The sequence below is a fragment of the Lynx canadensis genome, chromosome E1 (assembly GCF_007474595.2).
Source record: "Lynx canadensis isolate LIC74 chromosome E1, mLynCan4.pri.v2, whole genome shotgun sequence".
NCBI classification, from domain to species: Eukaryota; Metazoa; Chordata; class Mammalia; order Carnivora; family Felidae; genus Lynx; species Lynx canadensis.
Window position 1 is genome coordinate 19578849 of NC_044316.2, and position 70603 is coordinate 19649451.

Sequence of the window (70603 nt, forward strand, 5' to 3'; positions counted from 1 at the left end):
TTTAAGATTTTTAAAAATATTTGTTTGTTTGTTTATTTATTTATTTATTTATTTATTTCCTGAGAGCGCACCAGCAGGGGAGGGGCAGAGAGAGAGAGAGGGAGACGGAGAATCCCAAGTAGGCTCAGAGCTGACAGCGCAGAGCCAGAAGCGGGGTTGGAACCCATGGACTCCAAGACCATGACCTTAGCTGAAATCCAGTGGGTCGCTTAACTGATTGAGCCTCCCAGGCGCCCCTTGAATTTCCACTTTTATTTATTTTTAACATTTATTCATTTTTGAGGGACAGAGAGAGCAGAGCGTGAGCGGGGGAGGGGCAGAGACATAGGGAGACACAGAATCCCAAGCAGGCTCCAGGGTCTGAGCTGTCAGCACAGAACCCGATGTGGGGCTCGAACACACCAACACAGAGATCATGACCAGAGAGGAAATCAGACGTTTAACCCACTGAGCCACCCAGGCGCCCTTGAATTTCCACTTTTTACAAGGGGCTAGCCTAGGGCATCAAAAGTCTACAGTTTTAATTCTGTCACCGACGGACTTTAGTCAACTCACGTCCTCATCCGTGAAACTGGGCGGGAGAAGCCCCGCTAGTCTGAAATCCCTTGGTAAAACCAATCCCGCCTCCTTCAGTTTCGTCCGAGAAGTATTTTGGCCCTCTCTGCTTACCGTCCGCACAGCCTCTAGAAGCAATCCTAAGCTCCGCCCCATGCGCTCCAGACGGCGCGAAAACCCAATTGACAAGAATTCCCTCCGAAGCCCGCGGGTCGGGTCTGCGTTCGGCCTGCTTTCCCGGCCGGGGTCGCGGTCCCGGGCGCTTAGCCTGGGGGCGCCTGTGTCGAGGGCCCCCTGCGCTCACCGGCCGCGCCCCGGGGTCCTCGCTGCCCGCGCTTTCTTACCGCCCCTTCCCGCGTTCGACTCGGCTGAGCTGGGCCCAGCCTCCGCTACCGCTCCGGGCGGGTGGGCGCGGGGGGAGTCCGGGACGGACCCCACAGCCCGGCTGCTGCCTCTTCGGGGGCCGGCCGCCTCCATGGCCTTTAGGCTGGCGGGGCCCGGCCGCTCAACGCCCTAGGAGCCGGCATTCCGGGAAGCAGGGAGCATGGTGGGGGTCCTGGCCATGGCGGCGGCGGCTGCTCCCCCTCCGGTGAAGGACTACGAGATTGAGGTGAGCTAGAGAATCTCCGTCTGTAGGAGGTGGGTGAAAGGTGATCCCAACTTTGGATCCGGGAGGGGAGAGGAGGGACCTGGTGAGGCCCCATAGCAGTGACATTGTGTGCAACAATTGCTGGAGTGTGTCGTTTCCTAAAGTCGTGATAGGTACTGACAAACATCGAGATTGTGAGATGATTGCGGGGCCAGGAAAGTCAGGATTTAAAAGATACCTCGACCGGTCCCCAGGTCCTGAGATGTTGGTGGAACTTGATGTTTTGGACTTGTGAAATGTCGCAGAGGATCCCAGGATCAAGTCTGGGTTCATGGTAAGGAATCAGAACTTTAGCGTTGGAAAGAATCTTTAAGTTCCAGTAGTGTATCCATTTACCTATTGGAGGATGACTGCTTAGATTGCCATTACGGGAGTCAAAGTAATTTTTTAAAAAAATCGGTTTCTCATGGTTCCAGAGCTTAAGATAACTGCAGTTAGGAGTCCCAGCGTGGAATGCTGTTATTCTTACGTATTCACCAAATTTCAGTGAAATGCAGTAAGCAGTCGTTATATAGATACTCTAATGCCATGAAGTATTGGAGTAGCATCTCAAGCTAGCGTTCTGAAATAGGCACACTGGTGTCCTTGAAGTGCGCCAAGATGTATGCTTATTTAACTAGGACTCTCCCTTATTTTTTGGAATTGAATAACTTTTGTCTACTTGCTGGTAGCTGTTACGCTGATATTTGTCTGCTAAATCAAGGGAGTTGCTCAGCTTTCTCCGATGTGAAGAAGGACTTTTGGTACTTGAATGAGACAGTTCTTGATTTTTGTGTGGTCGGTTTATCAACCTTTTCATTACAGTTTCTGCTTTTGGTGCCCTGCTTAGCCTATTTCATAGCAATGATACTTATTGTTTAGTATTGCAAGGGTGAGGGCCTTGTACACATTATTTTGCTTAATATCAACCTTGTGCTGAGGTATCATTGCCTGTATAATTAGAAAGTTAAAAGTAATATGCTTAAGGTCCCATGCTAGTAGATACCAGAGCCAGCACTTGAACTTAGATCTGCCTGACTCCAGAGCCTATGGCATAGTGCCTTTGATACGATCTCATGGTAATATACTAATACTGATAACTCATTAGCATTTTCTCCTAATGCATTTACCATCTCATTTTAACATACAAAATTTTCATCTGTAATTTATTTTGCCTCGTAGTCATCCAAATGGTTAGAAATTTGTCCCAATACCATTTATTAAGTACTTCTTTGCTCACTAGCTTGAATACTACTGTTCTCGTGTACCAAGTTCTTTTTTTTTTTTTTTATTTTTTTTTTTATTTTTGGGACAGAGAGAGACAGAGCGTGAATGGGGGAGGGTCAGAGAGAGAGGGAGACACAGAATCGGAAACAGGCTCCAGGCTCCGAGCCATCCGCCCAGAGCCTGACTCGGGGCTCGAACTCACGGACCGCGAGATCGTGACCTGGCTGAAGTCGGACGCTTAACCGACTGCGCCACCCAGGCGCCCCCAAGTTCTTAAATATATACTTATTTCTTTTTCTGGTTTTCTTTTTTATTTAAAAAAAAATAAAAAAAGATTTTTCTAAGTTTATTTTTGAGAGATAGAATTCTAGTGGGGAAGGGGCAGAGACAGAGGGAGACAGAATCTGAAGCAGATCCAGGCTCTGAGCTGTCAGCACAGAGCCCGACTCTGGGCCCAAACTTACAAAGTGAGCGATTATAACTTGAGCCAAAGTCAGACGCTTAATCGACTGAGCCACCCAGGTGCCCCTAAAAAATTTTTATAAATTTTTTGAGAGAGAGCGCGCGAGTAGGGGAGGGGCAGAGAGAGGGAGACACAGAATCGGAAGCAGGCTCCAGGCTCTGAGCTGTCAGCACAGAGCCTGTCTTGGGGCTTGAACTCACAAACCATGAGATCATGACCTGAGCCGATATCGGACGGTCAACCGACTGAGCCACCCAGGTGCCTCTCTTCTTCTTCTTCCTCTTTTTTTTTTTTTTTTTAATGTTTATTTACTTATTTTGAGACAGAGAAAGAGCAGGCTCAAGGAGGGGAGGGGCAGAGAGGGAGGGGGAGAGAGAGAGAATCCCAAGCAGGCTCCACACTGTCAGCGCAGAGCCTGGTGTGGGACTCGGCCACACAGACCAAGAGATCCTGACTTGAGCCAAAATCAGGAGTCAGATGCTTAACCGATTGAGCCGCCCAGGCTCCCCCCTGCCTTTATTTTCTGTCTTTCTTTCTTTCTTTCTTTCTTTCTTTCTTTCTTTCTTTCTTTTTTTTTTTTTTTAGTAATCTCTACACCAAATGTGGGGCTCAAGCTCACAACCCCAAGAGCAAAAGTTGCATGCTCCACTGACTGAACCAGCCAGGTGCCCCTAGCTTTTAATGCTTTCAATGATGATAGCTTTGTGATACCTTTTTTTTCCCCCTTAATGTTAATTTATTTTTGAGAGAGAGAGAGAGCACAAGCAGGGGAGGAGCAGAGAGAGAAGGAGACACAGAATTCGAAGCAGGATCTAGGCTCTGAGCTGTTGGCACAGAGCCTGATGTGGGGCTGGAACCCATGAAGTGTGAGATCAACCGACTGAGCCATCCAGGCGCCCCTGCTTTATGATACCTTTTAATTTTCTAGAAGTATAATTCCCCATTCATTACTTAATTTTTTAAGATTTTATTTGATAAATTAATTTGTTTTTAATGTTTATTTTTGCAAGGGGGGTGGGGAGGGACAGAGAGAGAGAGGAAGACACAGAATCTGAAGCAGGCTCCAGGCTCTGAGCTGTCAGCACAGAGCCCAATGCAAGGCTCGAATCCACAAACAGTGAGATCATGACCTGAACCCAAGTTGGATGCTTAACTGACTAAGCCACCCAGATGCCCCAAGATTTTTTTTTAAGTTTATTTATTTATTTTTTATTTTTTAATTTTTTTAACGTTTATTTATTTTTGAGACAGAGAGAGACAGAGCATGAACGGGGGAGGGGCAGAGAGAGAGGGAGACACAGAATCTGAAACAGGCTCCAGGCTCTGAGCTGTCAGCACAGAGCCTTGACGCGGGGCTCGAACTCACGGACCGCGAGATCATGACTTGAGCCGAAGTCGGACATTTAACCGACTGAGCCACCCAGGTGCCCCTTGTTTATTTTTTGAGAGTGTGTGTGCATGGGCGGTCCCTCCCTCTCTCTCTCTCTCTCTCTCAAAAGTAAGTAAGTAAGTAAGTAAATAAATAAATAAATAAATAAATCACATTAAAACATTGGAAAATTTTATTTGTGGTAAGTGTCCTTCGAAATTTTTACTTGATTAGTGAATTTTGGGATGCTAGGTTTGTTCACTGTGTGCGTGTTTCTTAGAGATAGGATAATTTGTTTTTAACTAAAAAAATGAAAAGGGAATGGAGTTAATATTTGTAGAGGTTCTACCATGCAGACTTCATATATTTTCATGTATGGTGTTCATTACAAATTTTGTGGGGTAGGTGCTAGTATTCAAAGGTTGTAAACAGAGACCAATAGAAATTAACACATTTGTACATAAGTATAGTGGCCTTGAAACTTTTTTTTCAAGTATAATATATATAAAGTAAAATACACAAATTATAAGTGTATGACTTGTGATGTAACATTGAGATTTGAATGTAGGTTTAATTTTAAAGCTCTTTTTGCTTTAAAACATTTTTTTGTTTATTTATTTTTTTTTTTAATTTTTTTTTTCAACGTTTATTTATTTTTGGGACAGAGAGAGACAGAGCATGAACGGGGGAGGGGCAGAGAGAGAGGGAGACACAGAATCGGAAACAGGTTCCAGGCTCTGAGCCATCAGCCCAGAGCCTGACGCGGGGCTCGAACTCCCGGACCGCGAGATCGTGACCTGGCTGAAGTCGGACGCTTAACCGACTGCGCCACCCAGGCGCCCCTGTTTGTTTATTTTTGAGAGACAGAGGGAGAGAATGGGAATGGGGGAGGGGCAGAGAGAGAGGGAGACACAGAATCTGAAACAGGCTCCTGGCTCGGAGCTGTCACCTCCCGAACCGTGAGATCATGACCTGAGCTCAAGTCATTTGCTTAACTGACTGAGGCACTCAGACACCCCTCTTTTTTCTAGTATATATCATGTTTGTTACCTAAGGGAGCCTTCCTTTTTTTATCCAATTAGGTAAAATATTAGATCCATGTTTAAAATTTATGTTTTGTATTATCTTGCTTGACGTAAGTGCTTTCTTTTTCTTTTAAATTGATAGGCGTGCAAAAAGCGAAGGAAAGATGATGACAGATCTTCCTGCAAAACAATTACAAAATATTTATCACCAACAGGGAAGACTGGAGACAGTGTGTTCTCTCCACCCAAATCCAGTAATATTCTGAATTATTTTAGAAAGACGTCCCCCACAAATGAGAAGATACAATCAGCAAAAGAGTGCAAGATAAAATCATTGCCACCGTTGCCTGCTGACAGTGGCAAAGACTGTAAAACACCATTGGGAGTGTTCTCACATATAGAGTTCAAGAAGAGAGGAAAGAGAGTTAATTTATCTCATCGACTAAATAATATTAAAGCTGAAAATGAATCTCCAATTGAAATTAACAGTGACGATAGCAAAGAAGACTCCGGTCTAAATAATGATTTTGTGGAAAGTAGTACTTCTGTTTCACTCTGCAAGAAACGTATAGAGGTACTTGCAGAAAGTATTCAAGATATCAAAAAACAGTCAAGCACTAGGACCTCCATAAAAAGCTCCAAGAGAGTAAATCCTAAGCAAGGAATCACAAAAAATGATTGCAAAAAAATGAGGAAAAGGAAGCACAGAGATATAATAGATCTGTCTGAAAGCTTACCATTGGCAGAAGAAATAAGTCTCCTTCAAAAAGATGGTAAAGACAGGAAGGAGAGAGTGCCTTCCCTAGCTGATGAGATGGACAGTCCTGCAGACTGTGCAGACTCTAGGGGTGATATAGCTAAACCAGCCTGCTTAAAGGATAGGACAATAACTGTCTCCTACGAGGAATTTTTGAAAAGTCACAAGGAAAATAAAGTAGACCTACCAGACTCTACAGTGGCGATTTGTATTCCTTCTGAAACTGTTGAAGATATAATCAAAAGCGGTAGTGTGAGTGACCCAGAAACCTGTGACACTTCCCAACACATACGCTCCAAGACAGTTACCGTTCTTGCACAGGTTCATCCTATTCCCCCCAAAAAGACCCGGAAAATACCCTCAATTTTCTTGAAACAAAAGCAGTTGGAAACAGAAAATAGCCTGTCGGATCCTGAGAATGAACAGACTGTTCAGAAAAGAAAATCGAACGTTGTCATACAGGAGGAAGAATTAGAGTTGGCAGTGCTGGAAGCTGGAAGTTCCGAAGCCTCAAAGCCGAAATGCACTCTAGAAGAAAGACAACAGTTTATGAAAGCGTTTAGGCAGCCAGCATCGGATGCGCTTAAAAATGGAGTGCGAAAGTCTTCCGATAAGCAGAAAGAGCTCAATGAAAAATCTTTGAATGATGAAGGAAGAGACGGTAATTCTAAAAAAATCATGGACAATGCTGATATTCAAATGATTTCAAATTATGGCAATTCACAGTCACATACTGACAAAGGAACTTTTCCTAAAGAGAAAAGTAAAAAGCTGAAGAAAAAGGGCAAGAAGATGTTAGATACTGGTGCTACTCCAGGTGAAAGTAGACAGGGAAGTACTCAAAAGAAAGGAACAACTTTTTCCTTTAAGGGTAAACAGAGTCAAAATAGGCTTAGAAGGAGTTTAAGACAAAAGAAAACGGAAGTTTTCAAAAACACATTATTTAGCAGTGAAAATCTTGTTGGGGAAGACCCTCTAAAGATTTCCTCTCCGTATAACAAGAAGTCTTCAAGAAAAACCAGCGTACCCATTAATGATAAGGTCATACATTGTAAAACCGAAACCGAAGACAGTCTGGAAAATGTTTCCACACCCAGGTCAAGCAGAAGATCTGTAAGAACCAGCAGCACCCCTACCACAATGGTCATTAGAAGTACTGATTCTGAAGATGATAGTCCAATAAAGGCTTCCACTCCAAAAGCAGCCACCTTACCAGAGAAGCATAGCTTATATACGGCAGAATTAATAACAGTCTCTTCTGACTCAGAGAGCCCTATTAGGTAAAGTTTTGTTTCTATTCTGAAGTTCTAAGTGTTCTCCATATATTAGTTGGGAAGGAAAATGCTTGAAGCATTGGAGAGTATCATTTTTTTCTAGAATACCTGGTTTATAAGGCACAGTTTCAAAAATGCTTATTTTTCACATTTAATTTAAGGTCAGGCATGATTTCAGAAGAATTATAGATATATTTTATTTATTTTTTTAATGTTTGTTTTTAAGGGGGAGAGGGGCGGAGTGGAGCGGGGGTGGGGAGACATAGGATCCCAAGCAGGTCTGCCCTGACAGCAGAGAGCCCCATGTGGGTCTCAAACTCACAAACCATGAAATGATGACGTGAGCTGAAGTCAGAAGCTTAACTCACTGAGCCACCCAGGTGCCTCCTAGATGTATTTTAGATGAGTTCTAACTTTTACTCATCATAGTTGCTAATCTCTGAATTCTCTGCATCTAATAAACATGAGATTAAAAATAAGTCAGAGCTTTATTTCTTGGGAAACTGAGCCATATCGTATGAGGTATATACTTGCATGCTGGTTTTGGTCAATGAAAGAGTGATCTTAAGAGGTAATTTTACGATTTCTAAAAGGAAACATTTTATATTTTTTAAGAGTTTGAGTTTGGCTTACTTTTGATCAGTAGTTTGAAACTAATGTAGGGGGTATTTTTGTTTTTAAGAACTGTCCAGAAATTGAAGCCCTAGGTGGTTCTTTTCTATATTTAATTAAAACTCTTACGCATAATCATAAAACGCTTCTGAATATCTTTTTTATTCCCAGAATGAAATTCACCAGAATTAGTACTCCCAAAAAATCTAAGAAGAAATCTAAAAAAAGATGTGAAAAATATGAAGCAACTGATGGAGATTTTACTTCTCAGACTAGAAAGGTAATTGGAATATTCGGGTATTCCATTTCCTAAAACAACAGCTACTATTAGAAGTAACGTGCCAAAAGAATATTCACATATTTTATAGATTGGTTATATTAACTATAGCATATGTTATTACTCACTATTTTTCTGTTTCTCTAGTTAGTTTTTTAAGTGGTCAACATATCTTATTGTGAGATGAAAGCAATTGATAAGGACAGTATAATTTGCTTAGAAAAACTTTTCTTGGTAAGAGTTACATGTTAGTCATTTTCCTTAAGGCTGCTTATAGGTATGATTCAATTTTTGGTTTATTTCTATAGATCAGAGGCTAAAAAGTAGAGTCTGTAACTCTGGGACAGGTCCAAAAACCCTTGTACTATTGATATTTTGGGCTGGATAATTCATTTGTTATAGGGGACTCGTGCATTGTAGGATGTTTAGCAATAACTTAGGCCTCTACCCATGACATATGAGTCGCTGTCCAGCTCCCCTGGTTATGACAACTAAAAATGTCTCCACACATTGGAAATATCCCTGGGAAGGAAAAAAAAGAATCGCACGTCACCCCCCCCCCCCCTGGTTGAAAACCTTTACCCTAAAGGGAAAGGTAGGATATATAAGAATAATTCAGCTGCTTTTAAAAATAATCTGCGTATCCACACCTTGAGAGAATTGGATTCTCTCCAGGGTGTAGGCACAGGTATGTGTGGGTTCACAATGCCCATAAGGTGATTCTGATATAGTCCTTAGGTGAATGGCACTGCTACAGAAAGTTGTTATCTCTTTCATTGTTATTTAACAGCTGTCATTTTTTTTGACTGCTTATCACATTCCAGGCACTATGCTTAGTACTCATCATTAATGTCATAAAGTAAATATTTATCCCTGTTTTGAAGGACAGTGGAGCCAAAGGAGGTGAGAACATTTTTCAGAGTGGATGAAGTGACGTGCAGTGGAAGCCAAGCTGGGTAGCTGGGACTAGAGGCTGACAAACAGGGAGAAAGTAGGGTGCCATCAGCAATGAAGTTCCTGGTGTTGTCAGGGGTAACCAAGTAAGGCTGGGAGGATGGGTGGATATGACTGTTTTTGAGGTGATAGGATTATTGATGGTTTTAACTTTATTTTTCTGTTTTCTGTATAAACATGAACTTTAAAAAATTATTTTAGTTTTTTTAATAGCAAGAGAGCACGAGCAGGGGAGAGGGGTGGAGGGAGAATCTTAAACAGACATGACACCACGTTCAGCTCAGAGCCTGGACACGAGGCTCGATCCCATGACCACAAGATCATGGCCTGAGCCAAAATCAAGAGTCAGACACTTAACCGACTGATTCCCCCCAGGCAGCCCTATAAACATGAACCTTTAAGAACTTTTATCAGGAAAGAAAAAAAAAACTATTAAAAAAAAAAAAAACTAATTTCAAGTAACGGCAGAATTACTTGCCAAAATGTGTATGTGTATGCTTTTTTCACATTCACTAAAACATATCTTTTTGTGTAACAGTTTATTTTAGTAATTGAGTTATCCATTTAAATTTAGGTGGATTATTTTGAATACGAACTTAATAAGGTTCATCAGCCTGCCAAAAATTTTGCTAGCAGAACAACAGAAATCTATCACTCTACTATACAGAAGATTCTACTATAGAAGAAGATTCTACTATACAGAATCTTTGTTTTCCTAACCTTCTTACATATATTTTGAATATCCATGCCTATGCTTTTCAATAGTTTTTTAAAAACATTTTGAAGGTTTTAAAAAAAAGCAAACATTTGTTTAAAAACAGAAGTATATAAAATTAAAAGTGAAAAGTTATTATCTACTCTCTAGGGGTAACACACTTAAAAAAATTTTTTTTAACATTTATTTTTGAGAGAGAGGGAGAGACAGAAACAGCGTGAGCAGGGGAGGGGCAGAGGGAGAGGGAGACAGAGAATCCAAAGCAGGCTCCCTGCCGCCAGCACAGAGTCTGCCGCAGGGCTCCAACCCACGAACTGTGAGATCATGACCTGAGTGGAAGTCGGACGCTCAGCCGACTGAGCCACCCAGGCTCCTCAAAGGGTAACCCACTTTAATAGTTACATTAAAACTATTAATGCCCTTCTAGACTTTTTCCTATGATTATATAGGTATATGTGACTTTTAAAAGGGATCATATAATGTAAACTGTTGTGCACCTTGCTTGTTGGATGTCTTTAAACATAAAAACCCGTAGAACTCAATGTGGAAAGCACATTGTCTGGAAGGTAATATTTAAATGCACAGGATCACTTCGTACATCAATGGCAAAGTCAGGCCTAAAGGCCAGACTTCTTATCTAGTGCTCTTTTCCATACTTAATGCCTTTTCAGCCTCTCTCTAGTGGATTCACCCTAAAGGTGACTAAAGTCAAACAGATGCCATGAAGATGGTGGGGAAATAACCAACAATTCTAATCCATACAGACATCTAATATAGACATCTCTCTGGGTGTTTTTCATGAACGTAATTATATTTATCTGAATAAATTTCTAGTTAAAAATAAAGGTAGACACATTACATTAAACATGTTAATTACACTAGACACACTAATTTCCTTGGTAAGATTTAAGTAACTATTTCTTTGTCTTTTTTAATACGATTTATGATTATAGTTTTATATATGTTTAATGGATTTTACTATTTATTAATTAAATGTTTGAGAGCGAGTGAGTGAGCTGGGGAGGGGCAGAGAGAGGGGGAGAGAGAAAATCCCAAGTAGGCCCCATGCTGTCAGCGTGGGGCCTGACATGGGGCTCCATCTCACAAACCATGAGATCATGACCTGAGCCGCAATCAACAGTCGGATGCCTAACCAACTGAGCCACCCAGGCACCCCTGGGTTTTATTTTTTACAACAGTTTTAGGTTCACAGCATAACTGAGTGGAAGATACAGAGATTTCCCATATACTCCCTGTACCCACACATGCATAGCCTCCCATATTATCAATACCAGAATAGTACATTTTTTAACAATTGATGAACCTGCATTGACAGATCATTATCACCCAGAGTCCCGAGTTTACATTAAGGTTCACTCTTGGTGTTATACATTCTGTGAGTTTAGATAAATGTATAATGACATGTATCCATCATTCTAGTATCATACATATAGTGTCGTATCACTGGCTTAAAAATCCTCTATGCTCTGCCTGTTCATCCCTCCTTCCCCACCTAACTCCTGGCAACCACTAACCTTTCTACTGTTTCCAAAGTTTTGCCTTTTATAATTTCTTTCTATTATTAAATATAAAATGTTTGCCACTGATCTAAGTTTTTCAAATTTTTGTTTAGGCAAGCAGTGCTTCAAAAAGTGTATCAAAAGCAAAACAATTGATTGAAAAAGCAAAAGCTTTACACATTAGTAGGTCAAAAACTACTGAAGAAATAGTGACGCCCTTAAGACGTTCATGTAGACATCAGACGCTTGCTGAAAGGAAGGAATTGTCAGAAACAGCAGTAAGTATTAGAAATATTTATCGGTGTGAGTTCTGTCCTATTCTGCTGCTTGGAGAAGGAGGAGGAAGCCATATAAAGTTATAGGTAGAATTGTAAGATACCCCTGAGGTTGTGAAAAGAATATCATTTGCATTTCTGTTTTAAAAGCTCTTGGCTCCTTTTGCAAAAGCATACAGTCTGCATCCTCATCATGTCATTTGAGATCCTTCATAGGCTGAATTAGCTCTTCCCTTTCCTCCTTCCTCATATACACACTTTTTACTCTAGTCACACTGAATTATTCCTTTCTCCCCAAATGGTGCAACTTTTATTTCCACTTTGTAGTCTCAGCTTGAAATGCATATACCAAATACTCTTTGCTACCTGAGGAATTCCTACTCATACATTAAGTCCTGCTGAATGCTACCCTCTTTTCTTATGTATGTATGTATGTATGTATGTATGTTTATTTTTGAGAGAGTGCAAGTGGGGAAGGGGCAAAGGTGGGGGGTGTGGGGACAGAGGAGTTGAAGCAGGCTCTGCGCTGACAGCAGTGAGCACGATGCACGGCTTGAACTCAAGAACCATGAGTTCGTGACCTGAGCCGAAAGTCCAATGCTCAGCTGACTGAGCCACCCAGGCACCCCTGCCTCCTCTTTTTTAAAACCAGCTTTATTATAGAGATATAAGTCACATACTTATATCTTATTATAGAGATATAATTCACTGTTTAAAGTGCCCAGTTCACTGGCTTTTAATATATTTACAGAGTTGTGATTCCATCGCCACAATTTTAGAATATTTCATTACCCCAGAAAGAACTCCTATTTCCCTTAGCTATCACTTCCCAGTCTCCCCTCCCTCAGCTCCAGGCAACCATTAATCTACTTTTCTGTTTGTATAGATTTGCCTATTCTGGACATTTCATATAAATGGTATCATATAACATATGGCCTTTTGTGCCTGGTTTCTTTCACTCATAGTGTTTTTGGTGTTCATCCATATTGTAGCATCAATATTTCATTTATTTTTTATTGCCAAATAATACCACTTTGTATGGCTATACCACATTTTTTTAACCCTTTCATCAGTTGACGGACATTTGGATTGTTTCCACTTTTTGATTATTAGGAATAATGGTACGAACATTCTGATACTTCCTCTTGAAAGCTTTGTTGGTGCCTTCAAGACAAGTAGTTTCCTTCCCAAAATGTACTTAACTTCTGTGGGTTTTTTTGTATTTTAGTCAATGTTGCTCTCAACCTACCGTGTTATGATTGAACTAGCTCTCCCTCTGTCCCCTAAACCCTGGTACAACCTTGAAGCCAACTCTTGTTGCATTTGTCTGTGTATGCTGTATTGCCTGACACATGGTAGATGCTTAGTAAATGTGTACTGACCACCTGAAAGCATATCAGACTTTATCTAATACATTTATAGGATGTATAGCTCTCAAAGAGTAGAGCTAGAACTTGTATAGCTCAGTGATACTGACTCTTTTGTCTGGAGTAAAGTCTTTTGGTTGCTTCTTTAAAAAAGAAAACCCATGGTAATAATAAGTCCACCCTTTGATATGTAAACTTGAATGGTATAGCACAGGCTATTGTCATTTACGACATATAGCGTGTGTTTTCTGTATCAATCAGGTAGTGTCTGATGAAGAGATGGATGGAGCTGCTAATGTAATTCTCTTACCTCTGGCTTCTAGCACTGTAATCCTTTTGAAATTTAAAACCTCAGTTGTCTGACATATTGTAAAAATGTTTTTCTTATTCTGTCTTAGGACTCTGTAATAATAATAGATTCAGATATTACTTCTTTAAAGCAACCTGAGAAAAATCAGAAGAATCTTCAGTGTCTGAATGATGTGCTAGGAAAAAAACTTAACAAGAATCCTAAAAATGTACCAGGTAATGAGATCTGATAATGTTTGTGACGAATATTAGAATGCTTTGGAGGAATTATATTGCTCTCATTTTAATTTAATTTCTTGTCTTCTAAAATATGAACGTTCAATTATATTACATATATCTATTTTAAGAAGTTAAGTTATAATGTAGTGAAGAGTTTTATAAAGGTAATTGTGTGTATTCAAGTTATTGCATTTCTTTCTATTTAGCTGCAGTTAAGGTAGAGATTCCCAAACCTGATAATCAAAATCTTCTGAATAAATTAAAAATTTTCTTTAAAAAAAAAAATTTTTTTTTAATGTTTATTTTTTTTGAGACAGAGAGAACCAGCATGAGCAGGGGAGGGGCAGAGAGAGAGGGAGACACAGAATTGGAAGCAGGCTCCAGGCTCTGAGCTGTCAGCACAGAGCCCAACGCGGGGCTCGAACTCCTGAGCTGTGAGATCATGACCTGAGCAGAAGTCAGCTGCTCAACTGACTGAGCCACCTAGGCGCCCCAAATTAAAAATTTTCTTAAATCTTTAGGTCCTTCCCTAGGCATATTGACTAAGAATGTCTGGAGGGGGATTGTGGGAATCTGTAGTTTAAAAAAACATTCCCAGGAGATTCTGATAATGCTATTGGGAGACCAGATGATTATATAGAAAATTTTTTAATTAAAAAGTTAGTTTTAAAAAAAAGTTAGTTTTGTTAAAGTTGAGAAGAGTTCATTTTTTTTAAGTTTAAGAAGATAGAGCTATAATTGGAAAGTATCTGGAGGTAAGTAGAGATGATAAACTTTGATACTAACCTAACTATTTATTTTTCTAAGGGAAAGTGAAAGTTGCTCCTTTATTTCTTACCAGAAAAGCTCAAAAAACAGCTGATCCTATTCTTGGTTTTGATGAAAACAGGTCAGTCTAATACAAATTCTAAAATGCTGAAATGTCTTATGGAATGTATTTTGTATTTTTTCCTTGACTTTGATGAGAAAGCACGTACATTATCATTTGAACCTTTAATAAGTTTATTTATTTACTTTTAGAACGAGGGAGCACGAGTTGGGGAGAGGGGCAGAGGGGGGGAGAGAGAGAGAATCTTAAGCAGGTTCCATGCTTGGTGCAGAGCCAGATGCGGGGCTTGATCTCATGACCCTGGGATCGTGACCTGAGCTGAAACCAAGAGTTGGATGCTTAACCAACTGAGCCACACAAGCATCCCAATAAGTTCGTTTCTAAAGATGGCAATATTGACAGTGCTACAGTCACAATTTGAAGATGAGACATTTTGTGGCCATCTCTAGATACAATAGTGGAAAAATAAACCAAAAGCACCAAAGAGCTGATTATGAACTTATTCAGTATATATTTAAATACCTGCTCTGAGGGTGCCTGGCTGGCTTTGTCGGTAGAGCACGTGACTCTTGATCTCAAGGTCATGAATTTGAGCCCCACATTGGGGGTAGAGATTACTTTAAAACAAAAAAATAAATAAAATGAAATCTTTAAATACCTGCTATGTACCAGGCACTGTTTTTCATACTAGGAATATTTGGGGGAACAAAACAAGACACCTTCCCTGTCCTCATGAGGCTTACACTCTAGAGGGAAGACAATCTGTGATAAAACATTAATTGGGCCATCAAGTGAAAAATTGCAGTTGTGCTAAGAAGGAGAGGTACAGAGTTTTATTAAGTTTATATTAAGTGGATTTGGTCTGGTCAAAAAAGGCTTTGCTGAGGAAATGACATCTGAACTGAAGGATGAGCAGGAGTTCACCAGGGGAGGAACAGTGTTCTGGCCAGAGGGAGCAATCTGCAGAGTCCCTATAGCTCGAAGGAGCATGGTGAAGAGAGAGGTTGAAAGAATGCTAGTGTGACTTGAGCAGAGAGCTTGGGTGAGAGGAGTGTGGGCCTAAGCTGGGGAGGTGGATGCCAGCCCACGTAGCACCTTTAGGCCATGTGAGAGAATTTTGTCATTTTGCCAAGGGCAATAAGAAACAGGGTTTTAAACACAAAATATGCACATAAATGTTTGGATTTCGGGAAGGTCTTTTCTGACTGCTGGATTGGTTTGCTAGATCAAAATCCATAATGATTAATTAGATCTAGGGGGTAGGGGTAGGAGAGAGGAAAGTGAAGGTGACACTCAAGTTCTAGTATCCCTGTGCAAGCGGATGGCATGGTGGAAGACCAGGTTTAGGGCATCATGGGTTCAGGTTATTTTTTCCTGTTTCACTCTTACTGAGGTATAATTACATATTGTTAAGATGCACAAATCTTTTTTTTTTTTTTTTTTCGAGGGATGGAGGGGCAGAGGGATAGAGAGAGAGAGAGACTGAGAGAGACTCCCAAGCAGGCTCCATGCTCAGTGCAGAGCCAGATGCAGGGCTCAATCCCATGACCCTGGTATCATGACCTGAGCCAAAATCAGGAATCAGACTCTCAACCGACTGAGCCACTCAGGCACCCATTAATCTTTTTTTGATTGAAGTATAATTGACATACAGTATCCTGTTTCAGATATACATGGTAGTGATTTGATATTTGTATAAATTACAAAAAGATTCCCATGATAAGTCTCGTTACCATTTGTCACTATACAGAAAGTTACTACAGTTGATTGACTGTACTCCCTATGCTGTAGATTTCATTCCTGTGACTTAATTATTTTGTGAGTAGAAGTTTGTACCTGTTAATCCCCTTCCCCTATTTCTCCTGCCTCCACCCTCTCCCCCTCCCCACTCTGGTAGCCAACAATTTGTTCCTTTGTCCATGAGTCTGTTTCTGTTTTGTTTATTTGTAAAATGCACCATTCTCTTTTTTTAATGTTTATTTATTTATTTTGAGAGAGAGAGAGGGAGCGGGGAAGGGGAAGAGAGAGAAGGAGAGAGAGAATCCCAACCAGGCTCCATACTCAGTAAGGAGTGGTGTTCTCAGTTTCACTGTGAGATCATGGCCTGAGCCTAAATCAAGAGTCAGACACTCAACCACCTGAGCCACCCAGGTGCCCCTAAAAATGCATCATTCTTATTATTTTTTTCTTTTTTAATGTTTATTCATCCCTGAGACAATGCGAGAGAGTGCAAGCAGCAGAGGGGCAGACAGAGGGAGACACAGAATCTGAAGCGGGCTCCAGGCTCTGAGCTGTCAGCGCAGAGCCTGACGCAGGGCTTGAACTCACGAACCATGAGATCGTGACCTGAGCCGAAGTCAGACGCTCACCCGACTGAGCCACTCAGGTGTCCTTCTTATTTTTTTTTTTTTTAATGTTTATTTTTTTAGAGAGGAAAGGGGAGACAGAGAATCCCAAGCAGGCTCCAAGCTGTCAATGCAGAGCCCAGTGTGGGGTTTGAACTCCCAAACCATGAGATCATGATGTGAGCCAAATCAAGAGTTGGATGCTTAACCAACTGAGCTACCCAGGCGCCCCCTAACTGCACCATTCTTAAGCATACAGTTTTCATAAGTACATTATATCAAGATTTAACAATCTTTCTTTTATTCTGAAAGGTTACTCTTTTTCTGTTATTCCTACCACCACCATAACAAAAGGTTACCGCTATACTGATTCTTAACCATTGATTAGTTTGATTTCTATTGCCGTGGATTAGTTTTGTTAGTTTTAAAACTTTACGTAAACTTCAGAACTTCATGTAAATGTGTATCTATCTATCTATCTATCTATCTATCTATCTATATGTATTCTTTTGTATCTAATTGCTTTTGGTCAGTACACATACACACACTGTCTTTTTTTAAATCAACTTTATTCAGGGGCGTCTGGGTGGCTCAGTTGGTTGAGCATCTGACTTTGGCTCAGATCATGATCTCATGGTTCGTGGGTTCGAGCTCCACGTTGGGCTCTGTGATGACAGCTCAGAGCCTGGAGCCTGCTTCGGATTCTGTGTCTCCCTCTCTCTCTGCCCCTCCCCCGCTCACACTCTCTGCTTTTCTCTGCTTTTCAAAAATAAATAATTGTAAAAAAAAAATTTTTTTTAAATCAACTTTATTCAGGTATAATGTACTCGCAATCATATGCATACAATTGAAGTAAACAGTTTGAGGTTTAACAAACGTACACATCTGTGTAATCATCACAATAGAGAACATTTTCACCACATTCCAGAAAGTTTCCTTTTGCCTCTTTGCAATTAATACATGTCCCCAACTCAATCCCACACAATTTCTGATCTGTTTTCTGTTGACATAGATTGGTTTGCCTTTTCTAGAATTTCGTAGAAATGAAATCATACAGGACTCTCACTTTTGTCTCTGTCTTCTCTTAGCCAAGGTAATCTATCAGTAGTCTTTTCTTTTTTATTACTGAGTAGTATTCCTTATATGAATATACCACAGTTTGTGTATCCATTCTTTTATTGATGGCCAATTGGGTTGTTTCCAGTATTTGGCTATTATTAATAAGGCTGCTGTGAACATTCCATTCCATTACATGTGTAGACGGTGTTCTCATTTTTCTTGAGTAAATACCTAGAAGTGGAATTTCTCTGTCATTGGGTAGGTGTACGTTTATCATTGTAAGAATCTGCCGAACTTTCCCAAGTGGTTGTTCCATTTATACTCCCACCAGCAGTATATGAGAGCTCCGTTTGCTAACGCTTGGCATTATCAGACTTTTCTTTTATCGGTTATTTATTTTGAGAGAGAGTATGCACATGCAAGTAGGGAAAGGGCACAGAGAGAGGGAGAGAGAGAGAGCATCCCAAGGAAGCTCTGCGCTGTCAGTGCAGAGCCCAATGCAGGGCTCGATCTCACGAACTGTGAGATCATGAACTGAGCTGAAATCAAGAGTTAGATGCTTAGGGGCAATCAAGAGTTAGATGCTTAGTTGGTTAGGTGTCCGACTTCCGCTCAGGTCATAATCTCATGGTTCGTGAGTTCGAGCTCCATGATGGGATCTGTGTTGACAGCTTAGAGCCTGGAGCCTGCTTTGGATTCCCTCTCTCTCTGCCCCTCTCCTGCTTGTGCTTTGTGTCTCTCTCAAAAATGAATAAACATCAAAAACAACAACAACAACAACAACAAAAGAGACGCTTAACCAACTAAGCCACCAGGTGCCCCCAGACTTTAATTTTAGCCATTCTCATGGGTTTCTAGTGGTATAGTATTATTTTTTATTTTTTTATTATTTGTAATCAATTAAAAATTTGAACCTTATTGAAGTATAAATTACGTAGTCACCTATATTTAAAGTGTATAACTTGGTGAGCTTTGCCAGTTGTATATGTAGTGAAAGCACCACCACTGCAGTAAAGATAATGCTTTATTTCCACTATCCAAAAAGTCTTTTCCTCCACAAGTGTCCTCATGCCCTTCTGCAGTCCTCCTCCTAGTCCCAGCTCAGGCAAGCACCTGTCTGTTTTCTGTATGTTAATTTGCATTTTCTAGAATTCTGTATTAATGAAATCGTATGATAATACACTCTTTCATCTGGCCTCTTTCAGTCAGCTTGATGATTTTGAGATTTGTTCATGTTATCAAATACCGTTGACTCTTTGAATTTCACAAGTCCACTTATGTGGGTTTTTACATTACGGTACTGTGAAAATGTATTTTCTCTTCCATATGATTTTCCAATATTTTTGCCTCTAGCTTACTTTAAGAATATAGTATATAATATATATACTGTATACACAACATAACAAACTATGTGTTAATCGACAGTTAATGTTAATCCTTTAGGCTTCCAGTCAGTAGTAGGCTATTAGTAGGTACATTTTTGGGGAGTCAAAAATTATGCATGTACTTTCGACTGTGCAGAGGGTCAGCAACCCTAACCTCTATGTTGTTCAAGGTCAACCATATATCAGTAGTTCATTATTTTTGTTGAATAGTATTATATGGATAAACCACTTTTTGTCTACCTGGTTACCTGTTGATGGACATTTGGGTTGTTTCCAGTCTTAAGAATAAAGATGCCAGCAACATTCATGCAGAAGTCTCCTACAATTTTGCTGATGATTCTGTTAAATAGTGAGAGAATTGATATCTTAACAATATTAAGTTTTCTGATCCAAGAACATTATATTTCTATTTTTAATATCTTTCATCAGTGTTCGGTGGTTCTCAGTGTAGAGGTTTTATACATGTGTTAAATTCATCTCTAAGTATTTCATGTATTTAATATAATTATAAACGGCATTATTTTCCAATTGTTGATTTCTGGTATGTGGAAATACAATTGATTTTTTTTTTTTAACCTATACCACAGTCTACCATTTCACCTAATGCTATTATCTTATATGACTTTGCTTTACCCAGTAGAATTGTTTGAAGGAAGAAATTTGCTGGTTTTGGACTACTTAACTTAAATTTCTTAGAAGTTTCTTAGAATTATTCTTATGTTCCTAAATTGGTATACTATGAAAGAATTTAAAAAATAATTTATGTTGAAATAACTTTAAGAAAAGTTGCCAGACTACTACAAAGAACTCCTATCCCCTTCACCAAGATTTCCCATGTCCTTGACTGTGTTTATTGAAGTGTGGAGACTCTGAACCTGGGTCTGTCTGATAAAGCAGATAAAGCTAGGATACATATATAAGTATGTATATATTTTTTATATATACGCATATACCCAAAGCAATTTATAATTGTATATATTACACAGTTTATCACATATATATAATATGTGTATATTTTGTATTAGCACTTTGTACACTTCTCCTTAAAGTTTACCTTCTGCTATTGGCATATACTCTTTTTTTTTTTTAAGGTTTTATTTTTAAGTAATCTCTACACCCAACATGGGGCTCGAACTTACAACCCCAAGATCGAGTCACATGCTAGGGACACCTGGGTGGCTCAGCCCAACTCTTGATTTCGGTTCAGGTCATGAATTCACAGGTTCATGAGATTGAGCCCCACGTCGGGCCCTGTGCTGACAATGTGGAGCCTTCTTGGGATTCTGTCTCTCCTTCCCTCTCTGGCCCTCCCCTGCTCATGTGTGCGTTCTCTCTCTCTCTCTCTCTCTCTCTCTCTCTCTCTCTCTCTCAAAATAAATAAATAAATGTTAAAAGAAGAAAAAACTTGTATGTTCTACCTACCGAGCCAGCCAGGTACGCCAATCTCATACCTACTTAGCTACAACTTCACGAATCTCTTCCTCCTTCCCTCCAACTAACAGTAAAAAAAGCTATACCTCCTCTTTTCTGAGATAAATGCCTCCACACTGGCTTTAAATCTCTTCTTTCCCTCATTTCTCTTAAAAAGGAAAGGAAAAGAGAAATGGAAGTCTTTACATCCTCTTTTTACTTATCAACTCAAATTTCTGTTTGTAGAGAATATTACAATTCTCCATATATGGCGGGCTAGGAAGGGCAGATTAGCTGTCGTACCACCCTCTCCCCCTTCCGCTGCTCCCGTATCCCATCCTCCTCGCCTCCCTCCCACCGAAGTCAGGACTCTTAGGATTAGCAATATGAAGATAAGCGAGGTAAAACTGAGGCATCAGTAATAAAGGCCCTAATGGTCTTGCTACTATATTGGAAACATCACATTAGAAATTCTTATATTAACTTTTTGAAATATAGCACTTACTTTGTTTTCTGATTATGATACAAATGCATGTTCTTTTAAAAAGAAGACAAAATACACAAGGGAAAAAACTCACCTACCACTCATAGATAGACTCTGTTAACATTTTGCTGGATGTTCTTCAAGTCATTTTTTTTCCCTCTATGTATTTACTTTTATTTCTTAATACTGATCGCTTTCATTTTTATGATAAGCAAAAGTGAATGTGCCCAGCTAACATCTCAGATAGCAGATTCATTTTTTGAAATTAGAAAGTATTGTGTATTTTTTTTAAGTGTTTATAACCTTAGCTTTCCTTTGTCGCATCATTTTCTTAAAAGCCAAGATACATCTGAAAAGTCTCAGGATTGTGATGTGCAGTTTCAAGCCAAGCGCGACTTCCTAATGAGCGGTTTGCCGGATTTGCTGAAACGACAGATTGCAAAGAAAGCTGCTGTATTAGATGTGTACCTTGCAGCGAGTACTAGTTTCCAGAGAGTTGTCCACGTACAACAAAGAGATGATGGTGAGTTTATTATAATTAAACATTTTTATTTTTTATTTTTTATTTTTTTTTTTCAACGTTTATTTATTTTTGGGACAAAGAGAGACAGAGCATGAACGGGGGAGGGGCAGAGAGAGAGGGAGACACAGAATCGGAAGCAGGCTCCAGGCTCTGGGCCATCATCAGCCCAGAGCCCGACGCGGGGCTCGAACTCACGGACCGCGAGATCGTGACCTGGCTGAAGTCGGACGCTTAACCGACTGCGCCACCCAGGCGCCCCTAATTAAACATTTTTAAATGTAGGGTGCCTGGGTGGCTCAGTCAGTTCAGCGTCTGACTTCGGGTCAGGTCACGATCTCCCAGTTCATGAGTTTGAGCCCTTCTTGGGCTCTCTGCTGTCAGCCTGTCAGCACAGAGCCCACTTCGGATCCTCTGTCCCTCTCTGCCCATCCCCTGCTTGTGCTGTCCCCCAAATAAATAAATATTAAAGAAAGTATTTTTAAGTGTTAGAAGTAATATGAAAGCGTAAGTTGACTTGAAATGAGGCTAAAGTTTAAAGATAATTCTTAAGGAGATTTTAGTGAGAATTCGCAGTATGTGTTTCATTGTCTCTTCCTCAGTCTTGGACTCCCTGTACTGCATATGGGGTGTCAGGGCAAGAGAGCCAGAGGCATCCTCAGCCCTCACCACCTTATGCAGCGAAGAGCAGGCGTGCGGGCGGGACCTCAGGTGGATGTTGTTCTCCAGGGAGGCACTGTGTTCCGAAAGGAAGGCAGTGGTCTTCACTCATGCAGCCTGTGTGTGAACAGATCACCTGTAAGACTTTCTCAGAGGAGCTCCAGCCCTGTCCTTGTCCGATGGGCTGTTGAATGTGCAAGGGAGTTGTTTGCCTCCTTTCCAGAACAGCTTTTCCTCTCGTTGCATCTAAATCCCCCCTGGAGCAGGCAGCAAGTAGCTCCGCACTCCAGTTCACCCTTTCCTCATACACACCGTGCACAAGGGTGAGCTGTTTGCACAAGCCTTCTGCACGGTGGTCTTAGCTTAATCAGAACCTGATTCTGGTTGGATTCAAATGCTACCGCAACCACAATCTTACTTGACTTACATAGTTTTTAATTACCAAAAGTGTACAAAGCTTTATTTATTTTCCTTGTCATTGCTCCTACCTAGAGGGTTTTGTGTGTGTGAGTGTGCACGCTCGCGTGCATGCACAAAAGCATTTGTATTCTTCTCAGCTGGCTTTGTGGTTTGGTTTAATGCACTCCTTCTACTCCTAAAATATGCTCTATGTTCTCTTCTTTCTTTTTTCCTTTTGTGTTTCTGACCTTGATAGCTTTTCGGTTTTGTTCAGCCTCCCATTTGTACAGGGAACTTCCCAGCCAGCCCTTCTGGTGATATTCTTCTTTCTCTTTCTTCCTCAGCTCTGCCATTGGCCATTCGGTGGACGAAGCCCTTCTTGTTATTTTCACCAGTTCAGTTTTATACAGCATATTCCAATAGTATATTCAACTGTAGAAGTTAGTTTTACGTTTCTTCCCTGATTTTGATCAACATTTTCACCAGAGTGCTACTGTAAAACTTATCATATGTGTTTGTGGATCAGGAGATGAAGCAAGCACAGAGACAACCTCTCTCTTTTAGAGCCTGAAGAGTTGGGGCGCCTGGGTGGCTCAGTCAGTTGACCGTCCGGCTCTTGACTTTGGCTCAGGTCATGATCTCACATCTCGTGAGTTTGAGCCTTGCATCGGGCTCTGCGCTGACCGTGAAGAGCCTGCTTGGGATTCTGTCTCCCTCTCTCTTTGCCCCTCCCATGCTTACTCTCTCTTTCTCGCTCTCACAATAAATAAAAATAAACTTAAAAAAAATAGAACTGGAGGAGTTAATCACACATTTATTTACTGGTATGCCAGGTCTGCCCTCAGAGTTTAAACCTTAAACCAGGATGTGAACTGCCCCTGAAATTCTTACCCCTAGTAGCAAGGGTTGATTTCAAAAGAAACGAAGTTTGCTATCACTTGGTTATTTTAAACAATTGGGAAGGAAGACTCAATATTTTTATTAATTGTATTTGTTGGAGGAGAGGAGTTTGGTTTTTTGAGTTTTGGTATTTTTGTGTTAACTATGTAGCTGTCAGGTCTTTTCACGTTTGCGTATTTGGCATTCGATGTAATGAATGAAGATAATTAAGACCTTTGTTTTCTGTTTTGCTTTAGGATGCCATTTGTGGCATTTGAAACCACCCACTTGCCCTCTCTTAACCAAACTTAAAGAACTGGATACTAGAGTAATAGATCTCTCAAGATGTGTTCTTGCTCTTGGTGAATTTTCAACATTGAATTCAAATTCTAAAAGTACTAATTCTGCTGTTGTGGTAAGTACCAGAGATCCCGGCTATTGTACGGTGTTTCCTTCATATCTTCAGAGGGAAAGCAAACAGATATCTGCTACTGTGGCCTAAAGTTCTTTTTTCCCTGGAGTCCAGTTTTAAAGAATAAATCCCAAATGAGGTAGACATCTCTTTTAAATATTCCTGGAGCTTTAGAAACATTTTAAGAATTAATGGTAGCCAGGGCACCTGGGTGGCTCAGTTGGTTGTGTCGGACCTTGGCTCAGGTAATGATCTTGTGGTCTGTGAGTTCGAGCTCCACGTCAGGCTCTGTGCTAATGGCTTGGAGCCTGGAGCCTGCTTTGGATGCTGTGTCTCCGTCTCTCTCTGCCTCTCTCTCTCTCTCTCTCTCTCTCTCTCTCTCAAAAATGAATAAACATCATGGGGCGCCTGGGTGGCTCAGTCGGTTAAGCGGCCAACTTCGGCTCAGGTCATGATTTCGCGGTCCGTGAGTTCGAGCCCCGCATCGGCCTCTGTGCTGACAGCTCAGAGCCTTGTACCTGGTTCAGATTCTGTGTCTCCCTCTCTCTGACCCTACCCCGTTCATGCTCTGTCTCTCTCTGTCTCAAAAATAAATAAACGTTAAAAAAATTTTTTTTTTTTTTTTTTAATGTTTATTTATTTTGGGGACAGAGAGAGACAGAGCATGAATGGGAGGGGCAGAGAGAGAGGGAGACACAGAATCGGAAACAGGCTCCAGGCTCCGAGCCATCAGCCCAGAGCCTGACGCGGGGCTCGAACTCACGGACCGCGAGATCGTGACCTGGCTGAAGTCGGACGCTTAACCGACTGCGCCACCCAGGCGCCCCAAAAAAAAAAAAAATTTTTTTTTAAATGAATAAACATTAAAAAAAATTCTATAAAAAAAAGGAATTAAGGGTAGCTAGTTTCAAAAGAATATTAGATTATATAGCACATTTAGATAGTGTGTAAATCAGCATTCTAATCTAATGTGTAAAGTACAATTAGTTGAAAGAGGGAACAAGAAAAATATGAATTAAGTCCCTAAAAACTATGCAAATGCAGCTTTGCTGTTAAGGTTTTATTTAGTCACTGAAGTTAATCCTACATTAATATTGACTAGTTATCGACAGAAAATGGTTGGTGACTAATACTGATAGACGATGTGGGGGGCACCTGACTGGTTCAGTGAAGCAGGCGACTCTTGTTCTCAGGGTTATGAGTTCAAGTCCCACGACGGGTGTAGAGATTACTTAAAAAAAAATCGAAACGTCTTTAAAAAAACAGACAATGTGGGTCCATTATTGAGCTTTTTTTTCTTTATTGCAGTTTGTGGAGAGAAGGAAAGATTTGACTGAAGAAGTAAGAAATGTTTTGCTGGAGGAAATTAGGTGGTCAAATCCCGAATTTTCTTTGAGGAAATATTTTTCTTTGCTTCTTAAAAAACGAAGTGACCACCAGGTACTTTCTGAGTGTTATCGTAAACAAGGTTAGTGATAACTGTTATCATTTACATTAACACTTTGTTTTTGAAAACATTAAGACTTAGTCTTTGACTCTTGGAAGTCCACTGAGAGAATATTGCTTATGGTTGGCAGGGAAAATTGTTCAATTGTATTAAAGCATCTTGTTCAATGCAATGTTGGCCCCTGCCATTCTCCACAGGTACAAACCCAAAGACAGCTTTAATTTTGTTAAAATATTAATAGTTCATTTAAGGAAAGCCTTAGGTGAGATCATTTGAACTGACTTGCCTTTATATAACTTGTACAAAAGGCAATCTAAATAACACAATATCCTGCTTGCTTTCAGTGGCCCACATTTGATTCTTGCCTCTTCATTTTGTAGTAATAAGATTGTTGGATATTTTGAAGTGATATTAAGATTTTGGATATTAAAATTTGTTTTTTGTTAATTAGTAAGCACATGCATTTCTCTAACTTCTGAAATAGAAAGTCCACAACTCGAACCTGATGTGAATCAAAAAGAAACCAAAAGGAAACGAGTGGAAATGGAAATTCAGAAGTCAAAAAGAAAGAAGCCAAACGAGTATTCACAAAGCCCAAAAAAGATAAATGGGAAACCAGAAGAACTTGACAAAAGAAACAACTCCACTGGGATAAAGCTAGACTCTTGTAAAGGCCTTCTTTCTAAAACATCCAGGAAGAAACAAACTGCTTCGAGTACAACATGTAAAATAGAAACAGAAGCAGTTGAAGATTCTGATGTTCTGGTAATAGATGATGGCAAAGAGCCTACATCAGAAAGATCTCCTGTTCCTGGTAAATTAGATCTTCTTCCTCTGGGCCTAGAACTTTTTTGTTTGTTTTCTTTTCTTGTTCATTTTCTCTTTAATATATGTTCTTTGCAACATTCGAACAATATATGTTTATAAAACAAGAAGTGGAAGCCTTACTAATTATAATCAGTCTTACAGAAAACCACATTTAACAGATAGGTGTTTGGTCTTTGATTTTTCTGTGTGCTTTTTTTTTTTTTTTAATTTTTTTTTTTTTTCAACGTTTATTTATTTTTGGGACAGAGAGAGACAGAGCATGAACGGGGGAGGGGCAGAGAGAGAGGGAGACACAGAATCGGAAACAGGCTCCAGGCTCTGAGCCGTCAGCCCAGAGCCCGACGCGGGGCTCGAACTCACGGACCGCAAGATCGCGACCTGGCTGAAGTCGGACGCTTAACCGACTGCGCCACCCAGGCGCCCCTTCTGTGTGCTTTTTAAACAACCTGGGATTATATCTCTTTAACATGTCTCTGACTTACTCCCATTTGGGTTCTTTAGCTTTTTCAAAAATATTCTATTGAATTGATTTATTCGTCCATTTATGTGGCTGAATGGATGTTTTAATATTTGTATAGCAAGTCTCCTCTATCGTTTTTTAAAAACTATTCATGTATTGGGGTACCTGGGTGGCTCAGCTGGGTGAGCGTCCGACTTAGCCCCAGGTCATGATCTCGCAGTTCGTGGGTTTGAGCCCCACGTCGGGCTCTGTGCTGATAGCTTGGAGCCTGGAACCTGCTTCAGATTCTGTGTCTCCATTTCTCTTGCTCTCTTTGCCCCTCTCCTGCTCGTGCTCTTTCTCTCTCAAAAATAAACATTAAAAAAAATTTAAAAATAAAACTATGTTCATGTATCTACTCTGCTGAATAAACTATAGATTCTCTTATTCCACAAATCCCACTGGGGTTTGATTTTGCATTAGTGTATAGATTAATTTGGAGTGAATCAGCATATTTACCACATTCAGTCTTCTCAAACGGGAGTGTGGCACATCTCCATTTACCTAGGTTGACTTTGTAGGATATTTTAATGTTTCTTTTCAGGGATCAAAGGATGCTTCACAAAAATTACGCTGCCTTTATTCTTTAGATTATTTCCTAAGAAATAATAAATTCCTTTTCATATATCATGTTTTTTTAGTGATTACTTAAATTTTAAGCATGTACTTCTATTTTTTCATAATTTTTTGTAAGTAATCTCTACCCCCAACATGGGACTTGAGCTTACAACCCTGAGATCGAGTCACATGCTCTGCTGACTGAGCCAGTGAGGCACCCCTAATTGAGTACCAACTTTTAAACTTTACTTCCATGAGACTTTATGGCAGTTAGTTTTTTGGGTTTTTTTGTTTTTTGTTTTGCTAATTATTTTTTTAGTGTTTATTTATTTTTGAGACAGAGAGAGGCAGAGCACAAGCAGGGGAGGGGCAGAGAGAGACACACATAGAATCTGAAGCAGGCTCCAGGCTCTGAGCTGTCAGCACAGAGCCTGATATGGGGCTCGAACTCATGAGCTGTGAGGTCATGATCTGAGCTGAAGTCAGACACTTACCAACTGAGCCACCCAGGTGCTCCTATGGTGGTTAGTTTTTAAGGGGGAAGAATTGATATGAAGATACGAAGAATATGATATGAAGAATTTTAAATGTAAAGTTTTGAAATTGCCCTTTGACATTTTGTAAATATAAATACTGTACAAATATTCATTGTTTATGTGAAACAAATGTAAATGTGTAAAAATATATGCTTATGTTAAGGAACGATGGTTCAATGTATATGTTTTGCTTTAGATTCTGGAACTGAAGACATGCTATGGACAGAAAAGTATCAACCCCAGAACTCCAGTGAGCTCATAGGCAATGAGCTAGCTATAAAAAAATTACATAGGTTGGTAAAACATGTAAAAGAATTGAGAAATAATTTTACATTTAATTTGTTTTGAATCTAGTTTGTTTAGTTTGAATCTAGTTTTACTATTTAGTTTTAATCTAGTTTGAGTTTAGTGTTCAGTTTGTTTGAATCTAGTTTTACTATTTATTTACTTTGTTTTATTTATACTAAAATATAGAAATTATAAAGTATTACTTGTATGATAAAATCTTTGTAAAAAAGAAAATTAAGAAAAACATGAAAAGTAAATATCCTTCTTTTCTATTTCTACTCTCTAGAGGTAACAACTATTAAAGGTTTCTGTAGAATCTTCCAGAAAAAAATTTATGCATATGTTAGCTCCTTTCTTCCTAACAAATAGGGTCATATTACTACTAATTCAGGTCCATAGTCCTTTGTCTACAATTCCCACATCCAAAAAAGTTCTGAAAATTAAAAGTTACTAACTTACGGTTTTTATGGATCCCACTTGGTAGGAGTTCATACCTTTTTAAAAAATTTTTTTAACGTTTATTTGTTCTTTGAGAGAGAGAGACACACAGTGCAAACAGGGAAAGGGCAGAGAGAGAGGGAGACACAGAATCTGAAGCAGATTCCAGGCCCACGCTGTCAGTACAGAGCCCTATGCGGGGCTTGAACTCACAAACCACAAGATCACGATCCGAGCTGAAGTCAGATGCTTAACTGACTGAGCCACCCAGGCGCCCCTCATATCTTTTTTTTAAATAAAAACATTAAGTGATTATTTTGTAATACCAGAGACCCCAGAGGGGTATTGTGTTATGTGTGGTATATGTACCAAATTACTTTTCTAGTATCTAAAAAATTTTGAATTCTAGGGGCGCCTGGGTGGCGCAGTCGGTTAAGCGTCCGACTTCAGCCAGGTCACGATCTCGCGGTCTGTGAGTTCGAGCCCCACGTCAGGCTCTGGGCTGATGGCTCAGAGCCTGGAGCCTGTTTCTGATTCTGTGTCTCCCTCTCTCTTTGCCCCTCCCCCGTTCATGCTCTGTCTCTCTCTGTCCCAAAAATAAATAAACGTTGAAAAAAAAAATTAAAAAAAAAAATTTTGAATTCTAAAACTCACCTGGTCCAAAGGATTTCATATAAGAAATAGGGGCCTATAATAATAGTTAACACTTTGAGCTTAGTACTGTTCTAAGTGCTTGCATTGTTCTTAGCCCCTGTAATCCTTACAACTATACTATGAGTGTAAATACTGCTGTGCTCATCTTATAGATAAGGAATGGACCTACAGAGGTTGAATTATTTGTCCAGGGTCACCCAGCTTGAAAGTAGTGGTGCTGGAACTCAAACTTGAGCAGTCTAGCTCTAAGCTAGAACTTAATCTTTCTGCCTATACTTAGCACTGTGTATTAGACATGTTTCATATCATCACACAGTCTACCTGAACTCTTTATAGTTGTTCCGTACTGGTTTCATAGGTGAGGGTACTGTAGTGTCTCTTTTCTCCTACTGAAGTACTTTTATGTTTTTCCCTTTGGAACCTAATCTGAACAAGGTTGCAGTGGATATCCTTGTACATACAGTGTTGTATATTTTGGTAAAAAATTACTTCCTTTAGAAATATTTGTGCCCATGTAAAAATATTTTACTATTTCGTTGATTCAAAGAGATAAGGCTCTATTCTGTGAATTAGTTAATTAACACATATTTTCTTATGGCAGTTGGTTGAAAGACTGGAAGAGACGAGCCGAATTGGAAGAAAGACAAAATTTGAAGGGAAAAAAAGATGAGAAACAGGAAGGTATCTTGAGTCATTTTCTCCATTTCACTGAACGTGTTTAGTTAGATTGGCTCTAAATGTGTATGAAATTTTTTAATTGTATTTTATATTTGATTTCCTAGTTTTTGTAAATAAGTGTCTAGCATCTGTTGCTGCCTGAGCAATTATCAAATGATAATTTGCATTTGAATAATTTTTCAGATCTGTTGGATAGCATTGATTTTAAAGGCAGTTCAGATGACGAAGAAGAGAATCGCCTTTGCAATACTGTTCTGATAACAGGGCCGACAGGAGTGGGGAAGACTGCCGCGGTGTATGCGTGTGCTCAGGAGCTTGGATTTAAGGTTAGTAACAGCTACGCCAGGAGGATGTTAATGTAACTGTTGCACTCGAATTAAAGGAAGACCGACCATTCTGCCTTGCTTTCATGTATTCTTCCAGATATTTGAAGTCAATGCCTCTTCTCAGCGCAGTGGTAGACAAATTCTGTCTCAACTGAAGGAAGCTACCCAGTCCCATCAAGTGGACAAGCAAGGTGTAAACTCTCAGAAACCTTGTTTTTTTAATAGTTACAACCTAGGCAAGTCACCAAGTAAGTAAATTCTTTTGCTTAGGTCATAACCTTTGAGAGAAAGTGAAATCTACAAAAAGAATTTTAATAATCAGCATTTTTTTTTTTTTTGCGTTTTGTTTTTTAACCTTTTCCTATACACACATGTGCGTGCACCTTTTTTATGTTTTCTTGGATGGTTTTAAAATAAACCTCAAGACCATCATATAATTTTATTTGTATGTACTTCAGTAGGTATCTCTAATTGATAAGGGCCTTTAAAAAGCATAACCAGGGGTGTCTGGGTGGCTCAGTCTGTTAAGCGTCTCACTCTGGATTTCAGCTCAGGTCATGATCTCACACAGTTTGTGGACTCGAGGCCCACATTGGGTTCTGCATTGACAGTGCGGATCCTGCATGAGATTCCCTGACCCTCCTCCGCTCACACACGTGCTTGCTCCCTCTCTCAAAATAAATAAACGTAAAATAAAATAAAAAGCATAACCACAGTAATCATTATTAGACCTAATGAAATTAGCTATATATCTTAATTTGGTCTAATACATACTCTTATTTTGGTGTTTTGTTGTTTCAAATGGTTCGTGCAAATTTGGATTCAAACAAGGTTTACATCTTACATTTGACTGATGTCTTTTAAATATCTTCCAGTCTCCCTAATAATTCCCTCATCCTTTTCATATCATTTATTTTTTGAAGAACGTGGGTCATTTTTCATAAAATCTCTCACATTTTGGATTTCTCTGATTGTTCATGGCATCAGTTAACATATTCCTCTTCCCTATATTTCTTGTAAACTGGCAGTTAGATCTGTGATATTGATTAGATTAAGGTTCTGTTTCAGGGCTACCATACATGCATAGGCGGGGCTGTGTGCTTCCTATGGCATCAAAGCGGAAGATAGCTTTTGTGATATTCACATGGCTCAGTGAGTTCAGTTGTTTTCAGGCTGATCCATCCATTATAAAGTTCCCCATCACTCTTTTATGTAGCCATGAATGATCTTTATCTAGTAGACTGTTTCATTAGGAGTTAAAAAATGGGTGATTTTGTAATTCACTGAGCCTTTCTGAATTTATTAGTTGAAATTGTAAGGAGAATTTCTCTTCATCAGTTGTTTGGACACTTTGACATACAATTTGTACAGGAAAGGCATGAGAAATGTTTCATTCTTTCCTTTTTAAAAATTTATTTTGTTTGTTTATTTAGAGACAGCGTGAGTGGGGGAGAGGGGTAGAGAGAGAATCCCAAGCAGACTCTGTGCTCAGCGTAGAGCCTGATGTAGGGCTCAATCCCACAACCATGAGATCATGACTTCTGAGCCAAAATCAAGAGTCAGACGCTTGATGGACTGAGCCACCCAGGCACTCCCATTCTTTTCTTTCATTTATCAGTTCTTAAAGTAATGGTGCCCTAGTAATCTCTAAAGTTATCCAATGAGTTTTTGGGTAGTCTAATTTTTTTTTTTTATTTTAGTATTATGAGGAATTCATGGATTTGGATCTATTTAATGTGTTTCAGTCCTTTGTGTTCATTATTCGTTGTGGCTATTACAATTTTCTTTTTGTCACTAGTTTAAACAGCTGTGATTTTGATGTGGGTTGCTGGAGTTTTCTTCGTGTTTCATGTGGTTGGGGTTTGTTGAGCTTCTTGGATGTATGCGTTTATAGTTTTCATCAAATCTGGAAAATTCCAAGCATTGTGTCTTTTTTACTCTTAAAATAGGTTTGACATATAACATTGTATAAATTTAGGGAATACAAGTGTTAATTTGATACATTTCTATATTGTAATATGCTTGCCATTGCATTGATAATTAGCATCTCTATCATGTTACATAATTATCACTTCTTTTTAGTGGTTGGAATAATTCATAGTCTCAGGAAGTTTGGTGATTATAATACAATGTTGCCTGTATTTACCATACTGTGCATTAGATCTCTAGGATTTATTTACTCATTGCAAGTTTGTACCCTTAAACAATATCTATCCTGTCCCCAGTCCCTTTCTCCTGGCAACCACCATTTTACTCTGTTTTTGTGAGTTTGACTTTTTAATTCCATATATAAGTGATGTCACACAGTGCTTGCTTTTCTCTGTCTGACTTACCTCACTTAGCCTCATGTGCTCCAGGTCCACGCATGCTGTCATAAATGGCAGGATGTTCTTTCTTAACGGCTGAATAATATTCCATTGTGTATATATACCACATCTTTATCCATTCATGCATGGGTACTTAGGTTGTTTCCATAGCACATTCTGTCATGAATCATGCTGCAGTAAACATGGGAGTGTGTATATATCTTTGAGATCCCATTTTTGTTTCCCAGAAGCACAACTATAGCAGATCTATTTTTAGTTTTGGGGAGAAACTTCATGTTGTTTTCAATAGTGGTTGAACCAGTTTACATTCCCCTCAACAGCGCACAAAGCTTTCCTTTTCTCCACATCTTCGCCAGCACATGTTATCTCTTCAAATAATTTTTCTCTTCTCCTCTCCTTTGACAATTTTAATTATATATATGTTAGACCACCTTGAGTTGTCTTCTAGCTTGATGATTGCATGTGCAATTTTTCAGTCTTCCTTTGCTCTGCATGTTTCATCTTGGATAGTTTCTAACTATTCGAGTTCACAGATCTTATTTTCTTCAGTATCTAGTATACTGTCAGTGCCATCCAATGTATTTTTTTATTTCATACATTGTAGTTTTCATTTCTAGAAGCTTGACTTGGGTCCTTTTTATAGTTTCTGTGTTACCATGCCCAATTTTTCCTGTAAGTTTTTGAACAGAAGAAACACAGTTATGACTATTTTAGTCATAGTGCTCTTGTTTATTAATTAGTGTTCTTGTCTATTAATTCTGTCATCTGTGTCATTTCTGAGTTGGGTTCAGTTAATTGATTTTTTTTTTTCATTATGGATTGTATTTTCATGCCTTTTTGGTGCCTGATAATTTTGTGGGTTTTTTTGTTTTTTTTTTTTTAATTTTTTTTTCAACATTTATTTATTTTTTTGGGGACAGAGAGAGACAGAGCATGAACAGGGGAGGGGCAGAGAGAGAGGGAGACACAGAATCGGAAACAGGCTCCAGGCTCCGAGCCATCAGCCCAGAGCCCGACGCGGGGCTCGAACTCACGGACCACGAGATCGTGACCTGGCTGAAGTCGGACGCTTAACCGACTGCGCCACCCAGGCGCCCCGAAAAAAAAATTTTTTTTAAAAAAAAGAAGATTATATAAATAAGGGCACCTGGTGGCTCAGTCGATTAAGCGTATGACTTCGGCCCGGGTCGTGATCTTGCGGTTTGTGAGTTCAAGCCCTCTATTGGGCTCTGTGCTGACAGGTCAGAGTCTGGAGCCTACTTTGGATTCTGTGTCTCCCTCTTTCTCTGCCCCTCCCCTGCTTACACCCTGTCTGTCTGTCTCTCTCTCAAAAATATATATTAAAGAAAAGAATATATCAATAAAATTTAGCCAAGTACCTACTACCTACTAGGTATATTATTTAAATTTGGCATGTATTTTCTTTTTTTTAATTTTTTTAATGTTCATTTTTGAGAGAGAGTACAAGCAGGGGAGGGACAGAGAGAGAGGGAGACACAGAATCCTCCAGACCCCACCCAATGTGGGGCTCAAATTCACGAACTGTGAGATCATGACTTGAGTCGAAGTTGGACACTTAACCTACTGAGCCACCCAGGTGCCCCTTGGCATTTATTCTCTAAAACCAGTCTTCGGACTGATGCCAATCCATGATCAAACAATCCTTGTACTATGCCAAAATTAGAAAAATAAGGACAAAATAGTGAGTTTTTTATAAATCGCAATCTCTTCAATATAAAGAAATATTTTTTTATTTTAAGATTATGTTCCAGGGCACCTGAGTAGCTCAGTTGGTTGAGCGTCCAACTCTATTTTGGCTCAGGTCCTGGTTTCATGATTCGTGAGTTCAAGTCCCATGCTGGGCTCTGGGCTGCTGGTGTGGAGCCTGCTTGGGTTTATGACATAATAGTGATGTCTAGGATAATATCTCAAATTCAAAATTTTCGGTAAGTTTTCAAACATCCGTAATATGCAAAGAATATCATAAGATCTGTGGAGATGGGGTGCAAGAAAAAGAATAGGACAGATACAGTCATGGAATTGTGCACATATGATGGTACAGGAAAAGATCGTGCTCCTAATAATAATTTGCACATGTGAGGACTGAATCAGAGCACTTGGAGGGGAGAAAAGACATGCTTTGGTACAAATGCTTGGTGCCATAGGACCTCAGGAGGGTAGAGATCAAACATTTGCTTTTAAACTTTGTATTGATCCTCCATAGTATCCTTAAAAAAACATTCTTTGCTTGTGATATCCACATACTATAGGGAAACTGAAGTTGGATAACAGTGTTCTGTCTGTGCTCAGTATGTACATTATCTCTCTTCCTCCAGCCTCCTCTGAACCCAAGCAGATGTACAGAAAGTGAATGGAGGGATTATGAACATTATTTGCTTCAAGGATGTATGTTTGTTTGGAAAAGAATGTCTTTTCCAAATGCCCAGTTTTACCTTCTCTGATGATAGAATAACTGTAACAATATGCTAATATTTGTACACAGTGTAAGAATGAAAGAAAACTTCTGTATCAATTTTTAACTTGTAGGAGTAGAAATATAGGCTGTGGATAACTCAGTCTTACCATCTGTTTAACTTTTAGAATATTTACCTTTACGTAAATTTGGTTTTGGCAGAAAAATTAAGCTCTCCTAAGAAAGTTATTACATCACCAAGGAAACTTCCTCCGCAGTCACCACAAAGTAGCGTACCAAAACGAACACTTCCGCCTAAAACTTTGGCAAATTACTTTAAAGTTTCTTCTAAGCCAAAAAAAAATGAAGAAATAGTACTTCTGGAAAATAATAAAGGTAAGACATTAAATTGACAAAATATATGTGATATTTTTTTTAATAATGACCTTCATACATAAAATATTCTATTTCATGAGTTCCTATTGTGATTTATTTTTTTAATGTTCTAATTCTTTTTTATTTTTCTGTAATCTATTTTTCTAAATGTTTATTTTTGAGAGAGGGAGAATGAGTGTGGGTGGGGGAGGGGCAGAGAGAGAGAGAGAGAGAGTGTGGGATAGAGGATACAAGGCAGGCTCTGGGTCAGGTTTCACAAACCAAACGTGAAATCATGACCTGAATCGAAGTCGGACGCTCAACTGACTGAGCCACCCAGGTGCCCCTATTTTTATTATTTTTAGAGAGAGTGAGACCACAAGCAGTGGCAAGGGGAGGGGGGGAGGTGGGGAGAGAGAGAGAGAAAGAGAAAGAATCTTAAGCAGGCTCCAGGCTTAGCGTGGAGCCCGATACGGAGCTCGATCCCACAACCCTGGGATCATGACCTGAGCTGAAATCAAAAGTTGTTCACTCAACTGACTGAGACACCCAGGTACCTCCTACTGCTATTTATTAAACCTCAGCTACTTTGAAGGTCATACATATAGGAGTTTTGATATTTTGTTTCAGCTTTTTTCTTCCCCCACCCTTGTTTCAGTTTTGATAGGGGGTTTCACTTTGAGCTTAGTTTACAGAAATATCCAGTGTTCTGTTAAAGGTTGATTTGAATCTAAAATATTAATATTTTGTTTATGCAGGAATCAAAAATTCTTGTGAACAGAAACCAATTATTCAGACTAAATCTACAAACACAACTAAGTCAAAAGTCAAAGAATTTGGAGCTGAGGAATCCAACAGGAAAAACGCAACATCTCTCATTCTTTTTGAGGAGGTAGGCTTGTGGACATATGTTCATGATATCTTATAATACAAATTTTTGTATGAGGTGCCTGGATGGCTCAGTCAGTTGAGTGTCCGACTCTTGATTTCAGCTCAGGGCATGATCTTGCAGTTCGTGAGCTCGAGCCCTGCTTCAGGCTCTGCTCTGACGCTGCGGAGCCTTCTTAAGATTCTCTCTCCCTCTCTCTGCTCCTCCCCAACTTGTGCATGCATGCGTACTCTCTCACTCTCTCTCTGTCTCTCTCAAAATAAATAAACGTTAAAAAAAAAACTTATTCTACAGATTACTGCATGTGTTACTGTGAAGTGTTGTAAAATAGCCAAGAAAGTCAGGAAGACTTGTATCTATTTGAATTTTAAGTGAATGAAACTGCAACCATAGAAGAATTTTTCAGAAAGATGATTAATGCAATTCAGGGTTATTAATTATTGTTCAGTGATTATAGAAATTATTCTGATTCATACTTGTTCAGGTATAGGTGACTGCTTTTTTTGGTTTAATATTTATTTGATAATTTTTTTTACTTACAATGGTGTAAAACATTTTAAGCTCTCAGTGTGGGCTGAATTCACAGTGTTCATAAATTTAATAAATTCATAAACTTTGTCTCTGACAGACTTACAGTGTATCTAGTATGTGTACATGACATATCCAGCACATGTTTTGTTACTCAGTACACTAATATTCTCATAAATGGTTCTTAGGTTGATGTCATTTTTGAGGAAGATGCTGGGTTTTTGAATGCAATCAAAACATTCATGGCAACAACTAAAAGACCTGTAATCCTTACTACAAGTGGTAGGTAACAGTGATTTTACAGCTAATTACTTTTGGTTAAAATATTTGAGAAAGCCCCAAATTTTATTTAGAAATGTTCCTTTAAAAGTCTGCTAGTAAAGGGGCGCCTGTTGGCTGAGTTGGTTAAGCATCCGACTTTGGCTCAGGTTATGATCTCAGTTTGTGAGTTTGAGCCCTGCATCAGAGATCACAGCCTGGAGTCTGCTTCAGATTCTGTGTCCTCCTTCTCTCTCTCTGTCCCTATCCTGCTTGCACTCTGTCTCTCAAAAAATAAATAAACTTAAAAAAAAAAAAGTCTACTAGTAGGGGCATCTGGGTGGCTCATTCGGTTAAGTGTCTGACTTCAGCTCAGGTCATGAGCTCACGGTTGTGAGTTCGAGTCCCACTTTGGATTGTCTGCTGTCAGCAGAGAGCCTGCTTCGGATCCTCTGTCCCACCCCCCCCCCCACCTCTCTGCACCTCCCCTGCTCATGTTCTCAATCTCTCAAAAAAAATAAACAAACATTAAAGAATAAAAAATGAAAGTCTACTAGTAAATTAACTTTTTTTTTCTAAAATTTGGAGGCTCCTAGATCATTTCTTAAATGAAGAATTATTCAAATTTATGATCAGTTCTCAGCTTTGAGTAATTATAAAATTAATATGTTACCTTGCAAATGGCACCAAACATCATTCACTGGTCAGAACTTTTTATGGAACTCAGCCTTTCTGCAGTTCCTTAATATTGAACTTAGCCATTCCTTAACCCCTGAGAACACTTCCATATGGATTATTGCCTATTTTAAAGTAAGTTGTAACCAGCCTGATTGCTCTAAACTTCCTAATAATTAGTGTTCGGTATTCAATTTTAAAACTCATAGTTTTTTTTTTCATTATAAACACTGAATTATAACAGTGTTTTCTAATATTTTTCATTGCACATATTCAGTAGCATATCTCTGCTATAAATTTTTAGAGGAAAATAAATGTTAGTTTATGTCAGACTCCACTTATAAATTAATGGGTCATTTGACTGTTAGTGATTGTCCTCTAAAAATATTGATATAAATTGTATTATTCAAAGGTTACATAACAGTTTAATTAAAAGATCAATTATTTTAGGTCAAGATAAAAATTCACTTCCTTAATGATTTATAATTTGCATATTTTTATTACCAATGAGATACAGAATATTTTCATAGAAAAAGTATAACTGGACAAAGTAATTTAATGGTCTTAATGGTTTTTTAAAATGTTTTTTTTTCCTATAGATCCAACATTTAGTTTAATGTTTGATGGCTGCTTTGAAGAAATTAATTTCAGTACTCCTTCACTTGTAAGTTTTGAATTTTGATCATAAATCATATATCACAATTCTGTAAAAGATGGTTTCTTATGATGGTGCCAGTATATCTTCAGTACATTGCTGATTAGGAGGGTGAACATCTCTGCCCTGTTCCTGATGGTAGGGTGAAAGGCATTCTTTACCATTAAGTGTGATATTAGCTGTATATTTTCATAGATGGTCTTTATCGGTTAGCTGTATTTTTATTGTGAATGGTGTTAAATTTTGTCTGGTGGGTTTTTTCCTGTCTTTTGAAACAATCATCTGGTTTATCTTTTTAATTCTATCACTGTGGTGAATGATGTTGTTTGATTTTTGGATGTCAGACCAGTCTTGCATTCTTAGGATAATATGGTCATCCTGCGTTATGTCTTTTATATATTTCTGGATTTGAGACTTTTTCCCTGTACTTTGTGAATATATTGTAGATTCTGTTATGTTTGTGTGAACAAATATTCTCCTGTAATATGTGGCAGCTAAAATTTCTGTTCCGTTCTTTTAGTGTTAGCTGGGCTGCTTTGAGCTAGGCCCCCACATGTGAAGTTCAGGTATCAACCAGGGATTTGCATTCTTCTTTTAGCTAGTTTTCTGTTTCCCTACTTCCACTGAACTCCCCTGTCACTTTCCAGCTATGGCCATCATCCCAAACTCTATCCTCTGGTTCAGGCCAGTAATATTGTGAGTTTGTGTCTGAGTTTTAGCCACCATTGCTGCCCCCTGCCCTCAGTCAAAAATCAACATAGAGGAGGTAGGAGAGGATGGGAGTTCATCCAGGGCCATTTTCTTTTGTCCAAGTGTTGATTTCCCTTCAGTTATCTTCTGCTCTGGTTACTCTCTTGTGCCTTCAAGTAGTTTGTTTTTTATATTTATTTGTTACTGATTGTAGAGTTTATAGTTATTACTGAAGGCAAGGTTTGTCTGATAATAGGGTCTTTGTTATTGAAAGAATTCCTAGTTTGTGGGAAGCAAAAGTCCCAGAAGTACGCAGGAGTAATGTATGCACATAAAATAAAGTCAAAAATTTAATAGAGGAAATCTTTTAATTGTCTTGTTAACTTCAAGGTAAAAATGCTAGTGATCTTGTAAAATATGCAAAATGTAAATACAATTTTATTTGTTTCAGCTTTTGAAGGTAAAAAGCTTTCCATAAACAGCGGGAAGAGAAGGGTATATGTTTTGTCATTTTACAAAAAATATTATAGCAATATTGATGAAAACGCTAAATAAAATGAAAATTTTTACTTGGTCCATTTATTCTTAAGAAATTACATGGGTTTTTTGTTTTTTTGATTTTTGTTTTCATTTTGTCTCATAATGTTTCTTGTTAACTTACATGTATACGTTTGTGCATGCATTGATATAATTTTCTAACTCTGGCTTTTAAAAATTATATGAGTATTTTTCAGTATTGTAGTATTCACATTTTTTTTCTTCTATAGTATTCACATTTATAATTTTAATGGCTGTGAAATATTCCATCAAGTTGTACCATTATTTAAGCTTAAGGGAATTTCTCAAGGTTTAATAACATTGCCTCCAGGGTTCGTGTTGGAAAATTTCCCATAAAAGTTTCCTTACTGTTTTTAGACTGTATACAGTTAATAAAATAAGTATATGTAAAATCTTTTTAATTTAGAAGTATATTCCTTTATATTTTTCTAGATCAGTTTCACTCTCAAGAGCTAAGATATTGTGAATTTTAGTGACATTTGTCCTACTTTTAGATATGTATTACTGATGTATTTCTGTTAACTCTACAATTCACCATGTTTCTTTTTTCTTTCTTTGTTTGTTGCTCAGCTAAATGTTGCCAGCTACCTACAGATGATCTGCTTAGCTGAGAACTTTAGAACTGATGTGAAAGACTTTGTAACATTGTTAACTGCAAATACTTGTGATATTAGAAAAAGTATCCTTTACTTACAGTTCTGGATTAGAAGTGGAGGTGGATTTTTAGAAGAAAGACCATTATCCCTTTGTCGTAAGTTGATCTGTTATAAAAGAAATTTCTATAAGGGGACCCTCTGTTAAACTATATGCTGTACCAAAATATCTGAAAGGTTTAAAAAATTGTGAGCATCCAGAGATCATATTAATCTTGAACATAAACATACATATGTCAGTTTAGTTGATTAAAATTTTATAAACATGAAATGTGGTTAGAGTAAACCTGCACATGGAACAAATTGTTACTTCTACATTTATAAGCATAGTTTCTTATAAACAAATAGAATTAAATATTATTTAGCAACTGATTTCCTTTTTCCACTTACTAAAAAACATGTCGGTGATTTTCCCCATATATAGGTTATTTTTGTCTGACTGTAAGTTCTCCTTTAGCTTCAATAGTCTATCATTCTTTTCTCATAAGAACTTTATCGTTTCAGAAATGTTTTATTTCTTATCAATCTTTAGCCTCTGTTACCAAATTGAAGTCACAGACATTTATTGAGGACTTTCTCTAAGCCAGGTCCTGTGTTTACATGAATAAGACATGCTTCCTTCCCTGAAGAAGTTCATAGTTCTGTGGTTTTCATGCTCCATAGTCACAGTTCTGTAGTTACAGATCCTGCTCTGGGAAATACACAAATATTTAAATAAAACCAAGGTGAAGTTCTGTAATATTAATCCCCTGTCAAGTTTTTTGTTTTTCTTCGATTAGTTCCAAATTTTAATGTGTTATTCTTTTTTGAGTTAGCAAACGTATATATTTAATTCAGTGTAAGCTTGGAGCCTTAACTGTTTCTTAGAAGTAAATATGATAAATAAGACACAGAAAAATCTTCTTATAAAAAACAAATTAGTAACTATTGCCGTATGACTGGAAATAAAATGCTATACCAAGAACTTTCAAAGAAAAAAAACTATGTCATTATTTCTTTTCTTGAAGATTTTATATGCATTTTCTTTCTGTCTAAAAAAATGCAGCTGTGTACTCATTGGGAATTCAAACAGTACAGAAGTATGTAAAAGAAAAGTAAAAGATCTCCCCCCTTCTTAAGGTTAGCCACTGTTAGAGCTTTATCTATGCATGTACAAATATTGCTACCTACTTATTTAGCAGAGTTAACCAATACTGTATGTACTGTTAAGCAATTTGCTGTTTTTACTGGAGAATGTGTTGTTAGTACGTACAGTTTTAGCCCTCTCTTTTTCACAGCTGCATGCTATTCCATAACAGGGAATGGATGTAACGTAATTTAATTAACCATCACTCATTAGTGGAAGTGGAAGTTACCTTTTGTTGTCATTAAAATGTGCAGTGAATATCCATACACATATCCTTGAGCATATCTGTGAGTACTTCTGTTGGAGAGAATTCTAGAAGTTTGGTTGCTAGGCCAAAGGCTAGAGTACATTTGCATCCTGGTAGGTATTGTCCGGTTGCCCTCTAGAAGATAACTGTACAAATTTATGTTCCCAGGAATAGTTTATGATTTTTTTATGTATACCTCTGAGAAAATTAGGTTGCCAGTTGTTTTAGTTTTGCCAATTTAAAAGGCGAAAAGCGAATGGTATCTTATTCTAATTTGCATTTCCAAGATCACTAGTAAAATTGCACATCTTTTTATGAGTTTATTAGATATTTGTATTTCTTCTGTTACTTGTCTGTTCATAGTCCTTGTGCTTTATTCTTTTGGATTATTTTGTAAGCTGACCACCACCACCATCTTAACCTCTGTATGCTAGAAATAATGTTTGTATCGTACTTTTTGTGAATTAAAAACACATGTGGAGAAGAAGAAAATGGGAATATAGGTCCAAAAGATGACAGGATCTTAGATTTTAAATAATTTTTTGCTGTAATTTATTAAAAATATAGATAGCTAAGATTTTCTTTTATTAATTCTGTAGGAGGAAATAGCAGAAGTGTTCAACTGGTTTGCTCTGAAGATGGCCCTGATTCCAAAAATAAACCTAAAAATACTAAAAGGAGCCCTACAGACCTTCCCAAATGTGACACTGGCTGTGTTGAGACCTTGTTTGGCCTTAAGAACATTTTTTCCCCATCGAAAGACTTATTTTCATTTCTAAAGGTATTTTCAATGTCTAGTGTAAGATACTAAATTTATATTCCTTTTCATCTTCCTAACACTCACTCCTGTGTTTTAAATCTTAAAGTTAGGGAGACCTGGATGGCTCAGTTGGTTGAGCGTCTGACTCTTGATTTCGGCTCAGGTCACGATCCCAGGGTCGTGGGCATGAGCATGGAGCCTGCTTGAGATTCTCTCTCAGGGCGCCTGGGTGGTATCAGTTGGTCAAGCATCTGACTTTGGCTCAGATCGTGATCTCACGGTTCATGGGATCAAGCTCTCTGTCATCAGCATGGAGCCTGCTTTGGATCCTCTGTCCTTTTCTCTCTGTGCCTCCCATGCTTGTGTGCGCGCGCACTCTCTCTCTCTCTAAAAATAAATAGACATTAAAACAAACAAACAAAAGACTAAAAAAAAAAAAAAAGGAGGGGACACCAGGGTGACTCAGTCTGTTGAGTGTCTGAGTTTGGCTCAGGTCATGATCTTCAGGCCCCACATTGGGCTCACTGCTGTCAGCCCGCCAATGCAGAGCCTGCTTCAGATCTTCTGTCCCCCTCTCTCTGTCCCTCCCCAACTTGCGTTCTCCCAAAAATAAATATTAAAAAGAATAAATTAAAAAAAATTAAGATTCTCTCTCCCTCTGTCCCTCTCCCCCACTCTCTCTCTAAAAATACATACATATTTTTAAGAAATAAATCTTCAGGTTAACATAAATTTGCCTATAATTTTCATAGATTTCTGATTTTAACACACTATATACCACTTTGACAAACAGTTGATGGGTAATGCTCTAAATGCATATTATCGGATTTAGACTAGAATTTAGAAAGATTTCAGAATAAAAAAAGAAAATTTCAGAAAAGTAGTTTTTAAACAAATGAGCTGACTATTGAATTGGGGTATAAACTATTAAAAATGTAATTCTTCAAATTTTAATAGTTTAAATGTATTTTTTAGACTCAGAACTATTTTATTATTATTATTTACTTATTTATTTTTAATGTTTATTTTTGAGAGAGAGAGAGAGCACGAGCTAGGGAGGGGCAGAGAGAGGGGGAGACAGAGGATCCAAAGTGGGCTCTATGCTGAGAGCAGAGAGCCCGATGTAGGGCTCAAACTCACGAACCAGTGAGATGATGACCTGAGCCGAAGTCAGACACTTAACCGACCAAGGCACCCAGGTGCCCCCAGAACTATTTGACAAATTAAGGGAGTGTAGGTTAATAAAATTATGAGAGGGTAGCAACTCATTACTTTTTTTTTTTTTTTTAATTTTTTTTTTTTTTCTTTTTCAACGTTTATTTATTTTTGGGACAGAGAGAGACAGAGCATGAACGGGGGAGGGGCAGAGAGAGAGGGAGACACAGAATCGGAAACAGGCTCCAGGCTCTGAGCCATCAGCCCAGAGCCTGACGCGGGGCTCGAACTCACGGACCGCGAGATCGTGACCTGGCTGAAGTCGGACGCTTAACCGACTGCGCCACCCAGGCGCCCCGACTCATTACTTTTAAGATGGTCATATGGGTAGAAGAATGTTCAGACTACGTTCTAACACTTCTTCATTCAAAATTTTTTTTCAGCACAAGATCAGAACAAAGGAAGAATGGTATCAATTCATCCAGCTTCTTACAGAATTCCGAACACAGAATGTAGATTTCTTATATAGTAATCTTGAGTTCATTCTGCCATTACCTGTTAACATCATTCCAGAAACGGAAAACTTTTGTGGTTCATCAGGAAGTGTGGAGGACACCAGTGCAGCAACAAAAAATATGAAATGTCTTGCTGGGAAACATTTTGAAGGAGAGAAGCCATTGAAAAAGCCACAAAAAAAGAAACAAAAGAAAAAGATGACAATTCTAGATGATAGTGACTTATTTGACTCTGAAGTGGACTTTTCTAATGAATTCCTTAGCCTTTCCCCTGTATCTTCTTCCTCAAATTCAGTAGAAAGCAAAGCCAGAGATAAAGAAAGCAATCCAGAGACAAAGAAACTAAACAAATGTTTAGAGTCTAACATTGAGTCTGTTCCTTGTCCTCCTAAAACACCAGCAGAAAAAAAATGTTCTGCCCTCGTTTCTCAGTGTCTAAATTCTCTCACTGAGTTCATGGATAACATGTCCTTCTTAGATGCTCTTTTAAATGATGTAAGAGAACAAAAGGAAATTGGTAAAAATGACTTCAGTTGGACAAATGTTAAAAGCGGACTTTGTGATGAGTTTAGTCTCGAGACTACCGATGGATGGACTTCTCTGAGCTCCGGAGAATTAAAGGCAGCTGTAGAAGCTCTCAGCTTTACTAAATGTTCATCTACTATTTCAAAAGCATTGGAAACCTCCTTGAATTCTTGCAAGAAATCAGGAAGAGATCCAACAAAAGAGCTTACTTTTTATGTTTCACAAAAACGCAGCAATGTATATTTCAGTCAGTCAGCGGCTAATTTAGAGTAAGTCTTGCCTCCTTTTACTTTTTATTTTTCAATAATAAATGATAAAGGGGAAATTATTAGTTTCTTTTTACTAATTTTGAAATGCTTGGCTTTATTGATCATGGTAAACTCTTAATAATGTAGCTCTTTTTTTTTTTTTAATTTTTTTTAATGTTTCTATTTATTTTTGAGACAGAGACAGAGCATGAGCAGGGGAGGGGCAGAGAGAGAGGGAGACACAGAATCTGAAGCGGGCTCCAGGCTCCGAGCCGTCAGCACAGAGCCCGACGCGGGGCTCGAACCCACAAACCATGAGATCATGACCCGAGCCGAAGTCGGATGCTCAACCGACTGAGCCACCCAGGCGCCCCAATAACGTAGCTTCTAATAAGACAGGGAGACCATCCTGATTGCTGGGAAGAAAAATGAGAGATTAGGAGACTCTTGAATGACAGGGAGTGGGGTTTTGATTTGCTGTGATGGATAGCAGGTAGCCATTAAAGGTGTTTTTCACTTGTGAGTGATTGATGTGTTGAAAATGATACAGTAAGTTAACCCGGAATCTAGTTAATCTAGTCTAGACCAGAAGCAAGGAGAAGGGAGAAGTGGAGACCAGAAGCTGGTTGTGTTTGGGATTGTTGCATTTTTATTAGACCTTAAAAGTAAAAAGTAATGCATTCCTTTTCATTTACAGCAGTGCCTGGAAGAGGATAGCAGTCATTAAAAGTGTATTTTCTAGCCGATCCCTTCTAAACCTGGGTAATAGACAAGCTAGTATAATTGAGTACTTGCCAACTCTTCGAAACATTTGTAAGACGGAGAAGCTAAAAGAACAAGGAAAAAGTAAAAGAAGGTAAAGAAAGGCTCTATACAAGTAACATTGTAGACAGCTATTTCAAGATTAATAAATATCCTCAGCTGATGGTTACATTGAATTGTTCCTTGTAATTTTGACAGGTTCCTGCACTATCTGGAAGGGATTCATCTTAACATTTCGAAAGAGACTGTGAACACTTTGGCAGCTGGCTTCCCTTAATGTTCACATTAACAATGCCTTGTACAGATTATTATGTGGTCCTCAAGATACATTTTTATATTGATTCATGGAAGAATTTATTTCTGAATGTACATTTAAAACAGGCTGTTTGTATATTTTTATTAGTGTGCAGATATTTAAAATGAAAAAATTTGAGTTACAAATTGTATTTATGATTGTGGTGGTATTTTTTTCTGAAATTTTTTATATTATCTGATTTAGCTTTGTTATAGTATTTTTGTATGTGAGTGAGCTGTTTCTAGAAGGGACAGTTCACTAAGATATTTCTAAAAATGTTTCAGTGTTAAATTAATCCATAATTTTTCTCCTTCCTGTTACCTTTAATCCACCTCTCCCCAACCCAACCTTCAGTACTCTGTCAAGTTGTATATATGAATCATCTAGGTGGTGATCTTTAAAAAATAAATTTATGCAATACAAAATTATGTAACATGCAAAAAACTTCCTAGGGAAGAAATTATGCGTCAGTTTTCAAAAAGTAACATCTTCCCGATAAATTTATTTTTAGTGTATTCCTCTGGCATATTTTACCATTGGATCAGAATGTTGACAAAGTGAAAACAAGATTATGAATTGTTTTCATAAATCTTTTTTAGCAACCATACATATGTGATATCTTGTATATTTTGCCAACTCAAATCATTTGCCTTGTACATTTTTCTTGTATTTTTAGATCAGTGATGTTTTATTTCATAAAGATATTAATGACGTTAATATATCTATTTTGGACAAAGTGCTACTCATCAAAATTGTAACAAGGGAGGATTCTACTATACAGGCTTTCTACATCATAGCCATCTCCATTTAAGGTTATGCTTTTGGAGAAAGTGTATATTTTTAATTACAAGATTGTAAAATCCCACATTTCACTTAAAATTATTTTTGCGATCATATAATCAGGTATATCTGAAAATAGTGTCCTATTTCCAATGTTTATATTATGTACTAGCCTAGAATTCAGTTACATTATCTGAATTATGTTTTTACCCCAAAAGGTAAGGATCCTAATTTTGTACAGATGGAAAATATTGTTGTATACCTGTTTACAAATGTGTATGAAGATATGTTTTTACCTCATTTGTTCAATTTACTTTTTCTTGTTATTGATAGTATATGGATTTAATTAAAGGCTGAAGCTAAGAGGCTTTATGCAATGTTTAAATAGGTGTTCAGGTGTAATCCTCTGGGTAAATATGGGTATTTTATAGGTTTGGATATAGGCTATGTCTTACAGGTTTCGTGCTTGTACAAGAGAGAGAATAGATCTGAAGTTTTGTGGGTTTTTAAGTATATGGATCTTTCTACTGCATACTAGTGTTCATTCACTATTTGTAGACCACTTACCTGTTAATTTGGTCTTTTATTATTAGAAAATTCTGGTAATTCTCAGTAATTGAGAACCAAAGTAAAATAATTCTAGAATTGTATTTAATAAGATCAAAAATCAGGGAACAGGATATTTTCCTCCCTAATAGGGACACATTTAAGATTTTTTATTTAGGTTTAGCATGATTTGGGGAAAAAATTATGAATTCTTAAAGGTAGTAAATTCCTAGAAGATTTAGGTCCCCTTTTGAGATAAAGTAACCAAATTCTGATGGCTTTTCAATACTTAGCATCTTATCCTATAAAGTCCTAAAATGAACACATTTTCACTTAAAGCTATTTCCAGGAATATGTGGAAGACAGAATGCCATGTATCTGGCATGAGCAACTGGATGGCTGGTGAAGCTGTTTAGTGAAGTGTAGAACAGTGGCAAAGCGGGGGGGAGGGAGATTTGAAGGAAAGAGAATTATTTCAGACGTGTAGTTTGAGAGATCTACAACATATCCAAGGTGGAGATGTTTTTGTACAACCATATAGGTAAATGTAGAGCTTTATAAGTGAATGGCAATAGGTCTAGAGTGCAACCCAGATTCCACATATTTTATATATTTCTGATTATTTTTTTTCCAACAAGTATATTTCACTTTTTAAAGGAAAAATGTATTGCTTTGACATCAAAGAGACTTGGGTTCAGGATTGGTGAGATAGAATGAGGGCCTGAACTAAGGCACATGTAATGTGAGATGCGGGTGGAAAATTAGGTGCTATGCTGCTTTTTTTTAAATGTTTATTTTGAGAGCACACAGACACAAGATGGGGAGGGGCAGAGAGGGAATCCTAAGCAGGCTCCACACTGAGCGTGGGGCTTGATCTCACCACGACATCATGGTGAAATCAAGTCGGGATACTTAACTGACTGAGCCACCCAGGCAGCCCAGTCCTACTTTTCTCAAAAGATGGTCTGTCCAAGTAAAATATTTCAAAAGTGAAAAAAAATGAACCTATTAGACAAAGCTTGTTTGTTCTGGGTTTGATAGACTGAGTTGATGAAAATCACCTTTGGAAGCAGTACATCGAACCACGTGCTACTTACGGAAGAAGAAGATATAAGTTGTGTTCTCGGTTATAATTAGTGTTATTCCCAAGATGAGCACCACCCAGAAAAATCATTACTCCCTATTTTAGCAATATAACAATTCAATCCTTAGGATGGGATTTGCTTTTCAGGGGAGATAACTCTGTTTCTTGTTTTGGCTGTTTAGGGAGCATCTTAACCATTTAACACTAAAACCCAAAAGGCACACAGTCTCCTCCAAGATATTTATTGATTTGGCCTAGACCTATTATTGTGTGAACAATTCAACAGCCGAAAAGTCTGACCCTAAACATCCGAATATAAACATGTTTTCTTCTCCATAAACATGGTCGTTAAAAACAGTTGGTTTTACAGCTTTAGAACTAATAAATACAATTTAATAGATATAACAGTAAAGCCCATTACAGTAACCTCAGAATTTTAAGGTTCAGTATCAAAAACTGCTAATTCATAGAAGGCAATGGCTTGTAACAATGAATCATATAACTCTTCCGCTCTCTGTTCTTCAGTAGACGAAAACATCTGTCTGTAGCGGACGATCTTCTCTGATGGGAAGACTACCCGAGGCTCCTCCTTCAGTACGGACTCTGAAAGGAACTGCTTCACTAGTTCTTTTCCACTAGTCCGCGTGTCACCAATCATCAGCTCAAAGTGCTTCCCCACTCCATTTCGATTCATGCTCAGTACCCGGTGCTGGCCGTCCTGGACAAAAGTTTTATTTAATAAGGCATACAGCATGGCTTCCATGATGTGAAAATGTAACAGTACAGGAAACCGAGAGGAGTTCTGAATTGAAAGCCCTATTTTTTCCAGAACATAGAGGTCAGCGTTAGGCATCTTTGAAATGACTGAAGAAATCTTAAAAAAAAAAAAAAAAAAAGAAAAAAAAAAAAGAAAAAATTAGTGACAAGAACTACTTTGTTGTTTGGGTCCCCTCTCCCATTTATTTTTTTAAATGTTTATTTATTGTTAAAAGGCAGAGCATGAGCGGGGGAGGGACAGAGGGAGAAGGGAGACAAAGAACCCAAAGCAGGCTCCAGGCTGTGAGCTGTCAGCACAGAACCCGACATGGGCTCGAACCCACAAACCATGAGATCATGACCTGAGCTGAAGTCAGACACTTAACTGACTGAGCCACCCAGGCTCATAACCTGTATTTTTTTAAATATATAACTTAGGTTAAACTCCTGCTAACAGTTCTGAAGTAACTGAAAAAGCATTTAATGGAGGCCTCAGGACAGCCAAGTTCTGGTCATTGTTCTATCAGGAATAAGCTGAGCTAAGACAGGCCATTTAGTCCTCCCAAGTACTGGTTTCTTCATCTGTAAAATGGGCTTCATAATTTCTTTCTTCCTTTTTTTTGGAAATGTTTATTTTTGAGAGAGAGCACCCGAGTGAGCAAGTGAGCTCAGGGGAGGGGCGGAGAGAGTGGGAGAAAGAGGATCTGAAGCAGGCTTTCTGCTGTGCAGTGCAGAGCCTGATGTGGGGCTTGGAACTCACAAACCATGAGATCATGACCTGGGCCAAAGTCGGATGCCCAACCAACTGGCCACCAGGTGGTCCCCTGGGCTTCATAATTTCTAAAATCTGTACTAGACAACTTAACAGGCACCTGGGTGGCTCAGCTGGTTGAGCGTCCAACTCTTGATTTTGGATCAGGTCATGATCCTATAGTCATGGGACTGAGCCATGTTGGGGTCTGTGCTGTGCGTGGAGCCTGCTTGGGATTCTCTCTGCCCTTCTCTCCCATTTGCTCTCAAAAGAAAAAAAAAATTTTTTTTTTAATTTTACAGAAGATTAGACAACTTAAAACTTCTATTAACCTTTTAAAAATGTCTAGGGGTGGGGCGTCTGGGTGGCTCAGTGGGTTACGTGTCTGACTTCAGATCAGGTCATGATCTCACAGTTTATGAGTTTGAGTCCTGCACTAGGCTCTCTGCTCTCAGCACAGAGCCTGCTTCACATCCTCTGTCTCCCTCTCAAAAATAAGCATTTAAAAAAGTAAATAAAATAAGGGGCGCCTGGGTAGCTCAGTCGGTTAAGTGTCCGACTTTGGCTCAGGTCGTGATCTCATGGTTTGTGAGTTCAAGCCCTGCGTTGGGCTCTGTGCTGACAGCTCAGAGCCCAGAGCCTGCTTTGGATTTTGTCTCTGTCTCTCTCTGCCCCTCCCCCACTCCGCTCTGTCTCTGAAAAATAAACATTAAAAAAAAGTTTTTAAATAAATTAATTAAATAAAAATGTCTAGGGTAGAGCACAGAGTTAGAATAACTAGCCTATAATCAATCATCTGCAAATGATTAATCCCATCAGATGCCTGATTATACCAGTTTCCCTATGTGTAATCAGGATGGTAATTACTCCCCATCTCACAAGGTTTTGAAGACTCAATGAGACAATTAGTGACAGCATTTTTGAAAAACAAGCTTTATACAGGGATAAAATTCTATAACATTTAGAATAATATATTTTAACACTGATTTTTCTCAGTATATGCCTTTGACACATGAAGGTATTTCATGAACTAAATGAAGATTCAACCTTTAAAAATCATAGGTGATGAAAACATGATAGGAATGGGTGAATAATAAGCACGCAAAGAGAGTCCATCGTTAGTACTGTATTTCATTCCTCTTAGGACTAGAAGATTAAACTACACGAGGAGTTCCGGCAGGTGGGAATTTGGAGGTGCAACTGCTTTACCTCTTGTAAATAGACAGATGATAAGTATGTTCCTTTCATCAACTGGCAACACTCACTTTGCTGCCAGTCTAGCACGGCCAATTTACGATCCAGGTGAGCCCAGGCAATTCTTCTAGTTCCAAAAACAATGGATACGATACTATTAACTGCCTAAAACAAAAAGGCTGGTTTAATGACAAGTATAGACATTTTAATAGATACAAAATTGAAGCTATAAACTCAGAATGCCAAATTAGTTTCTATAACAAATATATTTACAGTTTATGAACTGAGAATTGTTAAAGAAATGCAGCAATAATATTTAAAAAACAAACAGTAGCAGTTTATAAACAAAGAACCTTTACTTATTCTCAGCGCCTTGCCCATTCAAATATTCAAATGTTGCTGGGGACTGTGCTAGGTACTGGGAAACAAACATACCCGTACATTGTAAGAAATGCCAGCACAGTTACACTATAGAGAGGAGACCCGGTCCGAGAAGACTGACTGGACTAGGAGAGTGAGTAAATGCTAAATGGGACGTTATTTCACCAGATGTCCACACAGATAGGTTGTGTGACACCTCACACTCAGGCTGCGGTATGAATGCAAGTGGGAAAAGTGCCGAGGGGTACGCAAATTTCTGCAAAAGCATCTTGCTTTATCCTGAGAGCTCCAGGAAGCCCCCAAAGCAGGTAACATTCAGGTACAACATGAGACATTTCAGAACCATCACTGACTGCTGTGTGGAAGACGGACCATAGCAGGCTAGACTAGAGGTGGTACTGGTTAGGTGCCTGTTATATGACCAAGCATTAAGAATCGGGGGCACCTGGGTGGCTCAGTCGGTTAAGTGACCATCTCCTGATTTCGGCTCAGGCCATGATCTTGCGGTTTGTGAGATGGAGCCCGGTGCCGGGCTCTGTGCTGAGAGTGCAGGGCCCATCTGGGATTCTCTCTCTCTCTCTCTCTCCCCCTCCCTCTCTTCCTCCCTCCCTCCCTCCCCCTCTTCTGCTTGGGCACCTGCTCTCTGGAGCGCTCTCTCTCTCAAAAATAAACTTATAACAAAATTGAAGACAGTGACAGTGAGGACAAGAAATAGAGCAGAGATAATGGGGGTAGAATTGATATGTGGGATGGAGGAGCTTAGGATAAATCCAGTTTTATTTCAGTGATTGAATGGCACCTATTAAAGATGATGATAGGAAGCAGATCAACTTAGGAAGGTTAAGGGGAGGTGAGTTGTTTTTTTATGTATTCCATTCAGGTTGCCTACAGGGCTTCTAAGGGGAAATGTGTAGTAGATAATTGGATATGTGGGTTCAACTCTGCATGAAGTCTGGGCATCACTTCACTCCCACACAGTTCATCTAGTTATATGGATATGCAACGTGCTCCACAGATACAAAGGCAGATAAGCAGGAACATTTTCTAATTCTTTCACTGCTAAGGAATGGATAAATATCCACTATTTATCCATAGTTTGGATGCCCAATCTACAAAATACAGGCCTTCTTTTGGTTCTTTTCTTTAGCTCAATGATTGCCGAGATTCACTGCACATAACAATTACTGCACCAGGTCACACACAGTACTTCACGGGCAAGATTTTTTTTAAGGACTACTGCATGACTTTTTCCATACAAAACAACTTTAGAACCTAACCCTCTAAATAAGATTGCAACTCCACTGTAGTGAGTATAAATAGTATTTGTAGCAAACACTTTGAAGGAAAATCCGACCCCTGAAAAATGTCGTTTGAAGTATGTTCCAGATCAACTGCAAGAGTTCTATCAGGAGTCCATGGATGGGCTTCATGAAACTTACAAACCCTCTGAAAGTACATGCAACATTCTATGTATACGTGTTTTTGTTTTCCTGAAAAGAGGTCCATAGCTTTCATCAGGTTTTCAGAAAGTATCCATAATCCCCCAAAACTGAGAACTACTGGTCTAGAAAAAAGTGTGCTTACTACTGGTATAGGATGAGAGAATATTTTATCATGTATTGTTACACAGGACCTAAGTCCCTCCTCCAAGGTTTAATGTCTGATGTGCCAAGTAATTCTAATATTTGTCTTAAAGTGCCTGGGTGGCTCAGTCGGTTAAGCTTCCAACTTCAGCTCAGGTCATGAGCTTGCAGTTTGTGAGTTTGAGCCCCATGTTGGGCTCTGTGCTGAGAGCCCAGAGCCTGGACCCTGCTTCAGATTCTGTGTCTCCCTCTCTCTCTGCCCCTCTCCCGCTTGCACTCAGTCTCTCTCTCTCTCAAAAATAAATAAACATTAAAAAAAAAAAAAGAGGGCACCTGGGTGGCTCAGTCAGTTAAGTAAGTGTCTGACTTTGGCTCAGGTCATGATCTCACAGTTCGTGGGTTGAGGCCCCACATCGGGCTCTGTGCTGACAGCTCAGAGCCTGGAGCCTGCTTCGGATTCTGTGTCTCCCTCTCTCTCTCTGCCCTCCCCTGTTCGTGCTCTGTCTCTCGCTTTAATAAATAAATAAATAAAGGGGCGCCTGGGTGGCTCAGTCGGTTGAGCAGCCGGCTTCGGCTCAGGTCATGATCTCGCGGTCCGTGAGTTCGAGCCCCGCGTCAGGCTCTGTGCTGACAGCTCAGAGCCTGGAGCCTATTTCAGATTCTGTGTCTCCCTCTCTCTCTCTGACCCTCCCCCGTTCATGCTCTGTCTCTCTCTGTCTCAAAAATAAATAAACGTTAAAAAAATTAAAAAAAAATAAAATAAATAAATAAGTACAACACTGAAAAGGATTTGCTTTTAGAATGCTTTTTAAAAGGAGGTAGGGAGGGAAAGATTACGTTAAATCCTGCTGGAAAGACCAGTGTAATGTTGTACAGTCACTCCCTGGCCATAACCATCTCTGCATCTTAATTTCTCATTACTCTCGATAGAACCCTCAGACACAGCCAGATAGCTTCTCAACATTCCTCTTAAATAAACCTTGCACAGACCTATTTCTCTACAACTGTTCTTTCTTCCTAGAATGCCCGCCTCCTCCAGGTAGCCTAATTCTCTCTCTCCAAGATCCAGGTTGAGTTCTACCAGTAATCTGCCCAACAGTCACAGCCCACAGTTCCCTGTCCCATCCATTGCCAATTTACTATCTGTATATCTCATTATTCAGTACTGATCACATACCAACTAAACTCTAAGCTGTCTTGATGCCCAGAATAGTGCTTTGCAAAGTATGTTCTCAAATATGTAGGCCATATAGCGGACATTAAGAAAAATGATATACCTTAAGTCTCTCTCTTTTTATCTCTGGTTTGATGAGCTTTCTCAAGAGCCGGTTGTCTTGGAACTTTCTTTTTTCCCCTTCAGTCTCTGGACAGAGAATGGAGTTACAAACTTGAATGGTAGTTTTGTACTGAAACAAGGGCACATTCATTAAACTCTCCAAATTCTGAAATGGCCCAAACTTCTCTCTGTGCTCTATAATATTGATGGATTTTCTTCCACGAAGCAATTTGAAAGCTTCAAGTTCTTTATTAGATGCTGTATTCAACACCTGCAGGATGGAAGCCTGCTGCTCTGAAGAGAAGAGCTTGTCAAGTGCATTTCCAGATTTCTTTGTATTTTCATCACAAAGAGCAACACTGGGAATAATCTTCTTAGGTGCAGTGGATTTTTTCCGACAGCAGGAATTATGGAGACCCTGGACCAAGGATGACCCTAACGGTACTGGAAAACATCGCCACCTTCCTGAAAGGAAAATTTAGCAAAATGTAAGTTGGAATGTCCTACTTCTCTTTAGTATTAGTTGTGGCTTCACCAGAGCCTTTGCAAAGTGACAGAGACTTTCCCATAATTTTAGAAGTAGTAGACCAAATTCACAAGAGGTGTCTTCTGATTTTTGTGGACAAGTCCTAAGTTTTACAACCTGGAAATTTTATGCCCTTCAATGTCTTCAACCGCTTAACGTTTTGGCATTTTTAACGTTAGAAGGATCCTTTTGTAATTACTATCTCTTGTTGAGAACATTTTCACTAGTTTCTTTCTCATCCGGGGGAGCCAGATAAAATTAAATTTTATACGTGTGTAAGAAATGTTTCAGCTGAGTGGTAGATTGAAGGACGATTTTTGTTTCTCCGGTACACTTTTCGAGATTTCTACTATGACTATGCTTCTGCAAGTGCAAGGGCAAAAACTATGCAAGAAACAATTCTGTAAAACCAATGGGAAGTCACTCTGACACTGCAGCCCCAGGAAGAAAATACAGCCAGAAGTCAGCAAACGGCCGTTAGAATCTGAACCGTCCGCCCGCCCGCCACCCAGTCCGGGAAGGAGCCCCTCGCGGACCCCTCCCCCGGGAAGCACAATCGCTCCGAGGCGCCTCTCAGCTCAGCGAGGACTCCAAGACGGAGAGCTGGACAGGGGACCCGAGAGAGGAAATATCCCAGGACAGACGGGAAATTAACCTAATATTCCAGGAACGCTACCTCCCGCCACGAGGAGACAATGGACGCTCATCCTCCAGGTAAAGCACCAGGTTCCCACAGTCCAATCTTCCTCCGCCGACTTCCGGTCCCTACGTGCTCCGCCCCAAAGTGCCCGGCCTCTCGGCGGAAAGGTTCCGGCCGGCGTGGCGTTCCGGCACCGGCGGGAGGCACGTCCGGCCTGAGGAGCGGGTGAGTTGCCTGTGGGCTGCGGACTCCGGGCGCGCTGCGGCCTCCGGGCGCGCTGCGGCCTCCGGGCGCGCTGCGGCCGAGGCGGTGTCTCCAGATCCCCAGCCCCTGGGCGGCCCGCACTTTCCTTCCACTGAGTCCGGGAGACGTTCTCGGCCCGGCCGGCCCCTGACAGCCGCTGAGCCCAGTCTCTGGGATGAAAACGCCTAGGCCACTTCTAGTTTGTAGTTGGCAAGGTCCCTCCTTCAGGGAGACTCCCTGGGTTTATTCCAGGCACAGGAACTGATACGGCCTTGTGGGGGCCTTGCCTGGGGCTCAAGGAGCGGAGCCTGGTGGGGAGCAGAGACAGGGACACAAATAGCCCTATCTCTAGGCAGAAAGGGGCAACTGGGAGAAGCAGGGAGTCAAGGAAGGGCGAGGTAGGAGCAGCGTTCCATTTGGCAGGGATGGGGGGGGGGCACATGAAGCTGGCACAAAATTTGGTTGGGCCTTGAATGCGGAATGGAGCAGTTAAATAGCTTCATTAGGTAGTCCGAAGCTACTGAGGCTTTTGTAAGGGCAGACGGGAGATGGTGTTTCTAGAAAATTGGCCATATATATAAAAGTGCCAGACTGGGTTGGAGGTGGAAGAGGGAGGGAGTGTCTCTTCCCAAGGGGCAGGCAGCCATAAGGAACTGAACCTGGAAGGGGTAAGGAGAATGGAAAGGAAAGGATTCTGTCTGGAACATGGGGAGATTTTAGCGAGTTTTGTGAACAACACAGAAGTCAGGAGGGAGGTGGGTTTTGAAGGGAAAGGGGGTGGGTTTGTGTTTTCATGAGGTGGTAATGTCTTTGTAGATATTGTCCAGGAAGTAGTGGAAATGTAGGGACTTCTAAGTATTCATAAGAAATACTCAGGAGAATTCTAGGAATCTTACCAATTCCTGGAGAACTTAGGACTGTAAAAAAGAAATAATCTCAACTTTTTGTGCAAAATCCTCCAAATCAAATAATTTCCTTTTTGCTCCTGGCTTATTCTGCTTAATGAGGTGTTATGGGTTGAATTGCATCCTTCAATAAAGATATGTTGGGGCGCCTGGGTGGCTCGGTTGAGTGACTTTCTTTTTAAGTTTATTATTTTGAAAGAGGTTGGGGTGGGGGGGACAGGATCGGAAGCAGGCTCTGCACTGACAGCAGGGAACCTGATGGGGAGCTGGACCTCATGAACCATGAGATCATGACCTGAACCAAAGTCAGACATGTAACAGACTAAGCCACCCAGGCGCCCCAAGTGTTAGATTTGATTTTGGCTTAGGTCATGATCCCAGGGTAGTGGGATTGAGCCCCGCACTGGGCTTCACACTGAGCATGGAGCCTGCTTAGGATGCTCTCTCCCTCCCTCTGCCTCTCTCCCCTACTCATGCTCTCTCTCTGTATATAAAATGAAATGAAATAGTGAAGTGAAATGAAATGAGACATGTGGAAGTTTTAGCCCTCAGTACCTCAGAATGTGACCTTATTTGGAAATTGGGTCACTGCAAATGTAATTAGCTAAAATGAGGTCATCCTGGAGTGGGGGCAGGTGACTAATTCAGTATGACAGTATGACTGTGCCCTTAAGAGAATGACCAAATGAATGCCGTGTGAAAATGGAAGCAGAGGGGGGAGTGGTACATGTATAAGTCAAGGATCACCAGTGGGTCATCACCAAGTAGGAGAGAGGGAACAGATTCACCTTCAGAAGGAACCAGCCCAGGGGCGCCTGGGTGGCTCCTTGGTTAAGCATCTGACTCTTGATTTCGGCTCAGGTCATGATCTCACATTTTCATGGGTTCGAGCCCTGCATCGGGCTCTGTGCACTGACCGTGTGGAACCTGCTTGGGATTCATTCTCCCTCCCTCTACCCCTCCCTCTGCCCTTCCCCCACTCACACTGTCTCTCTCAAAATAAATAAAAATAAAATAAAACGTAAAAAAAAAAAAAAAAGAAAAGAAAAGAAAGGAACCAGCCCTGCTTACACTGTGATTTCAGTCTTCTAGCCTCCAGAACCAGGACAGAATACATTTCTGTTGCTCTAAGCCACGCGGTTTGTGGTAGTCTGTTACAGTAGCCCTAGGAAATTAACACCTGAAGCCATCAGGAACCCTGGTGATTGATGCTTTCAGAGATGATGATGTTCACCGGCAATCGGGTCCCCTGTCTCCCTCTCTCTCTGCCCTTGCCCCGCTCATGCTCTCGCTCTCTCTCAAAAAATAAACGTTAAAAAAAAAACAAACCAACAGCTGGACAGCCATTGCAGTACATCGGGCTCCACAGACACAGCACCGGGGCAAGTGAGAGGCACACGGGCACTGGGCGACTCTGTGCCTCGCTGAGGAAAATAATTAAACACGGGCCAAAGAGATCCTAAGAAGCCAAGAGGCAAAATGTCATCATATGCACTCTTTGTGCAAACTTGCCGAGAGGAGCACGAGAAGAAGCACCCAGATGCTTCAGTCGACTTCTCAGGGTTTTCTAAGAGGTGCTCGGAGAGGTGGAGGACCATGTCTGCTAAAGAGAGAGGAAAGTTTGAAGACAGGGCAAAGACGGACAAGGCCTTTATGAAAGAGAAATGAAAACTTATACCCCCCCCAAAGGGGCGGATATCAAAGGAGAACATCCTGGCCTATCCATTGGTGATGTTGCAAAGAAACTGGGCGAGATGTGGAACAACACCACCGCTGCAGATGACCAGCAGCCTTATGAAAAGAGGACTCCGAGGCTGAAGGAAGAATGTGAAAAGCATATTGCTGCAGACCGAGCTAAAGGAAAGCCTGACGTGGCAAAAAAGGGAGTCGTCAAGGCTGAGAAACGCAAGAAAAAGAAGGAAAAGGAGGAGGACAAGGACGAGGAGGAAGATGAAGAAGAAGAAGAAGAAGATGATGATGAATAAGAGGTTCTAGCGCAGTTTTTTTGCTTGTCTATCAAGCATTTAACCCCCCTGTACACAACTCACTCCTGTTAAAAAAAAAACTGAGGGGCGCCTGGGTGGCGCAGTCGGTTAAGCGTCCGACTTCAGCCAGGTCACGATCTCGCGGTCCGTGAGTTCGAGCCCCGCGTCGGGCTCTGGGCTGATGGCTCAGAGCCTGGAGCCTGTTTCCGATTCTGTGTCTCCCTCTCTCTCTGCCCCTCCCCCGTTCACGCTCTGTCTCTCTCTGTCCCAAAAATAAATAAATGTTGAAAAAAAAAATTAAAAAAAAAAACTGAAATGTAAAAAAACAAACAAAAAAACTGGATGCAGAGAGCCCAGCACATAGTAAGGGTTCAGTAAACGTTAGTTCCCCTTTTAAAGGATTACCTCTTCCTGGGAGCTAATTATTAATGACCTTGCAGGGAAACTCCCTCATTCCTCAGAGCATTCGTTCAATATTACTTGGACCAGAACCGGAAGTGGAAGGTAAAGGGGCAACTACGGTGTATGATTTACTGTAAACCAGACTCCGGGTGTTCAAAACAAAAGTTGTTACTTCCCCCCCCCCCCCCCCCCCCCCACCAAACCAGCTCCTCCTAACTTCCCCGTTTGTATTGCAGATGTCCCTGGCTCCTCCCACTCCTTCCATCTAGCCTGTTACCTGGTTTCAATGTTTTTAAAACCTTTTGACCTTTTAAAACCTTTTTGACCAGGACGCAGGACACATAGGCGTCTGGTGTGACACAAAAGCTTTGTTAAAAAAAAATACTTGTGTAGGAGCACCTGAATGACTCAGTCGGTTGAGCGTCTGACTCTTGATTGCAGCTCAGGTTATAATCTCACGGTTCATGAGATCAAGCCCCGCATCAGGCTCTGCAACAAGTTCCATGATGACAGCACGGAGCCTGCTTGGGATTCTGTCTCTCCCTCTCTCTCTGCCCCTCCCCCACTCGTGCTATCGCTGCCTCTCTCAAAATAAATGATAAAAACAAAAAGTCTACAGGACACCAGGTGGAGATGCCTAGTAGATAGATGCTAAGTCTGATGCTAAGGGAGAGGACTGTGCTGGGGTATAGATTTGGAGGTTGTCAGTGTAGAGAGATGGTACTTTATCCCATGAAAGTGCAAGGGATGAGCTGGGGAGAGGGTAGTGTGAGAAAATCACACCAAGTCAAAGAGAAGACTCTGGGAGCACCCGTATTGGGGGTGAGCAGATAATTCAGATTCCCCAAAAGACTAAGAGACAATGTTTAGAGAGATTTAAAAGGAAACAGGACAAAGTCAAGTTAAAGAGACTAAGGGCATGCAGGATCCTGAGGAGGTAAGAGGTTTTTTTGTTTTTGTTTTTGCTTTTGTTTTTTAAGCTAGGTTGGGGCGCCTGGTGGCTCAGTCGGTTAGGCATCCCACCTAGGCTCAGGTCGTGATCTCGCAGTTCGTGAGTTCGAGCCCCGCGTCGGGTTCTGTGTTGACAGCTCAGAGCCTGGAGCCTTCCTCAGATTCTGTGTCTCCCTCTCTGCCTCTCCCCTGCTTGGTCTCTCTCTCTCTCTCTCTCTCTCTCTCTCTCTCTCACAAACATTAAAAAATAAAATAAAAATAAAAAATCTAGGTTAGTTGGAACCACTAAATCAATATTCATTTCATGACTCACTACTGTGTGGTAACTTGCAAAATTTTAAAAACACACAAAATTCTACAACCTTACCTGCATTATCTCTCACCTGGGCTCTTGCAATACCCCCCCCCCCACCACCAATTTTCCAGCTGCCTATCAACCTAACCCCTGCCCTGTCCTTTATACACACCCTACCTGTCCTTGCCAGCAGCCCCAGGGCTAACTAAATCTCCAAATCCCTGCCCTGTGATGGGGCCTCACCTTAATGTTCTAGCTCTTTCTCTCTCTGCACACCACCAGGCACCCTCTCTGGCACCCAACACCCACAGTGCTGCCTCTCCCAATAGGTCCCTGGTTGTAGGCAGGTGGCAATGTCTCCAGGGAAGGCAAACCGGTTAAGGTAACCCATTTCCCTTTGCTGCGGATTAAGAAGGGTGTGATTCTGTTTGGGGGCGTATCAGGAAAGAGAAGCAGCCGCCTCCCCTTTCTTCCTGAGGCTCTGTTAGCCGGGAGGAGGAACTAAGAGCAACAGCCACCTCTGCGGGACAAGTAATGCTGACAACAGAGCATGAAAAACAGAGGCGCCTGGGTGGCTCAGTCAGTTAAGCGTCTGGCTCGATTTCAGCTCAAGGCATGATCTCGTGTCATGGTTTGTGGGATCCAGCCCCTTGTCGGGTTCTGCACGGGGCCTGCTTGGGATTCTCTCTCTCCCTCTCTCTGTGCCCCTTCCCCCCTCTCTCAAAATAAATAAATGTTTTGGAAGAAAAACTGTCAAGGCAAAACCAACACTTAAAAAAAAAAAGCATGAAGAATGCCTTGATGACGTTGTTCCCTGAAACCATCCACCTGCAGACTTTTGGTTCAGTACGAGATAAACTGACCTAATTGTTTCAGCCGCTTGTAGATCAGTATCGTGTTACTTGAAGCTGATAACTTCCTCCTTAATACATCCACTCAGGAGACAGACTGGGTGACTTAAAGTTCCCCATACACGTTCCACGCTGTCTCACCTCTGCACCTCTGTGTCTGCCGGTCCCTTTCCCTAGGATCCCCCCCCAAATGAATTCTCACCTCTCAAGGGCCAACAAGGGTGTCTCCTGCCCCAAGAAGCCCCCCTCTCTGCCAAGCCAGAGCATCCTGGCCCTTTTGCCAAACACTTGATTCGTATCTCTCTCAAAATACAATCTGTCTTCAACTATGGGGCTTTTTGTTTTGTTTTGTTTTGACCACATGGCTTTGTCCCCTTATTTGACTCTGGGGATCTGGAAGCTACCAACTAAAATATATCAAAAATCCATTCCCGGGGGCACCTGGGTGGCTCAGTCGGTTGAGCGTCTGACTCTTGACTTCGGCTCACGTCATGATCTTGTGGTTCGTGGGATCAAGCCCCGCATCGGGCTCTGCGCTGACAGCGTGGAGACTGCTTGAAATTCTTTCTCTCCCTCTCTCTCTTCCCTCTCCCTGCTTGTGCTCTGAATAAATAAATAACTCCATTTAAAAAAAAAAAAGACAACAGGGAAAAAGCAAGTCGCAGAGTGAAAGCAAATATTTTCAAAACATATAACTAACAAAGAACTGGTATCAAAAATATATATATATATATTATATATGTTATATATATTATATATATATATTATATATATAAATTCCTAGAAAGTAAGAAAAAGGCAGGCAAACCAGCTGAAAAAAAAAATGGGCAGAGGATTGGAATAAGCACTTCACCTAAAGAGGGCATTTAAATGACCAATTAGCAGATGAAAATGCGTTCTTTTATTAGTCGTCAGACAAATGCAAATCAAAATCTATGATGTGATAGCACCACACAGACATGAGAACAGCTGAAGTGAAAATACCGATCAATAAACCTGGAGTGTCGGCGAGGATGTGGAACTCTCACACTTGCTTGTGGAAGTGGGGATTGGTGGAATTACTTTGGAAAACCACCTGGCAGTATTGACTAAAGCTGAGCATATGTATCCTCAGTGAGCCAGCCATCCCACCCCTGGGTGTAAATTCAATAGAATGCAAACATACGTGCACTAAAAAACATGGAATATATGTATAAAGTTGGGAGTATGTGGTAGTTTTTGATTTACAAAAACTGCAGCTTCCCAGAGTCAAACCTCCTACCAGAATGTTCATAGCAGTGTCCTTTGTATAAGCCAAAACATGGGATATCTCAAATGTCAAAAGATTGTATATGGAATAAGCTTCAAATACATCCAGCATCATGGAGGAATTTCACAAACATAATGTTGAGGGAAAGAAGCCACATGATTTACATAAAGTGTAAAAATCGACAAAAGAATATAGGGGGATAAAAATCAGATTAGGGACTAGAAACTGAAGGGGAACGGGAGCCTTTTGGAATGCCGGTTTATGGGGCGCCTGGGTGGCACAGTCGGTTAAGCGTCCGACTTCAGCCAGGTCACAATCTCGCGGTCCGTGAGTTCGAGCCCCGCGTCAGGCTCTGGGCTGATGGCTCAGAGCCTGGAGCCTGTTTCCGATTCTGTGTCTCCCTCTCTCTCTGCCCCCTCCCCCATTCATGCTCTGTCTCTCTCTGTCCCAAAAATAAATAAACGTTGGAATGCCGGTTTCTGTGTTTTTGTGGCTTGTTTTGTTTTTGGTTTCATTTTGTTTTGTTTTTAGCTCTGGGTACTAGTTAAACATGTGTGTGCACTTAGTAAAAATTCATCAAATTGCACATTTATTATTTGTGCTTTTCTGTTTGTTATATTTCAATAAAAGTTTACATCCAAGTGTAATTCTCCGAGTCACCTGAGTTAGATATGCATCATATAAGGTTTGAATGTTTATTTAGTGATATAATCTATTCTATTTAGTCTTCAAAGTTGTTCACTTCCCAAACGTAGCCCGGATCTCCATGAAAGGGCTGCTGATTCTTGCATAGACCATTCTGGGCAAGGAGCACAAGACGTCTCTTTGCTCCCCCTCCCCAGGAAGAGATCAGAGGGGACAAGAATGGGTAGAGGGAAGGTAATTGGTCCTCCTAATGTCACTTGGGCAAAAGTTTTGGATTTTTTTCCCCCTGCTTTTATGTTACATTGTCTTACTGTCTTTTTAAAAGATATTACACAGGGGCACCGGGGTAGGTCAGTCACTTGAGTGCCTGACTTCGGCTCAGGTCATGATCTCGTGGTTCATGAGTTCGAGCCCCCACATAGAGTTCACTGCTGTCAGCACAGAGCCTGCTTTGGATCTTCTGTTCCCCCACCCCCCCCCCCCCGCCTCTGCCCCTTCCCCGCTTGTACTCTCACTCTCAAAAATAAATAGATCTTTAAAAATAAATAAATTATAAATAAATAAATGGTATTACACAATTAAAATTATAAGGCAAATGATCAAAATAAGAAACTATTCAATCTGAAATTCAGAATACTTGGGTTCACGTTCCGACACTGCTACATATTACATATGTGTATCTCAGTTTACTTCTGTAAGAACAGTTTTGTGCAAAATAAAGTTCAAAGTACCGCTCTCACAAGGTTGTTGTGAAGATGAAATTATATAAATCATAGGGAAAAGAGAAAGTGTTACACAACGGAAATGACTTTTTTTTCACAGTGGAAGATATGATAAAGTGGACAATTGATTCTATAGGTTAAGATGAAATGTGATTGCCTAAGAAACCACCTCAAGAAGAAAATCCCTAGATGTTTTCTAAAACCATTCTCAGAGCACCTGGCTGGCTCAGTCAGAAGAGCCCGTGACTCTTGATCCTAGGGTTGTGGGTTCGAGCCCCATGTTTGGTGTAGAACTTTCTTGAAAAAAAAAAAAAAACTTAAAAAAGTAAAATAATCCTCTATCTGATTAATTTAGGTATAACAATAGGAAATAGAAGTTTTAGATTTTCGAGCCCAATTTTAAAACTCCACTTCAACAGGGTGGCACCAACGTTCAAATCACATTTCCAACAGGTGTCACCCTAACCCCTTTGATTGTGGTTTTGAGCAAACCTCTGTGACTAACTTCTCACTCAGTGCTCCAGGTAATGACATCAAATGTAAACACTCAATTACCGTGTGTTAATCCGGGACTTCTTTTCTGGCTCTTCAGGTTTCACAACGGGATGTTTCAACTCCTTGTTGTATTGTACTCAGAATGCAAACCCGAACGAACCACGGGTTGCCTGTGTAATGGAGGTCTCAACTCCACCCCCAGTTCAACCAACATTTTTTGGGGGTGTGTGTGGCAAAGCTCACATAACATAAAATTCACCATTTTAACCGTTTTAAAGTGTACAATTCAGTGGTGTTTGGTACATTCGCAGTATTGTGCAACTATCACCACTATGTAGTTCCAGAACCTTTTCAACACCCTAAAAGGAAACCTTGTACCCATTTAGCAGTCACTCTCCTGCCCGCCCCTCCCAGCCCCTGGCAACCAGGAATCCACTTCCTGTCTCTATGGATTTGCCTATCCTGCACATTTCACATAAATAGATCAACCAACTGGGCGTGCCTGGGTGGCTCAGTCTGTGAAGCATCTAACTTTGGTTCAGGTCATGATCTTGCGGTTTCGTGAGCTCGAGCCCTGCTTTGGGTAAAACATGAGCCCTGTTTCTCTCTCCCTCCCTGTCTCTCTCTCTGCCCCTCATTCACTTGCGCCCTCTCTCTCTCTCTCTCTCTGAAAAAAAAAAAAAAAGTCAGGTGCCTAGGTGGCTCAGTGGGTTAAGCATCCGACTTCAGCTCAGGTCATGATCTCATGGTTCGTGGGTTCAAGCCCCTCTTCGGGCTCTGTGCTGACAGCTCAGAGCCTGGAGCCTGCTTCGGATTCTGTGTCTCCCTCTCTCTCTGCCCCTTCCCCACTTGCGCTCTCTCTCTCTCAAAAATAAATAAATATTAAAATTTTTTTTTTAAAAAGCGATTGATCAGCATTTTGGGGGCCCAGCACTTGCTAAGCACCAAGAATACAAAGATGAATATGACAGTCTTCTGTTAACAAGATCACTGACAACTGGGACAAATAGATTTTAAAAAATGATAGTACAATGTGATGATTATTGTAACAGAAATATGAGCATTGTGAGGAATGTGGGAGATAGGGCAAACTGTAAGAAGTAAGATTTGAGGGTGCCTGAGTGGCATAGTTAAGTAGCCAACTCTTGGTTTCAGCTCAGGTCATGATCTCACAGTTTCGTGGGTTGGAGCCCCCCCACATCAGGCTCTGTGCTGCCAGTGCAGAGCCTGCTTGGGATTCTCTGTCTCCTCTCTTTGTTCCTCCCCTGCTTGCTCTGTCTCTGTCCCTCTCAAAATAAAGAAATAAACTTAAAAAAAAAAGTAAGATTTGAATATAGGCATAGAGGCAAGAGTTTGCTAGAACAGTGGGGCTGGGCAAGAGGGCAGGGTAGAGGAGGTGGGAGCTGCAGTAGTAGAGAAGTAGCTGGAGCAAGGCACAAGAGCAGAGAGTTGGACAGCTCTGTGCTCACAGGAGGTTGACAAAGCACACCCCAAGCATGTTTCCACCCTAGGGCCTTTGCATTTGCTGGCCCCTTTTCCTGGGACACTCTTCTTTCAGATCGGTGCCTGGTAGGCTCAACCCCTTCCTTCAGATCTTTGCTTCAATGTCACCTCCTCAGAGAGGGCCTCCTTCACCTCCCTATCAAAACAGCATCTTTATAATAAACTTTATTAAAGAAAAACAACAGCATCTTCTGTCCCTCTCTATCTTCTTACTCTGTACTCCCTTTCAGCCTTTATCGCTCTGGTACCATATTGTATATAGGTATATGATTCTCTGTTCATTTTCTGTCTCCCCCACTTGAAGGTAAGCTGTACAAAGGCAGGACTCTTTGCTTTGTTTATAGTTATATTCCCAGCACCCATAACAATGCCTGGCACATAGTGTAAGCCCCATACATTTTAATGAGTGGAGAAGCAATCACTTTGGCAGCATTGCGGTGGGGAGTCCCTCTGGGTTCTGAGCTGCTTCCTGCTGAAGTCAGAGCAATATTGAAAGCACCAAGCAATAGATAAACTTGATCAGATTCTTCTGATTGGCTGTCACAGACTATGAGTCTGGAGTGCTCTCTTGTCCAGCGAGAGCAGACGCAGAATTGAATACAAGAGAGGCTAACGTCCAGAAGGAGACAAGAGCCACTAACAGGGGTTTCATCTTCGTGTTTCTTGAGCTCACAAGGTATTACCCACCGTGTGAATGTGAAGAAAACAATCAGATAGCAGTTAACTGGTATGTGTAAGAACAAAGGGTCTGGGAGGCAAGTGGAGTTTGTGATAATATATTGGCATCAGATGGAAAGTAATTTCCTGCAGCTGACATAACAAGTTACTCGTGATTCCATTACAATATCTCACTAGCTAACCTCAGGCACTTTTGCCCCGTGATGGTGACTTTCTGCCCTAAGCTTTCCTCTAACCCATTTATATAAACAGCACCTATTTCCCCACAATTGGCTGCTTGATTTTCTGATGTTTCCCGTCCCTATTATTTCTCTTCAAAAGGAAAACATTTTTGTGATCCCAAGTCCTCTCACCTTATTGTTTATTATTTTTTACCTGTATTCATTTTTTCGTTTATTTTGCAAGTATGTTTTGAGTCCCTGCTACGCAGCAGGCAGGTGCCGGGATGCAACAGAGGACAGAGCGACCTGTCCCTGCCCTCAGGAAGCTGAGATGAGTAAGGGAGACAGGAAACCAGTGAGCAATTACAGGCGATTCAGGTACTTGAAAATCCTAGCCTTAAAGAGGGGAAACTCTCTGGACACAAAGATACTCGTAGTTGCATCATGTGTAACAGCGAAATATTGGTCACAATCGATGTCTGACAACAAAGAAATATACGTACCTCATGGAATATTGCAGAGCTATTAAAATTATGTCATGGGGCGCCTGGGTGGCTCAGTCGGTTGAGCATCCGACTTCGGCTCAGATCATGATCTCGTGGTCTGTGAGTTCAAGCCCCATGTCAGGCTCTGTGCTGACAGCTGGGACCCGGGAGCCTGCTTTGGATTCTGTGTCTCCCTCTCTCTCTCTGCCCCTCCCCCACTCATGCTCTGTCCCTCTCTGTCTCAGAAGTAAACATTAAAAAATAATAAAATAAAATAAAATGATGTCATGATACATCTATAACAATATGATAAGGGACATTATGTGAAGAAAGTAAAAGAAAAAAATTATATGAAAAAATATGATCCCAATGATATATAAAAAAATGTATGGAAGTCCAGAAGAAAATCTAGGAAAATGTTAATAAAGACTGCTAGTAGGACAATTGAAAGGATAATATTAGGTTGAACTGCATGCCGTTACTTTTTTTTTAAAGTTTACTTATTTATTTTAGAGAGAGAGAGAGCGCACATGTGCCCTGGTTGTGGGGTGTGGCGGCGGGGGAGGGGGGTAGGGGTCGGAGCTGGAAGGGGGAGGGGCAGAGAGGAAGGGGAGAGAGGGAGAGAGAGAATCCCAAGCAGGCTCCATGCCAATGAGGGACTCCATCTCACCAACGATGAGATCGTGACCGGAGCCGAAATCAAGAGTGGGATGCTCACACAACTGAGCCAAACAGGCACCCCAACTTTTGTAAGTCTACTTCATACCATCAACCAAATATATTGATGAAGGGGGTCCAAGGCAGACTTGGATTCAAATCCCAGCTCCAATACTATGTACCGTCCAGTATGCATCATCTCAGTTGTGTAACCTGAGTAGTAAATTTACTTTGTCTGGGGCCTCCGTTGCCTCGACTATAAAATGGACATAAAAATAGTTCAGACTTCAGGGTTGTATTTAAGATTAAATGCAATAATGTCTGACATACACTCATCTCTGAATAAATGGTGGTCATAATTGTAGGTGGCGTTTTCTTCCTTCTTTATTGTATTTTCCAAATTTCCTGTAATTAGAGTTCAAAAAAACTATCTAGCAAACATAATTATTTAAATTTTCAAAGGGGTTGCGATCCATTCCCCAGGGATCTGGAGCCAAGTCCAGGGCTGGGAATGTGGTTGAAAGCTTTCTTCCAACCCCTGCGGTGGCTGGACTCAGCTCCACAGACAGTGACCCTGAGAGCAGGGCTTGATGTTTGTGCTTGGCGGACCCTGGGAGCTTTATTTACAGAGGACACTCGGTCCCAGGGCCTGAACTGCCCCCTCACCTCTGCAGCTGCTACGGACTGAGCCCACGAAGAAGGCTGCCTCAGCCCACCCGGCCCCTCACAGCCTGGCCCCTGATCCCAGTCACGACAGCCTTTGGCACAGTTATCTTCTTCCCTTAAGAGCAGCCTCTGGTTCCCGAACACAGGCCCGAGCTGAACCCTGATCATGTCCCATGCCCACGGAGTGGGCTGTAGCATTTCTGTTTGTGGTGATGAAATAGTTGTGGAAACAGTTGTGATAGTTGCGTGGCATCGTGAATGTATTCAATGCCACTAAATCGTACACTTAAAAATGGCTAAAGGGGCCGATTTTTTTTTTGGGGGGGCCGATTTTACGTTATAGAGATTTTACTTCAATTTTTTGAAAAGTGAAAAAAAACCAAAACAAAAACCCAGACGAAAGAGGGCAGGGTTGACCTGTGGGATTTGGTGACAGAACCTGGGCTGACACCAGGAGGCCTCTATTTTGACCTCCATTCGGTCCCTTTGGCTCTTTGACCCTGGGTAACTTAACTCCTCTGAGGATAGATAACCCGCTGCCCTCAGGGCAGTCATAGAACTCAAATGTGACCAAATGGTGTGAAACTCTCTGTAAAACAATCAATAATTCTTAATTAGTATTATCGCCTTAAACTTGCCCCATAAAAGAAACCCATTACAAACAAAATACAATAGTACCTTTTTTTTTTTTTAATATTTATTTAGTGCCTGAAGACCTTAAGGCTTGGAATTCTGTATAATGGAAACCTCCAGAAATAAGGATAGGTGGAGGGCACACAAAAGGAATCTCTCAATCTCTGGCTCCTCACCAGGAAGGAGATGCTGTGTTTTTCCTGGTGTTGTGGGGAAGGAATATTCAAAGATGCATAATCTAGGAGGGCTTGGGGTGTTGCCTTGGCACGGGGCAGCAGAGGAATGATGTCCTTGCCCTGTCCTGTCTTTGCCCCCCTACCTCCCCCCTCGTCTTGCCTTCCTATCTTAGGTTGCCTTTCCCATCTGTCTCTTGGGAGATTTATTTCTGTCTCTTTTTTCATCTTAAGCAGCGGAAATGAATCATCTTTCAGCCTGTTTGGTAAACAGCCCCATGCCCTCTGACCCCCTCTGGGCTCTCTCTGGCTCCTCTGGAGCTGCCCCTGGGCTAGGTCTCACCACCACCCCCACCCCCACCCCCCACAGTCAAGACCCTCCTGGCTGGTTATTTTTGGTAATGTCCCTCTCCTCCCAGGCGTGGAGGCTTGACCTCCTCTGCCCTGTGGAAAATGGGAAATGACACACAGCATTCCATATGATGATCCCACGAGCTGACCAGAGAGGGACAGGGAAAGCACGGGAGCCACCATGTTCTGAGGGTTCTATGTGCCACGCACCCACTGGCACATCTCAGTGACCCTATTAAGTGGGTCTTCCCAAATCCTCATTTTCCAGAGGAGGAGTACAAGGCTCAGAGAAGTGAAGGAATATGCCCAAGGCCACCGAGCTGGTAAGGGGTGGAGCCAAGATTCAAAACCTGTATTCTTGGATTCATTCCATGATACCATGCTGCCCTATGTATCCACATGTGTATATGCACGTATGTTGAACTGGGGATACAGGAGGGTCAGCTAGAACTTCGGCTGCAACGATCAGGATGAAAATGGAACATCCTTGCGCATTAAGCTATATGCATATGACAGATGGGTGTTTACCTACGGAGGGGAGGACAAGCGTGAGCAGCGTGTGCCTTCCCAGGCACCTGGGGACCACAGAGAAAGGGATCAACGAGGGCCAGGGATGGGGGAGGGAGACCCCAGATTCCAAACCACCTGAACCCTGCCCACACCTCACAGCGATGGAACCTCACAGATAAAAGTGCCTAGTTGAGTCCGCGTTGGTGAAACCACGCTTCCTGGTGAACACGGTCTTGCAACTATTGGACTTCTAAAAATGTGCAGGTGCTGTTTCTAGGAATTATGTGGGATACAGAAATAAATCTGCTGACGTCAAACTATCCAGCGAGGCCACGTGTGTATTGGAGGTGTGGGAGGGATTAATATAAATAAATACATAAATAACCGATGCAGCGTAGATAGAAAATGCTCAGGGCCAAAGGGATGGACGGATCCTGTAACAGGGTTCTAGCAGGACCAGAAGCTGGAGAGATTGCTCTAGGCTGGGTATTGAGGAGGGCTTCCCGGGGAGGTCTCTAAGTAGATGTAAGCGCTACATCAGTAGAAAGCTTTAACGGAAGTTAGATCCTGTCTAATTTTCCACGGAGCCCAGAGACACAGACATGCCCTTATTCCCCTTTTACAGAGGTGGAAACTGAGGCCAGAGAGGTCGACTGGGATGTCCACAGTCCCGCAGCTAGCAAGCGGCCGAC

General features: G+C 40.6%; 2 protein-coding genes and 1 pseudogene across 3 annotated transcripts; 2 read left to right on the forward strand and 1 right to left on the reverse strand.

Annotated features, from left to right (window-relative positions):
* The first annotated feature begins 838 nt into the window (after window positions 1-838).
* Window positions 839-46999, forward strand: ATAD5 (ATPase family AAA domain containing 5). The gene is made up of 23 exons (XM_030296400.1): window positions 839-1165; window positions 5410-7304; window positions 8082-8190; window positions 11490-11654; window positions 13417-13543; window positions 14354-14435; window positions 21397-21581; window positions 23774-23931; window positions 25237-25396; window positions 25860-26189; window positions 27993-28089; window positions 29778-29857; window positions 30038-30180; window positions 30278-30428; window positions 35143-35316; window positions 36054-36187; window positions 36901-36994; window positions 38245-38309; window positions 40119-40299; window positions 42174-42355; window positions 43933-44798; window positions 45475-45633; window positions 45738-46999. The coding sequence occupies exons 1-23, from the start codon at window positions 1100-1102 to the stop codon at window positions 45814-45816; spliced, it is 5682 nt and encodes a 1893-aa protein (XP_030152260.1). The 5' UTR covers window positions 839-1099; the 3' UTR covers window positions 45817-46999.
* A 1471-nt stretch (window positions 47000-48470) lies between these two features.
* On the reverse strand, window positions 48471-55446 carry TEFM (transcription elongation factor, mitochondrial). Of its 2 annotated transcripts, none has more exons than XM_030296003.1 (4): window positions 55388-55446; window positions 54187-54650; window positions 50961-51110; window positions 48471-49118 (listed from the first exon to the last, which is right to left on the reverse strand). In XM_030296003.1, exons 1-4 carry the CDS (start codon window positions 55416-55418, stop codon window positions 48681-48683), a joined length of 1083 nt encoding a protein of 360 aa, XP_030151863.1. In that variant the 5' UTR covers window positions 55419-55446; the 3' UTR covers window positions 48471-48680. The 2 variants fall into 2 exon arrangements, with proteins under 2 accessions (XP_030151863.1, XP_030151862.1); XM_030296002.1 differs by having other exon boundaries at window positions 55367-55428.
* Window positions 55447-57936: 2490 nt separating this feature from the next.
* Window positions 57937-58557, forward strand: LOC115501376 (annotated as a pseudogene).
* The last annotated feature ends 12046 nt before the right edge of the window (window positions 58558-70603 follow it).

Bases quoted from the DNA above. Each gene is read 5' to 3' on its own strand.
- TEFM (XM_030296002.1), bottom strand. From the start codon at position 55,418: ATGAGCGTCCATTGTCTCCTCGTGGCGGGAGGTAGCGTTCCTGGAATA. The intron at 54,651-55,366 runs GTTAATTTCCCG...TTTTCCTTTCAG, and splicing joins TAGCGTTCCTGGAATATTAG to GAAGGTGGCGATGTTTTCCA. The intron at 49,119-50,960 runs GTAAAGCAGTTG...TTTTTTTTTAAG, and splicing joins CATCTGTCTATTTACAAGAG to ATTTCTTCAGTCATTTCAAA.
- ATAD5 (XM_030296400.1), top strand. From the start codon at position 1,100: ATGGTGGGGGTCCTGGCCATGGCGGCGGCGGCTGCTCCCCCTCCGGTG. The intron at 14,436-21,396 runs GTCAGTCTAATA...TTTTCTTAAAAG, and splicing joins CTTGGTTTTGATGAAAACAG to CCAAGATACATCTGAAAAGT. The intron at 21,582-23,773 runs GTGAGTTTATTA...GTTTTGCTTTAG, and splicing joins CGTACAACAAAGAGATGATG to GATGCCATTTGTGGCATTTG.